The sequence below is a fragment of the Terrapene carolina genome, unplaced genomic scaffold (genome assembly GCF_002925995.2).
Source record: "Terrapene carolina triunguis isolate 2854851 unplaced genomic scaffold, T_m_triunguis-2.0 Scaffold629, whole genome shotgun sequence".
In the NCBI taxonomy this organism is placed as follows: Eukaryota; Metazoa; Chordata; order Testudines; family Emydidae; genus Terrapene; species Terrapene triunguis.
Genome location: NW_020664980.1, coordinates 12,800,234 through 12,872,322, shown reverse-complemented (window position 1 = coordinate 12,872,322; position 72,089 = coordinate 12,800,234). Strand labels below are relative to the sequence as shown.

General features: G+C 43.5%; 3 protein-coding genes across 4 annotated transcripts in view; 1 reads left to right on the top strand and 2 right to left on the bottom strand.

Annotated features, from left to right (window-relative positions):
- Positions 1-8,606, bottom strand: part of MAML1 (mastermind like transcriptional coactivator 1) — a 24,692-nt gene extending 16,086 nt beyond the window's left edge. For both annotated transcript variants that reach the window (XM_024199769.2, XM_024199770.2), the window contains exon 1: positions 7,833-8,606. In XM_024199769.2, the coding sequence (XP_024055537.1) occupies positions 7,833-8,201 (369 nt within the window). In that variant the 5' untranslated portion in view covers positions 8,202-8,606. The remainder of the gene's footprint in view (positions 1-7,832) is intronic.
- A 6,317-nt stretch (positions 8,607-14,923) lies between these two features.
- Positions 14,924-47,831, bottom strand: CANX (calnexin). Its single transcript, XM_024199768.1, has 15 exons — positions 47,745-47,831; positions 34,325-34,510; positions 33,795-33,868; positions 33,146-33,204; positions 32,575-32,716; positions 31,613-31,694; positions 29,774-29,966; positions 27,329-27,518; positions 24,895-25,008; positions 23,141-23,297; positions 22,392-22,607; positions 21,519-21,638; positions 21,276-21,414; positions 20,995-21,092; positions 14,924-18,366 (listed from the first exon to the last, which is right to left on the bottom strand). Exons 2-15 carry the CDS (start codon positions 34,505-34,507, stop codon positions 18,331-18,333), a joined length of 1,803 nt encoding a protein of 600 aa, XP_024055536.1. The 5' UTR covers positions 34,508-34,510; positions 47,745-47,831; the 3' UTR covers positions 14,924-18,330.
- Positions 47,832-68,869: 21,038 nt separating this feature from the next.
- The window catches only part of LOC112106488 (leukotriene C4 synthase-like), a 9,149-nt gene continuing 5,929 nt past the window's right edge, over positions 68,870-72,089 (top strand). The window contains exon 1 of the mRNA XM_024199767.3: positions 68,870-69,095. Coding sequence (XP_024055535.1) covers positions 69,038-69,095 — 58 coding nt within the window. The 5' untranslated portion in view covers positions 68,870-69,037. The remainder of the gene's footprint in view (positions 69,096-72,089) is intronic.

The window sequence follows — 72,089 nt, the reverse complement described above, 5'->3', positions numbered from 1 at the left end:
GTCCTCCCAATTCGTAAAGTTGGGTAGTTGCCTTGCAGATACCCCACAAAATAAAGGTGAGTAATCCCTTTCTGAAGGGAAGACTAAACAAAATTTTCCACATATCAGTTCTTGGCTTCTGCCGAGTAGAAAAATGATATGTTTGCCAAATCAAAAGTACAGTGACAAGACCTATACTTCTTGGGTGCAGTTCCAAGTACAGCCAGTTCACAAATCCTGGCAGCTGAGAGTTACGAGTCAGTCAACAAACTCCATGAACAATCAGCAGCCCAATCAAAGAGATCTTGAAGCAAGAAAATCCTGTTCTATTATGATGAAAGCCCAAAAGGAACAGAAACACTGTTTGCTGGTGTGTAAGGAAAGCCGTTTAGACTGTTTAGGTATGTTGGCCATTGTCATCATGTTAAGTGCAGTGGCCTTTTGGCATGCTGCTCTTGCTAGTTGTTCATAGCACAATCAATCCATTTAATCCAGTGATCCCCAAACTGAGGCGCACCTCCCTAGGGAGGCACAGAGGAACTTTTTATTTTTTGGGGGGGCGGTAAAGACAAGCAACAGGGCCTGGCCAGCCCCCACAGGGAGTGCCACCCAGCTCTGGTCCCAGCCACAGTTCCACTCCCAAGCCAGTTCTGCCCTCATTCCTTCTCCTCCCCCAGCTCCACCTTCAGCCCAAGCACCTCTGCTGAGTCAACTGTGTTGTAACAGAGGAGGTGTATGGACGGATTCCATTACTGGTAAGTCAGGGGGTAGGGGGGGTACGCACCACAGGAAAAGTTTGGGCACCACTGATTTAATCAATAAAACAATATGAGCCAGTGTTTTCCCATTCACATGAGATCAGCGTTGGATTTCCAAGTCTGATTTCCCCCCCCAAGCTGGAAGCATTGAAGAAGCATCATATTCAGGGCCTTAGGAAAAGAAGAGTCTCAAAATACTCTGCTGCAGACCTTTAAATTGACTTAGGCCTTACCTACAATGGCATTTTTGTACCACTGCAAGCAAGTCACTTTACACACTGGTGTGCTGCATCTATATTAGGAGTTTGCACCAATGCAGCAACCTCACTGCCAAAAGGAAAAGCACGGACAAGGCTTTAACCCATCAGGTTAGCTTCAACGAAGCAAAGCTCATCAAGCCTTCCTTACTAGGTAAGTAGTCTACCAGGATATAACGCCTTCAGGGGAAGAGTGATCATAAACTAATGGAGAAATCTAATAAGGAGAACTGGGAGGGCCTCAGGACTCCAGAAGTAGGAAGAGTTGGAAATGCAGCCATTACACATCCATCTGCAGAGATCAAATGTTTAAAACAGCATCACTTATGGTGAGGAGGAAAAAAAAAAATTCTCTTCTGGCTTTAACTATTTTACATACTATTGTTGGAAGTATCACACTGGGTTATTTAGCAAAAAGATTTAAGAAAAATACTCTTCAGTTTACCTTGCACATTTGATAGTATTTTCCATATATACTCATTTTCCTGTTTGTCCACATCTCTTACAGCAACAGGGAAAAAGCATTTTTTAAAATAGAAAAATGTTATTGCAAAAGTCACAAAAATTAGCAGAGACCCAGTGTAGTACCTGACAATCGTTATTTGAAACTGTTTAGATTTCAAATTGGCATCCCTTACGTAGATCAGCTTTATGTCAACATTACCAAGTTGGAGACTAGAAATAAAGTGTGGCTCTCACATTTAACAGTAATTTCAAAATAGTAGTGACAGTCTCCTTATCTAACTATAAGAGATATTAAAGGGACAGTCAAATCCTATTTTTGAAAATTCTGTACTTTGTTATACTATCTTGAGTATTATAACTTGAAGGTTACTACAAATTTGGTTTTTTGATGTTTATTTTCTGTATCTGATATGTGTATAGTCAGCAATCCTAAAAGTTGTACTGATCTAGAAAATATAATGCAATCTAGTTTTCTCCAAAATCAAAAAGTTAGTAATAAGCATGCTCTAAGAAATCAGTGTTTATCTCCCTGTGCCAAACCATGATTACGAGCAACTGATGACAAATATTTTTAGAAGTATTACTATTTTAGTAGTGCCTACAAGCTCCAGCTGAGATCAGAGTCTCATTGTGCTAGGCCCTGTACAAACATAGAAGACAGTCCCTGTCTGCCTGGACAATAGCTGAATCTCACTCAAGAGGTAACCTCGTGAGGTGGAAATAGATGCATCATCAGAGGTCATGATCTGGGAGTAAATACAGAGTACACCTCTACCCTGATATAACGTTGTCCTCGGGAGCCAAAAAATCTTACCGCGTTATAGGCGTTATATCGAACTTGCTTTGATCCACCGGAGTGCGCAGCCCCACCCCCCCCGGAGCGCTGCTTTACCGTGTTATATCGGGTCACGTTATATCGGGGTAGAGGTGTATTTTTAATGATTTTCTTGTTAATACTATACATTAGGAATTTCTCTACTCACTTTGATGACTGAAATATAAACAGCTTTTATAACTATGTTCTGTGCTTCTTTCAAGAAAAGCATTTTATTACCAAATCTGTTCCCATACCCTAGAATGCTCACCAGGCTGTCAGAGAACCACAACACTGGACTAATTTTAATTTGACTTTTAATTTCATTCCAAAAAATGTGTGTGTTTGGGAGGCAGCATAGTTTGGGAGGCAGCTGTAGTGAAGAAAAACAGCTACAGATGGGTACGTATAAAAATGTAAGCACCTGTATTATTCACATGAGGCAGCTGCTACAGGAACTGTTCTGCTGAATCAAAACTGCTACGCTTTAAGCAGCAATGCTAGGTTCTCCACTTAAGTTGAACTTCAGCAGCACTGATCACTCCCAGTTCTTTACAGTTTAGGAAACACCACTGCAGGCCTTAGCAATCCAATTAAAAAAAAAAAATGTTTTAAGCACACCGCAATAACTTGTGCCAAGAAAAAGCAGACAAAAAACCTGCTTGAGTTGTTTGGCAACAAACTATCAGACTTGTCAGCAGATGATGGCAATGGTGTAATTATGGTGAGACAGCACTATACTGTTATAGTAGAGTATTGCAAAATTATTCATATTTTGCTATTTTGGGGCCAAAAAGTAATTAAAAGACATTTCTGACATCCACACACAGAGCTAATGCCTCCTCCTCCTCCTCCTCCTCCCGTCGCCCCCTACCCCCCCAAAAAAAGGTTTCAAGTAAGTTAAACTGCAACACTAGGAACCCTTGCAAGTCCAATCCAAACAATACTTCATTTATTTTCTGCTACTACTCTAGATCTGAAAGTCAGGACAGATACAGTTTTCCTCACTTTCTTTTACTTTGTGTCAATCTTATTTTTGCTTAAAACGCTTCATCTTTTACCTCCTGGAGGACCCACTGCCATAGGAGCAGGTAAAGTGTACTTTGTTGTGGGAAGGAAAAAAAAAAAAAAAAAAAACACCCCAAAAACAGACTGTGGTAATTTGCAGGAAAACAATTCAGGAAATAGAATTTCAGCAATGTAAAGCAAGTTTTTCTTTTTTTAAAATAAAGGTTTTAATATTTAAATTTAAGCAAGGGATAGAAAGATTTGATGTCTATAATAACACGAGTTAAAGGGTTTTGTTTACATGTTTAAGCAAGATTTATTTTATTCTTTTGTGGTAAAAACTGTGTCTGAATTCTATTTATATATACACAATATATTAACTGACCATTCTGGGGCTTGTTGTTTGTAGTAGCATGGGGGAAATCTGTCCCTTTTGCAGAACTTAAGGTTTTTGCATGTGGGAGTGAGATAAAAATGCAAGAAACAATGCAGGAGCGAGTGAGTATTGCAGGGCAGGATAGGAGCTGGATTAAAAAAATAATCCCACGCTGGCTCTAATCTAGGACACCTTTATTTCACTGGGGTTAAACAGAGCAGAGAGGTCATTTTCAGTGTAACAACATCTCTTCATATCAGACCCAACTAACTGCTCAGCTGCTAAAGACTAATATTGTGTGCTCTTAAGATTTAAGAAGAATCTTTCCCCATTACAGACTGAGCTTTCCTGGCCACTGTAGAAATACCATTCTAGGTTTTGAGGCAAGACTAGAAAAAGTGAATCACCTATACAACAGCTGTTCACTGATTAAAGCAAGTCATAAGAAATGTGTAAACAGGTCTGTTTAATGTTGGTTGGTCTCCTGGCTAGGAAAGCACAACATGAAATAAGCAGTGGAGATGAAAATCCAAATCTTTGAATTCTTCCGAAACCTACATCAGAAAGAGACTTCCTAATAGTGAGATTTTGAGTCTATGTTAAAATCTTTCTAGGGAAATGGAAGAACCCCCCGCACACACACTATGGACATTTAAAAGGAAGTTTACCTTAAAGCACTGGAAGAAACTGAAAGCAGCAGTCCTAGACCGGAAATTAGGAAAAGAGGAGGTGTGCTATATGACCTATAAGTCTTTTTTGTCTAATGTCAATGTTTCTGAAACACAAGATTAGCATGAGGGACACCCCGTTATCCAAATACTAACACTTGCCTTCATAAGGCAGAAAATAGTTAAGACTGAAATGTAAATTTGACATTTCAAAACCTTAAAAACAGCCTCACATTAAGGGAAAAAAAAAAAAAAAAAAAAAAAGAAAACTAAGCATTGTTTCCTTTTTTTTTTTTTTAAACTGGAGGACAAGCTTAGGTAGCACACACCCTCAACCAGAAGTATTTCTGTGTCACAGCATATTCATCCTGGCAAACAAACAAAGGATTAAAGTGACCCACACTTCTGTTTATGCCCCAAGATTGTCTGGTTTCTGGGTCTAAAACGAAGAAATAACTATCAGACAAAGCACTTGATTTCTAACGTCCCATGTGAGGATCACCACCACAGAAAATGCCAAAAAAGAAATGAAGGTGCTCCCATTGCTCCCCTTTTACTATTCTGAACTGCTATTGAGTACACACAGCACCTTGGAATTCACAAGCAAATAAATACAGCTGTTCAGAAATGTCCTTTCATTATAGGTCATCAGATGCTATACAGCGTGGCAGCTCACCTGCATTGGCATTATTGCATTATTGCAAGTGGCTTTTAAAAAAAAAAGGGACCAACATCAATGTTTCATTAGCTTTAAATGAAAGTAGCACTATACAGAGCAAAGCCTTCTAGAAAATGTTTTATATGGATCTCTTTCAAAAAAGTTCCATGTAACTCAGCAGCAGTAGCATTGGCTGGTGTATTACCTGGTTAATGGCTTAACTAACATTATTTTGAAAGGAATATGCCCAAGCTATTTTAAAACAAAATAATTTTGTTGTGAAACCACAGGTTTAGTGAACATTTCAGACAATACTCCACCCCCTCCCACCACAGCATGCTCAGTTTTGATATTTGTTACCTGACTGTTGGTGGTGAAACATCAGGCTCTGGGTTAAAGTAGTACAGACTACACCAAAGAACTGAAATAAGCAACATACAAAGAGGGATTTTTTTTAGTTGAATTACTAAGTGATCCAACTTTATAACCAAGTAACAAGATGAAGCAGCAGCAGCAATTTATCTTACAGTCATGTATACTAGGAAAGGAGCAACAGGTCAGCACAAGGAACAGTCATTCATACACTAAAGGCCTCCTCTGTTGTGTAAATCAACAGTTGGAGGCAGCTTCCTGTACAAGAAGGGCTTCCCTAGATGCGCAGTGCACTTCAAAACCACACTGTTCTTGGGGAATTTAGAGTCCTCATTATAATGCAAGCTAATGAGATGAAATCCACATCCAGAGCAACTTAAAATAAATACCAGCAGTGATTCAAGACATTTTTTCAGAGATTCAGTATGAGGAAGTGTGCTGACAGTCTAAGTAAGTGAAATCAGTGTGTTAATCTATATTATCTAATGAACTGAACGAGCCACAAGTGTGAATCCTTAAAGTCCAGATGCAAAGCAAGCAGAAGCCTTAATTTTATGATCAGCAAAACAGGCATTTAAATCCTTGGTTCCACCACAAATCTTCATTCAAGACCCAGCCTGCTAAGCAAAGTCTCCCTGAAGCGATATAGATACCCCTCTACCCCAATATAATGCTGTCCTCGGGAGCCAAAAAATCGTACCGCGTTCTAGGTGAAACCGTGTTATATTGAACTTGCTTTGATCCGCCGGAGCGTGCAGCCCCGCCCCTGCCCCGAGCACTGCTTTACCGCGTTATATCCAAATTCGTGTTATATCGGGGTAGAGGTGTATTCTCATTAGGAAAGTACAAATTGTTCCTTCTTTCAAGGATTTTTCTCCTCTTCTATTGTGTGAAGTTTTTGACACAATCATAAGGATTTTTTCCTTCAGAAGGGGACAAGGATCCAAAGGAATCATCAGAAAGACATGTGTCCCACCACTTAAGAGTTAAGAGAAGTGATTCACTCAAGTGATACTTGTCGTTCACACTACAACCATGAAAAATGCAAGTTTGTAATCCTAGTCATACTACAGGCTAATTCATTGTGACTGATTCTTCTGGTCTTATGTAGTCATATACTCCCGTACACAGTGAACATAAAGTGCTACCATTGGTGTGACTAGACATTTCTGATTTAAACGTATTTTACATCCTTTTTTCACTTGAACAAATTATACAAGGTGTAAAAAAATGGCGAATCATGCCCTCTTTTTCTATCTAGATTTGATCAGTGCTCAGGAAACCAAACAAACTACACTGCATTCCACCACTTCAGTGTGGGCTGCATAACACAAAAGGTAGTGTGTTTGTTTGTTTAAAAAAAAAAAAAAATGCATTATGCATCTCACTGATACTTCCAACATGCCAGATTTTACCCTTGGAGAATTCACTTCCAAATCCCAAAGGCCAGTTAAAGACAACTTTGTGACTACTACTTTTGGCTGTAACTTGAATGTGACATTAAATATGCATATAGCTGGAAAGGTGCCCGATTAATGCCAAGAGGCATCTTGAAAGGGGCTCAGGATAATAGTTTTATGATGGACTTTGGGATACAGTTTAGAAACTTTACTTTTTTATGAAGGCAGAGAGTCACTTTTTAAAATTTGTTCTGCTACACTGCATTTCCCTGCTCCTTGGCCATATCATATAGACCACTTTAAAGAGCCCAAAACAAATTAAACACCTATACTGATGCACATAAAACATTATTTTACAGTACATATTCACAACCAGGATCCTTTTGAAAATCAAGCCATTTTTAATGGGTGGAGTGGGATCAGTGTATGGGTCAATATTAGTTCACATCCAGTAGAAAAAGTGGCAAATAGTCAGCTGCCTTTCTAGCACCACTTCACTGAGTTCCGTGCAGTGTGGTGTAGTATTAATGGACGTTACTATTTTGAAAAGCAGAAAACTTCTAGTTAGTAAGAACTGTCTTTACCAACCAACTAGAACTGTTGACTAATGCCTGACAGCTTCCATCTCCCTTCTTGTTCGCTTTCAAAAAAATAGAAGTATGAAAACAGTCACAGAACAAGTACTACCGGGTTGCTCCTGCAGAGACAACTGAGAGTCAATTTGTCAGAACCATAAATAGCCAGGCTACATGGAGCACAATTCTAAGCTGCTACAACATCTGTGATTGTTCTAAATGGAAGTCACTCCTGGCCCTTCCATATCCGTTGTTGGCCGCTTCTGCATGTGCTGTCAATGCAGGAGGATGGCAGTCGGGGCAGGAATACCAACCGCTAAGTTTTAGTATGGACTGCACAGGCACCTAACAATGTAACGCTACCTCCTGCCCGTATGGGCCACGATTCCAGCTCTAGAAGGGTTGGAGGGTTCCTCTCCTACACCAGCCTGGACGGGGAAGTAGCTGTGCCAGCTGGGCACTGTCTCACCCACCCCGACCTCGGGAACCAGCTGCTCCTTACCGCGATCAAGGTACTGCTGCGGCCGTGCTGCTCGCTACTCGCGGCGTCAGTGTCGAGGCCGTTGGCTCCAGTCCTGTCGGCGTTGCCCGCAACCACAGCCGGAGGAGGAGGAGGGGCGGGCGGCGGCGGCGCCGGGGGAGGCTGGCGGTGTTTCCCGGCCCGCTTGGCCTTGGCCTGCAGGCAGCGCTGGTGCAAAGCGAAGGTTTGTTGGCGCTCCAGCTCCAGGCGCTCTGGGGACACGGCCTGGTAGCGGGACTCGCAGGCGCTGTGGTGCCGCCGGCACAGCTCTATGCGCCGGCGGAGCCGCTCCATCACCGCGCTGTGCCGCGGCACCACGAACTCCGCCATGGGGCAGGGGGGCAGCACCATGGGCCGGGGACCGAGGCGGCCGCCGCCGTTCACCGGCTCCTCACGCCGACCCCACCATGGCCAGGACACCGACAAGGGAGAGACCGGGGTTCCCCTCGGACCCTACCCAGGCAGCCCTCAGGCCTCGCCCCCTCCCACCCGGGTTCCCCTCAGGCCTCGCCCACCCCCCACTTCCTTCTCTCTCGGGCCGGGCCCGACTCCGTTCCCCGCACCCTACTTCCTCCTTCGGCCCGCTACCGCTCCCTCCGCCTCAGTCCTGCCCGGCCGGAGCCCGCTCCACTTCCCCTCAGGCGCGGCGGCCGCCTCGCTCAGGCCCAAGCCCCCGACTCCCCATTGTTAGCTGCGCGGCCGCCATCTTGAAATTGCTTTTCCCCTTAAGAGCCGAGTTCAGAATAAATAGGCGGAGCTTCCTGGGTGGTGTCTGACGTCACGTGTACGTAAGTGCGTCGCGGGAGATGATGGACAATTTCTCAAGCCTAGCGGATTGGTGGAGCGGGAGAAATGGGTGTGGCCTAATGACGATGCTGTAGGCGGTGCCCCTAACCGCGTTTAAAAGGCATCGAGGAAGAGGAGGCGGGGGCGGTTTGGAAACGGCGAATGGGAAGGGAAGGCAGGGGTTGTCTGTGATTGACAAGTTGGATCAGCCTTCTCCAGCCACGAGAGGGCAGGGGAAGCAGCAGGGCTCGTTATCCCCGCCCCCGCACTGCTAGAGGCCTGATGAATGAAGAATTGCAGAAAATAGAGCCTGTCCCAGGAACTAGGGCTTTTGAGACGATACATTTGGTGGCTGTAGGGTGACCAGATGTCCCAATTGTATAGGACAGTCCCAAATTTGGGGTCTTTTTTTTTAATATAGGCTCCTAGTACACCCCACCCCCATCCCAATTTTTCACACTTGCTGTCTGGTCACTGTAGCTCAGTGGTTCCCTAACTGGGGTTCACAAAATGTTACAGGGGCTTCTTGGGGAAAAATTCCCTAATGGCAGACAGAGCTGTCCCCGGGCAGCACAGGGCCAGCAACCCAGACCCTGGACTTCCAAGAGCTAAGCAGATCCAAGCAAGCATATCTATCACATTGAGGAGATTATAAACTTCAAGACGCCTCATAAGAAATGGAAAGGGAGGTGGATATTTTTTGCTGTTTTTAAAATTAAATAGGCAGCTAGTATTGTTTTTGAAATTATTATGAAGTAGTTTAAGCTTTGTTGTAACGTATGTTGTTTGCCTGTCCTGCTCAAGACCTGAATGCTTGTGTAGGAGGAACTCTTTGAGTTGGCTTCTTAAATACCTTCACGCTGTTTCACATCTGACACTCCTTGATGAAACACAGGAGCCTTGTCTTGTAACAGGCTTATTCAAAGTGATACAAGCTATGAAAGTGAGGTCTTGCAAGAATGTTGCTGTTTTCATAATGTAATAAAAATACTGTAATGATAAACAATAAATGTGTAATAAGCATGTGATAAAAACAAATGTTATATTTCTAAGATCACTGCTTTTATAATTTATACTTAGGTAAAGGAGAAAAATCCCTGGAAATATTCATTTTTAGGAGGGGGTTCGTGAGACTTGACATTTTAGTGAAAGGGGTTGACAGGTTATTAAAGTTTAGGAACCACTGCCCTAGGTGGATGAAAGGTAATAGGGGTGCTGTAATACACTCAGACTTTTATAAAGAGCAAGAGAGTCCTGGGGCACCTTTAACAGATGTATTGGAGCATAAGCTTTCGTGGGTAAATACACATGCGTCTGACGAAGTGGGTATTCACCTACGAAAGCTCATGCTCCAATACATCTGTTAGTCTTAAAGGTGCCACAGGACTTTGCTGCTTTTTACAGATCCAGACTAACACGGCTCCCCCTCAGACTTTTATAAAGCATTTGTCTTGGTACTACAGGACTGTTTAAAAAAAAACTAGAATATAAAATTAACCTAGTATGCATTATATGGATTAAAAACTGGCTCACTAATAGGTGTCACTACATAACTGTAAACAAACTCAGGCCCAAGCAGGTGTAGTTTTGAGTTGGGTTGTATAGGGCCTATTTCTTGGCTCTCTGCTATTAATCAGAGCTCCAGGACAAAAATCAAAATCACTGATAAAGTTTGCAGATGAAAAGTGTTAGGGAGTAGTAAGAAAGGAAGAGGACAGAGCACTGATAGACTAATCTGGATCACTTGCTAAAGTAGGTGCAAGCAGAACCACGTATTTTCATAGAGCTAAATGTAAACGTAGATATCTTGGTATAAAGAATATAGGCCATACTCATAGGATAGGGAACTCTCTCCTAGGAAGCACTGACTGAAAAAGGTTAGGTGAAGGGGGGGGGGGGGGAGAAAGAGGGTGTGATAATCCACTAAACATGAATTGCCCCTGCAACATTGTGGCCAAAGGGGCTAATGTGTTCCTTAGATGCATAAAACAGGGAAAAACCTAAGGGGAGAGATTGCACCTCTATTTGGCATGAATACAACCACTGCGGGAATACTATTACCAGTTCTAATGTCCACACTTCACATAGGATATTGAAATAGTGGGGTGAGGTTCAGAGAAGAGTCACAAGAATGATTAAAGGATTAGAAAACACCTTACAATGACTGAGCTTTGTGTCATCCATTGATCAGGTTTTAAGTACCCTAGGGAGAACAAATATTTGATAATAAGCTCTTCATCTAGCAGACATTTTGTACTGGTGAAGAACACATCCATTCAAAAAGATGCCCATCCAAATAGCATGCCCTGAGGGGAAGCACCCATGGATTAGGATGGCTGTTGCTGCCATTGTATCAGTAGAGCAGGGGAAGGGAATTGGGGGGCATGCAGACATGTGACGGAGGTTGGGAAACCAAAACTGTCTGGGCCAGTGTGGGGCTATCAGGATGACTGTCGCTTTGTCCCGTTTGATCTTGTGTAGTACCCGCAGTAGGAGCAGGAGAGGAGGGAAGACATAACTGAATTGATCCAACCAGGGTAGGATGAAAGCATCATGCTGAGAGTGCTGTCCCAGACCTCCAATTGAGCAACATGCATTCACAGAGGATACAAAGTCGTCTCTGGTCGGAGTTCCACATTTGTTGAAGCTGGCTTGTAGTACATTGTCGTGGGGTTCCCACATGTAGTTGATCATGAACCGTTTGCTGAGCGAGTCTGCAATCACTTCAGTGTCCCTGGGGGAGAGGCTGTAGACTAGATTATCTTGTGGTCGATACACCAGTTCCAAAGGGTGACTGCTTATGAACACAGAACTGGTGACCTCGTGCCCCTTGTTTGTTGATGTAGCACACCGTCGTGGTATTGTCCAACACAATAAAAATATGGTGGGAACAAATGCGTGGGAGAAGGGCCTGGCATGCCTTTCTTACAGCTCAGCACTCCAGAATGTTGATGTGCATCTTGGATTCCCGAGGGGTCCATGTTCCCTGAGTCATATGTCCATCCATATGTGCTCCCCAGCCTAGAAGGGAGGCATCTGTGACAATAGTCCTTTCCAGGAAGGCAGGGTGGGGCGGGCGGGGGAGAAGGGAACTCCTCCTTCACAGACCTGATGAGGTTCCCACCACGACTCACCACGGGATGAGAGTACCTTTGGGGGAGGGGGGAAGCTGTGAGCCTGAGATCCACAGTATGATGAATTGGCAAGTAAACCTTCTGGTGCCACATTCGGAGGTTGCGAAAGTGAAGACAAGCAAAGGTGGTGAGATATGTGCACAAGGCCATGTAACCAAGGAGGGAGAGGTAAGTCCTGGCTATGACTGACATTGTCAGTTCTTGCAGAGTTATGAGTTCTTGCAGAATCTGGAACCTGTCCCATAGTAGATAGGCTTGAGCTGTGACCGAGTTGATGGTGGCCCTTACGAAGTTGTAGGCATTGGGTAGGTTTTAAGGTTGACTTTTCGGTTTTGATACTGACCCCTACGGAAGAAAGGAAGCCCAGCAACAGAGGTTGAGGCCTGAGCTTCTTGTCTGGACTGTGCTGCCAGAAGCCAGTTGTCGAAATGCAGGAATATAATAAGTCCATAATGTCTTATGTGAGCTGCCACCGAGAAAAGCTTGGTGAACACTCTGGGAGCCATGGTGAATCCAAAGGGGAGAATTCTGTACTGGAAATATGAGCTGACCATAAATCTGAGGAACCATCTGTGGGCCAGATGAAAGTCTATGTGAAAGCAGGCATCCTGCATATCAAGAGCTGTAAAGCACATGCCTTTTTCTAATGAGGGGATGATTTCAGATGGTAACACTAGCAGCAATCTTAGCTTCAGGATGAATCGATTGAGAAAACAAAGGTCCATGATAGCCAAGAAAAAGGGCAGATGGAGACCTATCAGGAAGTAAGTTGAATAGAACCCCGTTCCTCAATATTCCAGAGGGACATGCTGTCTTGAGGTATGCTCCTTACTACAGAGAGGAGCATACCTCTTGGGTGAGAGTGCTGTTGTGAGATTGATCCCAGGAGAGGGAACAGGATTGGGGGCTGTGGATGAGGTAGCGTGCTGACCTCGATCGTATAGCCATGGTGGGTGACATTTAGCACTCCCCTGTCTCTTATTGCACTCCAAGCTGAAAAGAAGAATACAGATGACCCCCGAAAGGGGTGGGGTGCTTGTATGCAGTAGGCATTGTGATTGACTGCTCTCTAGAGTTTTTCAGAAATATTGTCTCTGGTGGTTTGCATCTGAGAAGAGGAAGAATGCAAAGGTGGTCCCGGAGGGTGTGATCTGAGAGTTTTCTGATGCTTATGTGGCAGTTCATAGGGCCTCTGATGGAAGAGCTGCTTGGTCCAGTCGCATTGTGGAGGTGGAGGTGAGTGGTAGAACTGGCACTTCCATGCAGGCGTGTAAATACCCAGGGTATGCACTGTAGCTCTGGAATCCTTGAGGGTGTGCAAGGAATAGTATTTTTTGGTTAAAAAGATGGGATTTGTTGAAAGGGAGATCTTAGATGATATTTTGTACCTCCCTGTGGAAATCAGAGGTATGGAGCCACAATTCCTGCCACAAACTATACCCATGGCCACGGACCACGCAGAAGTGTCCACTTCAATCACCTGAGGATGCAGCGAAGTCCTCGCCACCAGTTTACCCTCTTCTACAATCACTTGGAGTAGATGTACATACGGCGGATGTGTGCCAAGCTGTCCTGGGCGGCTCGAGTAGAGTGTCGTTGATGAGTAGCTCAATTTTACCCGGTGCCAATGAATAAAGGATGTCCAGGAGCTGGTGTTGGGTATCCTGTACCTCCTCCAGTGGGATGTAAAGCTCCCCTGCCACCCTCCTTAGGAGATCCTGAAACTGGCAGAAGTCATCAGGGAGTGAAGAGGACACCGAAGCAAGTGCCACATCCAGAGAGGAAGACTGAAACCTCTCTTGGTACCATCGGAACCAGGGTGAGCAGCTATTTCTCTATCGCCGGTTGTGAGTGTCTTCTGGAAGGCATGCAGGACAGGGAAACTGGAGAAGTATCCCTTGCCAAACGTGTGGCAATGAGTATTGTGACCAAGGTCCCCAATAGGGCCAGTATGACTGATCCAGAGGGTGTTGAGAAGGACCCCCATGGCGTGGGAAACCAATGGCTCTGAGGCAGCTGCAGCTGATATAGTGCCACAGTGTAGATGGCTTCCTTTAGTAGTCCTGATGGCAGTATGTGATGGACGGACCATGCCCCTTATCGGATTCATCTGAAGATGAGAACTCTGAAACAAGTTTTGAGTTCAGAGCACATGCACAGACCAATGGACACTACTACTTTTAAATTCTCTGGCTCCGGACACATGGTGTATATGTGTAAACCCTCAGTGGAATACAACAGGGACTCTCTCTTGAAGAACCATACATATGAAAGAATATTGCTGCATTAAAAGTGAACTCAGTTGTAAGTAAGTTGTTAGTGTAGGAGAAATATACTAGTACAGCAGGTTAACTGCATGTGCAGCAAGGTGGAAAGATGAGGTTCTACCACTCTCCAAGTCCAAGGCCTGGAGCAGTCCAAACCCCACTGCTTATTAAAATGGAATGAGACTGCAGACTCTGGCTATTAAAAAACAGAAATCAGTCAACTAGTGGAGTTAGGCAATAAGGTTGGAACATCTTAAATGCACAACACAAAGGGCACAACTGTATTTTTAGCAGATTTCCAGAGATACCAAATCCTTGGATTCAGTTTATTAGCTAGCTTTAAACTAACAATTTACACACCAAAGATTTTACTTTTACCATCTTAAAAAGATCAATTTACAGACCTCATTTAAATGTTTAGGATTCACAGCTTTTAGCAATGAAGGCAACCTTTAAAACAGAGCTGGCAGATATCATGGGCTGCCTATGCCCTGCAGTTAGAGTATAAATAAAATGTGTTTTATTCATAATTAAAAAAAAAAAAAAAAAAGACAAGACTAGTTTACTTTCATGATCCAGTGCTAAAAATGGTTAAACAAATCCAAGGCTTTTGGGCCCATAGCTACTGGCTTCACATTATGACACTACATTTACTACTTTTTCTAATCAGACTGTGGGCCTATAATAAATCCCATCTGGGATTCAGCTCCAGTAGCTACTCCTTTCTCCAGGTGTTCTGTAGAACCTGCTGAAGGCACTGTGGCCCTTTGCTTAGTTGTTAGAGTAGCCATTAAGCAAGGCTGCAGCTCCCCTTTACCTTGATACTGAAATCCCAGAGATAAAAGCCTTTAGCTATTTTTTAGCCAATTAGACAAAGAAAGCTGTATAGATTTAAGTTTCTTTATTAATCAGAGTAAACTTACATTTATAACTTATCCAATATATTTATATATGCATACTGCATCTACAATTATCCTTTTTCAAACAAACAGACAAGACTTTTCTGTGAGAGAAGTCACAGTTCTCATTTAGCAACACTTGAGGATTTTGCTTTTGAAACCATTTATGGAGGCAATACTGGCATTTAGAGATAAGTGCATATGGGGATGGCAGAGGGGTGCAGAGAAACTGGTCACTAGCACCATGTTTGCTGCCACAGGTTGAGTGGAGCCATATGTAGAGGAGATAAAACTTGTTTACCAGTAATGAATATTTGTAAGAATACCCTCTCCATCCCAGAGATCCAAATCTTAGACACTGTCAAATACATTTTAAAATCCACATTCTCAAGTTCTTTTAATTCACTGGATAACCAAAACACTCTGAAAGGCCAGTTTACATCCCACTTACATCTTACTAAGAAAATATCAGTAAGTTTGCTATATTTCCTTTACCTCCTTTCACTGATCACAATTCCAAGACAACTATTTTTCAGTATTTCCAAAATACTCTTTACTATTTCAGATATTAAAAATGCCAAGTGAACAGTCTGACACTCGAATCTATGGTAGAGTCTTTTGGCTCTGTAGAACCAGTTATCTAACACATTTCTTCATTAAAAAGGTGAGATAATTCAGGTTTTGCTATATTAAGACCAAAGACCACCCTTTACAAGAGATCCATTTACCACTGCACTTATGTGCAGTCAAACTGCCTTCCACTTACTAAAATGCAGACTTCTTTCCAAGTACTTTTAAGAGTCACTAACTGTTCAAGTCACAGGTGGGAGGCAACTGAAGCTTCAGGTATTCAGAAAATACTGTTAGCCTTAATAAATATATTCTCCTTTTACCTGGAAGCGGATAGCTAACAATGACAACCCTTTTAACAAAACTGGCATCTTATCCTTTTATCTATTCAAAAGAGGCTTGCAGTTTAACACTGGAGGCAAAGTTAGATGCCATGACAAAGATCTTAAAAACTGTAGTTTTTCTATCCATTGTGGAGATTCACCATTTAATGTAGTGACTATTCAAAAAATTTACACTATGGCACCAAAGAAAGCGATCACATGCAAACAGGAGACCCTTTCAAAGAGGTCCAGTAGAAGCAGAAAGACTTGTACATTCAGCTTTAATGTAATACCATTTAATAGCTGATGTCTGAAAAGCATTTCAGAATTTCACCTCTAGTAGTATTTTGGAAGAGAGTGCATGTGTGTAGGAGAAAGATACTGGAAATTAAGGCAGTTTGTACATGAAGATAAAAACAGCATTAACTGAATTGCATTAAAATAGGTTTGTAAATTGTGCTCGAGATGGTAGCTGAACACTAGAGGCCATCTATGAATTGGCAAACTTATCTACACCTATTTTTATCCGGGAGGGACTAAGTCATGAATAGTATCGCTCCTCTATAAAAACTATCTTGAGAGCCAAGAAGAATTAAATTAAAAGCAGTGCCTATAAAACATGACAGCTTCCAACAGCAAGGCAGAAGCTATTTTGGAGAGGGTAAGATGCAGTGTTTAAAAAAAGTGTTTGAAGAGATGTCTGATTTGGAGTAAGTAGTTCTAAACAGAAGTTTAAACTTACCATGTTCTATTTGCACACTACAGAGCAGTCAAGCAATCCTGCTATGCATTTACGGTCACTGGTATTTAAAAAAAAACAAAAACACCAACAACTCTCTTGGTTAAGGACAGGCAGCCAGAGTTTCTGTTTTTAAATGTTAGATATTGGTAAGATGGTTTTTAAAAACTGGGGTAATGTTTTTTTCTAGACTGTTCTTCACCTTCTACCCTACCCTAAACAAAAATACAAATGGAACATGGGAGTGTTTCTATTCAGTGCAAGGAGAGCAATTTAGGACATTTAAAGTTATTTTGAACAAAAGGGCAAAAAGCTAGTCTATGTAGACATTAACCTTCCCTCCCTAATACATTTTGGTACACTAATGAAAGCATCAGAGTCTACCCTCTTAGAGGTATGCTCTGGTGGTGGTCATTTGCATTCCACAAAGAAACAAAAAACTTTAGAACAACAGTATAATATACTAGACATGACTTTTAAAAAAAAAATTTATTTAACTGGATTTGGAACCCCCTATAGTCACAATATAATTTAGAATGCAACTGTTACATGAAAAGCAGATGAAAGACTCAAATGGTTACACATACCAGGTAGGTTATTACACATGCGCCTTTCCCATCTACAAATACTGACATCTTTGCTTCTGATATGAGTCTTTAGGTCTACTTGTCTATTCTTTTCCCACCTCCCTGTCTCTGTGCAGGAGTTTACATACAGGGCAACAATAAGGAGATTAGGGACAGTGTCGTATCCAGTGTTTGGACCCTGGAAAGAAGTAGGTGTAGCTTAAAAAACAAACACACCCTTTTGCCCCACCAAAAAACAACCCACTTATAAAAGTTTGATAGTGAGCCAAGCATAAAGTAGTTTTCAGCAATGGAGGCCAACCTACACTCTGAAGAAGCTGCATAGTAGCAGAGAAAGCTAGGGCCGGAGGAAGAGAAATTTTTTTTTTTTTTGTAAACCCAGACAGCCACTGCCCTATTGTGAAGAGCTCAAGAACTAAAGAAATCAGACATCCGGCCTCCGTGAGTCTTGCAAGACTAAGTACCATAGTAAAACCTACCCCCCACTATCTTAAGCCAATTGTGAACACTTAACTGGGCAACAGCCACGGGCAACACGCTTATTTCATTGCCTACCTATGCTTCTCCCTCAACAAGAACATGAGAGGGCTTTCTTGGGAATATTCACACATCTTAGTTATATAGTTTCTTTACATGGACTTTAACTTCCCTCCCACCCCTAATTTCCTTATTTGAGAGGGTTTTAAAAAAAAAAAAAAAAAAAAGGTCAATGTAGCCACTGACAGCTAACATGATGACCAAATTTAAGGGATATACAGGCATTGCCAGGAATTTCCATGTTTATAAAAAAAATAAAGTTATAAAAACTGCATTTCATCAACTAGTATTTTTCTAGATTTGTTATTTTTCATTGATCGATTAATACATTAAATTAAGCTAAGGTTGAGAGACTGGCAAAGTTCTACCAATCTATTTAAAAACAAAAATAAAAGGTTAGTTTTGTTACATTCCAAAATCCACAGCCCATTACATTAAATGCATCTTGCTACAGGAATGGTGTTCTTTTTAAACAGATGATTGCAAATATTTTACTGCTAGACACTCAGTTACATTGGATAGTGTGACTGGAACCTGCGGATGGTGAAGTCTTGAGGTTTGTCTGAATTTCAACATAAGATATCCAAGGTCCTCTCCCAGAACCATGTTGGGGGAAAATATAATCATAGATGAAGTTCTTATGATTTTTTCAATCTATTCATGCTTTCTTCCTCCTGCAGTATTGAAAGAAAGTGAAAATCAGGTAAAAAAAAAAAAAAAAAAGTCTAGTCTTTTCCTCTGAATTTGTTATTAAGGTTAGGAAATACTCTAAAGTTAATCTACAAATTAACAGTTGTAAACTACTGCAATAATACATTGGAAATAGAATAAACTTTTCACAAAAACAACAATTAGCAAAGCTTCCACTTTGTTTTTTCCCCTGTAACTGCTAACCCACTTTTCCGGGCTGATGCACAGTATTTACTCTCAAGTTTAGATGAACTGTGATCTTCTTTTGTTTTCACAATGAAAGTTCACTGTAAAATTTGGTTCTTATACTGTGATGCATTCTAAGAGGAAAATGCTTTGCTACCATGAATGCACGCATTCCAAATTCCCTATAACTACAGCAGAAAGTGTGTGTCCTCATTTCTTGGCTTACTGGTTTTATGCTCAAACAGACCCTTGTCTTTTACTGTGATTGGGCCAACCACCATTTCTTGCTCTCTCTACAGGGCAACTACTTACTAGCAGACTTCTAATTTCTGCAGGCTGCTGCCATTATTCCAGCCCACCTCTTTGCAATATTAAAGGATAAGTTATACTACTCTACAGAGGAGATATTTGGGTACCAATGTAGCTTTGTCAGATATTAAATACAACTACCGTATATACTCGTTCATTAGCCTGTTCGTTTATAAACCGACCCCCCCAAGAAGGTTAGGTAAAAAAGCAAAAATTGTATGACCCTTTCATAAGCCGACCCTATATTTCACGGGTTGGCAAACTTTGGCTCCTGGCCGGTTAGGGTAAGCCGCTGGCAGGTCGGCACGCCACTTCCCGCAGCTCCCATTGGCTGGGAACAGCAAACCGCGGCCATTGGGAGCTGAGGGGCTCCATGCCTGCGAACACGCCAGGTAAAACGACAATGTATTAGATATTCAATACAATGATTCCATAGAGTTTAAAATCATCAAATTTTGGTGTAGACCCGTTTATAAGCCGACCCCCGCTCTTTGATGCATCACTTTTTTACCAAAAATATTTGGCTTATGAGCGAGTATATACGGTACTTCAAAAATCCATTGCAGCAGTAGGAATCCTTGCTGGTTGCCTGAGTAGAGCAGCAAGATGGTTGAGGGCAAGATTTTCCAGAGTGTTCAATGAAGTTAACTACTTCCACTGACTTCAGTGGGAGTCTTACCATAGATTCAGTACACACCACACCTACTATATGGCAGCAGTCAGGCCAATATGAAAAAGCCACCCAAACACACTGGATAGGAAGGCTCAACTATTCTTTCACCTCTAGAAAAGGTCTCCCCCAAAACAGGAATGAAACATATTGGTATGGTAGTGCTTTGCTGCTGCTCTGTATAAACTGGAGGATTTCATTCCACATACACACGCTAGTCCAGGGGTTCTCAAACTGGGGGTTGGGACCCCTGAGGGGGTCACAAGGTTATTACATGGGGGGGTCGCAAGCTGCCAGCCTCCACCCCAAACCCCGCTTCGCCTCCAGCATTTACAATGGTGTTAATATATAAAAAAGTGTTTTTAATTTATAAGGGGGGGGGGGGTCGCATTCAGAGGCTTGCTATGTGAAAGGAGTCACCAGTACAAAAGTTTGAGAACTGCTGCACTAGTGATTCTGGTACTGTTCAAAATTGCAAAGTCTATATAAGATTTAAGGACCAATATTGGATCATCTTGTCCATCCCAGTGCCACTACTAAAGATTACTGGATTTTGTACTAGCCAAATCATAAACACCTCAGAAAACTGCACCCCATGAGTATTGGGACCCCCTGCCCAATAGAGCCCACCTCCTGAACCTGGTCCTTCAGTTCCCCTGTGCAGGCTCTATCTGGCAGAAGAAGTTGATGTTCCCAGGCTGAAGGGTTGGGAGAGGTACAGATTGTGTCAGTACTCCTTGGGTGCACCCTCTGGCTCTCCGCTTGCGGAGTACCCATGGCCTTCCCAGCAGAGGAGGGTAACTGTCAGTTGGGTAGCTGTGGCAGTGGATGAGTGAGAGGGGCAGGGAGCCTGGCCCCTGCAGTGAGGTCACCCACACAAAGAATTAACTGCTTAACCTGTCAGACAAAGCCCCCTCCCCTTTATCGCAGCCCCATCAGGTCCTTGCTCCCACAATAACCTCATAGTGCTGCTCTTGTGGGGGGCATGCCCCTCCCGTTTGGGAAACTGATATATGTAAGTATAAGAGCTTTACAAGTTTACCTATGTTCTCATATCCTGCCCATCATTGTAGTAGTGCAGTGACTCTAGGCAAGTGTCCCCTCTTTTGGCTTCTCCAATATTTCAGGCATCATAGCCCATTAGAACCCATTTTACTATGGGAACTAGTATAGACCAGGACACGGGTTATACCCTTTCCCCTGTTTTCATATCTTTAGTCTCAAGTTCTTATATTAGCATTGCCTCAAATTGCAGAGTATCCATCAGAATTTTTTAACCCACCATGGACTAAGCTCAACTATATTTTTTTCACATGCCAGTGGAGTTGGATCATGTCTTTTAAAAGTTGCCTCACTTTTTTTAAGCTATGTAATCATTAAATATCACTAGTGGACCACCTACATGATCATCACTTCTACTCAGAGAGCACCAAAATTTTGCTTTTACCTCTGATGTGGGTTTTCCATCTTCTTCCTCTTCCTCCTCATCTTCCTCCTCCTCTTGACTAGCACTTCCAACATCAGCATCACTCTTTTGCTTCTCTTCTAACCAATCAAACATCAAGAATTAAATGAATTTATGTTTTGTTGTCTAGGGAGAAATGATTCACCTTAAGTTCTCCACTGACTTCAGTCTAGGTCTACCAATACTACTGCCCTCATTTTCTACATGAGAGAAAGTCAATTCCAGGTTCCTACCCCATTTCAAGAAGCCTCCATTATGCTTACCCTGCTTGTCTTCATTTGATTCCGCTTCCTCCTCCTCTTCCTCCTCTTCCTCTGCCTTGTCTTTTCCCTCCTCTTTCTCCTCATTCACATCAGGTTGAGGAGCATCAGTCTTTTTGTACTCTGCAGCGCTTGGCTGTTTCTAGAATTTGTCAGAAGAGTCCCACAATAAACAACTGCCCATTTTCAGGTTCTTGCACAACCGCATTTGACCTATTTCTAGATATTTCAGAAGGAAATTCATACCTTTCCAGAACAGCAGAAGAGGACAACAAGGAACACAGGTAGAGCCACAGTTAGGATGTACACTACCCACAGCCAGGGACGCTCTTCAGCAGCTGCCATCATCTGGCCCACAACACCAGGCTAGAAGATAAATTGAATCTTGAAGGCTTGTGTATTTAGTTCTCTTACTCCTGTACGCAGCAAGTTTTATGGCTACCCGTGGGGACTGGTAACTGTCTCCAGTCATACTTAGTAGGGACAGCCTCATAATATATACAGAATTAGTCTGTATTGCAAAAGCTAATTATTTGCTTTATTGTAGCACCTAGGAGCGCTAAATCATGAACCAGAACACCACTGTGCTTGGCACTGTTCAAACAGATGGTCCCTCCCCCAAGCTTAGTCTTCTATGAATGATTTTAGTCTTCTGAAGTCAGAAAAGTATGTGGAACAATATTCGCACAATCTAAAATAAAGATTATAAACATGCAACAGTAGGCTATGAGGATGGCCATTTGTCATGGCCAAGATTAAAAAGTTATGCTCCCAATAGTAAAAAGACAGGGAGAAAAAAAAAAAAAAAAGAGTCCGGCTTTCAATGAAGGCCGCCACACCCCCCCAAAAAACTATTTTTAAAAAAACGTACTAAAATACATTACATTTGAACAGGAAAAATCCATAAGAGATACTCTTTGGTAGAGAAGATTATATCCTTCAATTTGAAAGCTTGTATCAGATCATGTTTGGAAAAAAAAAAAAAGTGCTTTAAACAAGGACTAGCAGCATAGTTTTTTGTAAGAGTGAAAGCTAGAGGAGCTTGAAGCTCTTCTAGACAAGAAACAGATACCATTTTTTATTGTTAGAAGTATACAAAAATAAACTTTTGCTCCTCACCTCAGCAGCACCATCAGCTGCCTTTTTTAGACCCCAACCATCATTGGCCCAATCTTCTGCCACAACTCGGTCTGTACAGATGATAAAGTTGTCAAAGAAGATGTCAGAGGTCATTGACCATAGTTCAAGGCCCACAGCAGTGAAGGGAGTCATTTTGAAAGGTTCTAGATCTTCAAAGAAATCTGGGTTTGGGATCTTCCTGGGCTTCCAGATTCCCTGGAGAAGGCAAAGAAAACTCAGCATCATGCACCACACAAAGTTTGTTTTTCTATTTGGGTCGGAAAACTTGGGAGGGGAACAAAAAAGTTTGTTTCCCCACACCTGTAACAAAAAAGTTGCATTCCTGATTACAATGGATAGTCAGTTAAATTAAGTAAATCTTTATTATGTAAAGAGGTTTACAAACCAACTACAAATCTTCCTGGGAAAAATATTTAGAAGAGCTTCTCCCCCACTCCATCCCCATTTAAACATTCCCCTGCTGCAGCAGCTGTGAGCTTCATTTTTTTCGCTTTCATGGGTAAGTTGTGACATTTATTTGTTTATTAAGGGGAATAAAAAGTTGAACCTGTCCCCTTAGAGTGCACAAGGATTGAGGTTATGTGATTTGCATTCCTGGTTATGCCACCACTTTACAGAGACTATGAGAAGTCTCTTGTCTTTCTGTATTGCTTAGTAAACTGGTATACCCTAAGAGGGAGCAGTGTTCTGATTCTGGCCAGCAAGTTACCTAGAAGCATAAGACCTACCTGGTAGTTGGGGTTATCAATCATAGGAGGCTTCCATTTGCCTTTGTAGTTGGGATTGTCAATCATAGGTCGTTGCCAGGTACCACAGCCAGGGGCTGACTCACATTTGGGATTTGCAATTTGAGGTGCCTCCCACTCTCCGTCCATATCCTCATCCCTGGAAAAGCAAACTCATTAGGGGGAAGTGGTTTTTTTTTTTTTTGTTTTTTGTTTTTTTTAAGACCTAGAACAAAGGGGGGGCGGCGCTCCTTACCACTTCTACATTGTAAAGTATCATCCCCATCCTCAAAGTAAAGAAGTAAAGAGTTCTATGGATGGAAACCACACCTAAGAGCCTCAGTCATGGACCAGGATACCACTGTGCCAGAACCAAAAGATGATGCTGCCCCAAAGAGACCACACAAGGATTCACCATAGTGATATAATCATCATGTATCTTGTACAAAATATGTCACGTGAGGTGTCAATGGAAAAGTTATGGTTTGCGGAATATGATTATCCTATTTGTATGCATGTATCATTTTTGTATCTGGAGTTATGAATATTGACTCTGCATCTGTATTTCAAATGTGCTTGCTCCTGGGTAACTCCCACAAGTTAGTTTACATTCAGTTTAGCCAGCACATTAGGAGTGGACTATTCACGATACTGACCCATCTATGAACACAATGGGCCATGGGAAAAGCTTATCCTCACTTGATGGGCTTTCCTGTGGATGCTTCAGCCAGTATATGATTAATGGCTGCTATGACTCATCAAAGCATGTAAGGGCATGTGACTAAATCATGTGATTCTGGACTCCATCTTGTGCCTGTACTTTTCCACAAACTGTGCAGGGGGATTTGCTTGGAAGTTCGAACAAAAGTTCTCTCCACATGGAAGACACTATAAAAGGGGGCAGTGACATCACCACTGGGCCTCACTCCCCCTACAACTCAACACCTGGAAACACCTTAGGAACAAAGACTGAACTGGGGAAGGTGGTCCCAGGCAGGAAAGAATGAATCCCAGCCTATGTATGAAAGATCTGTAAACTGCTTATACTATCAGAGTGAGATACTACTTGATTCAAATCCTGTCTAGGGTATAGAATTTGGATTGCAATTTTGTTTATTTTTTAGGTAACCAACCTTTATCTGTATGCTATTACTAATCTTTCTGTAGTTAATAAATCTGTTTTATATTTTTATCTAAAACAGTGTGTTTGAAGTGCAAAAAGGGAAATCTACTCAAGAGCAGGGGCTGGTGCATTGTCCTCTCCACATTAATGGGGGGGTGGACTGGGAAATAAACTTACACTGGTCAGGCTTTTGACCAGAGCAAGACGGTACAGCTCTGGGGTCTTAGGCTGGGGAGGGGGATTGGCTGGAGCCTCTATTGTTAGCTCATTAGTGGCTAGGAAAAGCGTTCATGTAACTGCAGCTGGGGGTGTCCCTGCTTATGAATGTTTGTGTAAGAGCAGGATCTGGAGGAGTCTGCAGCTTGTCACAGCATCACAGTGAGCAAGGGAGCCCAGGATGGTGAGACAGAGGGCTCAGCAGTACCCCCGTTCCAGGATGCACCCCAGGGAAGTCCATCACAGCAACACCTTCCCCTAACAGTTTGTGTCTGGTCCATGGTAGCTCAAGTGCCACATTATACTCCTGAAACCCAGTCAGTGCCTTTGGGTCACAAAATGAGTATCCGATAAACTGACGCACAGCAATTACTGCTTTCATACAAGCTAGACAAATGGAAGTCTAGTGACTGCATACCAGTCCTCTGGTTTCTCTGCATCAGGATCAGCTACATATTCTGGTTCGTCATCCAGCCAACCTTCTGGCTTCACAGCATCATCATCTGAAATCTTTGCAGGAGCATCCTCATCCCTTCGGAAAGAGATACAAAGTTGCTATTATATATTCCTGCCAAAAAGGTTTGCCAAAAAAAAAAAAAAAACCACACACACCATAAGGCTTAAGACACTGTTGCACTAGATACAGATCCTCATCTAGCCTGATTCTTAAGACAATGAGTATATGAAGAGGACTACCAACTGATCGAGCAATTATGTTTTGAATATGAAAAGGCTAGGTAGTAACTGTGGAAGTTTTTTTGCTACCCCACCATGTTAGTCAGATGAAGCTCCTATTCCTTTATTTGTCTCAGTGCACATTCCTCCCAACACAATGGAGGGAAGTGATAACATTTCATGTATCTTCAGAAAGAAGCAGCCCAGGGAAAGCATGTTAATGAGCGAATATGTGATGTATTGTACCCAGTAAAAATGTGTTCTCTCTCAGGACCTAATTCTATTACCCCCGAACTTCTAATTATTTACCATATGTCATTAGTCAAATTGACAAGGGAACACTAATCAAAATTCAATTGTGTTGATTTAGCATTTTATGACTATCAAGAACAGAAGACAACATATCCATAATTGCTCTGGAAAAGGGGGTAACAGTGAGGTGGCAAAGTTTGCAGATGATACAAAGTTATTAAGAGAGTTCAAAGCTAACTGAAAAGAGTTACAACAGGCTCTCACAAAACAGGGTGACTGGCCAACAAAATGGCACACTTAATTTAATATTAAGTGGATAACAAATCTCAACTATACACACAAAATGATAGGGTCTAAATTAGCTGTTACTACCGAAGAAAGATTTTTGGAGTTATCATGGATGTTTTCAGAAAACAAACGTGCAGCGGCAGTCAAAAAAGCTAACAATGGTAAGAACTACTAGGAAAGGGATAGATAAAACAGAAATCATAATACCACTATATAAATCCATGGTACGCCCACATCTTGAATACAGAAAAGGGCAACAAAAACTATCATCGGTATGGAACAGCTTCCATATAAGGAGAGATGTAAAAAAAACTAGGACTGTTCAGCTTAGAAAAGAGATATGATAGAAGTCTATAAAATCATGAATGGTGTGGAGAAAGTAATAAGGAAGTATTATTTATCCCTTCCCAAGCACAAGAACCAGGGGTCACCAAATGAAATTCACAGGCAGCAGGTTAAAGACAAGAACATAAGTACTTCTTCACAACATGCAGCAAACCTGTGGAACTAGTTGCCAGGGGATGTTGTGAAGGCCAAAAGCATAACTGAGTTCAAAAACGAACTAGGTAAATTCATGGAGGAGAGGTCCATTTATGGCTATCAGCCAAGATAGTCAGGGATGCAACCCCATGCTCTGGGTTTCCCTGAACCTCTAACTGCCAGTAGATGGATCTCTCAATAACTGCCATGTTACGTTCATTGCATTTAAAGCATCTGGCACTGTCCACTGTCGGAAGACAGGATTCTAGGCTAGATGGACCTTTGACCCAGTATGGTCACTCATGTTCATAACTGTCAGTCTCTCAATGGCTATCTGGATTGAAGGTGTCAGATTTCAAACTGGCCATTTGATCCCCATCACAAGAGCTTTTTTGTCAAAATAAGCTCCAGGTATTCTTTAAGTGTTCTAGCACTTGATCCCATGCTTGATCAGACATCAAATGAAGCACATCTATGGCTAAGCAAGGAACTCCATATAAATGTTACCTGGCTTGCCAATGTTAATTAGTGCTGACACTCATTCAAGTGCAAAGGCACGGAATCAATCTGCAGTCTACCACCAGTCAGATGCTACGGTTAGGCTTGGAGTAATTCAATTTTTACAGGTAACTATCTAAATAAAACATCAATTTTACCATATACACAAACTGACAAAAAATATTCCCGTCAATCAAAATATAGAGATAGACAAAGAAAAATGTTGCTTCAGAACTTAAAGTAAATAGCCATAAATTAATGTATGTTTTGACAATGTGCGTTTTAACAGTTAAAGCATTAACTTTTTGAATCTCAATGTCTACTCATTAAATAATTGTCTGACCCCCATAATTTCCACAAATTGTGAAAATTGAAATAAAAATTAAAAAAAAAATCTTAAAAATAATCATTCGTCCAAATTATAAAAGATAAACATTGAGTTCTGCCAAGCTTAGCTATTGTTTAAACAGATAAATAGCTTAAGACACACATGACTGCATGTCCAATGTTAGACTGGCCAACATTAGCCAGTTAACTTGAGAACACGGGACTACAAAATAAAAAATAAAATGGACAAATGACCAGCTAAGAACTGTTTTAGACCAGCACTTGGTTATCTAGCAACAGCTTTCCCCAATTCCACCACCCAAGCTACTCACCAATCCTCTGGTTTAACAGCATCTGGGTCTGGGATCTTGGGTCTCTCGTCCCAGTCCTCTGGTTTCTGGTCATCTGGGTCCTCAATCTCTCGGGGTGGATTCACAGCAGGAGTCACATCATTTAAGAGATTCCCACTATTCACCACAGTCTGATCAACCAGGACTTCAAAACTATTATCAGGATTCAAGACTGGACGTATAGGGACAGGGAGGAAGAGAGTTAATGGAGCCTTTTTGGCTAACATAAGGAGAAAATTGAGCTCTACAGAATCTCACTGCCACTTTCTACTCTACCGTCCTTTTCCAAACCTCAAAACTATAACAATCATCCTTCTAGCTGAAGTTACCTCCACAGTAAACAATGATGCCCAAATGGGGCTGCCAAAGGGAAACAAATAACCTATTTAGTCTTGTGTCGAGGAATAAAGACAAAAGATTTTTATGGAGAGTCTTACTCTGGATATCCAATAGGCTTGAGTATTACATAGCCCCCTCAAATCAATTACATCTGGAAAAAGTTCTGCTCTATACACACTCACACCTGTTACCCTACTTATAAAGAGAAGAACCTAGTATAGTGCGATTTATCAGGTTCTCCCCCCACCACAAAAAAAAAATAAAAAGAAGAAGACAGAAGTGGCAAAGCCTGATTATTTTCTTAACAGAAAGGACAGGAACTTTAAAGACTGAAAACTGTAATTCCTTATTTACTTGAAAAGTAACTGTGGAAAAAACCTGCACCACCCTTAATGGATCTGCTCTGTATAAATTCATGGCCCCACCTCTGGCCTTTTGTGAAATTAAAAAGCTTTACACTCCTTTTAGCCTTGCAGAGTCATCACATGTAAAACTAGCAGAATTGTGGATTCTATTCTGCCCCATCCATCAACAGAACTGTTTAACAAGTTCCCAACTGTCAAAGGGAGGGGGTGGGGGAGGTTTGATAAGTTCACCAAGGATCTCTTTATTACTGGCAATGAGGCATGAAGTTAGACAAACCCAGTTTCAATCTGGACCAGCAATTAGAGTGTCCTTTTTATACATATATCCATCACATTTGATAAAGAAATAATTGAGACCACAACACACTGGACCCCACTATGCTTTTTTTTTTTTAAGTCACTTTTAAGAATAGATCCCACACCTGCCTACACTGCTTAGAAAGCTCCCCCTTCAGTTAGTCAGTCTCGGAGCACAGCTCCACGTTCTATTCTGCACAAAGAAGAAATGCAGAAAAACAAAACTCAGTGTTTAATCTTGAAATCAGTGAGACAGCAGCTCAGTGTTTCTATACTGCTTTCATTCATGCAGTCAGGAGCCTTGTTTCATTACTAGCCGCATACAGATTATGGGTAAGTCCCCTCTCTAGCAGCAAAATATCTAGAAAAGCGGATTCTAAAGGAGAAGATCTGGCTGTGCAGTTGTAGAAGTCAGCGCTCCAAAGCCGATAGCTGCCTAGCAGAGTGTAGGCCCAAGCTAAGAGTGTAAGATCTTAGCAGGATTCAATATTCATATGGCCAATAAGAACATTCAGAATTAGGATAACAGGACTAAGAACTAAACCAAGAGTTCTGAAAGGAGTAACTCCTTCATAGTTAAGGGCATTAGCCAGCCTTCAACAGATAGGTGTTAGGAAGAGACTGTCCCTATAAGGTAAGTTATTCCTACTGCAGGGCTCCTTGAACATTTCTCTGGGGCTTCTGATGATAGCCCCAGCTGTAGACAGAATATTGTACCACAACCACTGATCTTATCTAGTGTGGCAATTCTTATGCTCCTATCACTATTTTAACCATGGGTGTGACCGGCCTTCACTCTCCAATGCATTTTCCCTATCTGACTTTTTCAGCTCTGAAAACCTCAATGGAACAGCCAGTGAAAATGAAAGCCAATTAAAATAACATATTGAAACAGCTGCCTGAAAGGAGGGCTTCTAACACTTTGTCCCAGGTAGATGCAGCATTGCTATTTCCTCCGGAGTTTAGAGCCTACTGTCCCCAAAAGTTACAGAACGGATAGCTATGCACGCAACTAGAGAGCACGTGAGATCCCAAGTCAGTAACGGAATGCATATCATTATACTATAAGTTAAGGTATTTAAGACCATATTTGGAAAGCCAATTCTCCTTTACCTACCAAGTTCAGAGTCCCATATTTTCCCTGCAAGAGTTAAGACTCAAAGCAGTGCATGCTCCTTGATGAGATTTCTTGCACGGAAGAACAGAACAAAGAACGAACAATTTTTGCATATGAGGATTGAGAATGGATGTTTTAGTTGTATGATGTCCACATACATAGTATATTCAGTTACTGTTTTAGGACTCCTTTCCATTTCTCTTGCACCAAAAACACAAAATAAATGTTCACCCTCAAACTTTTTGGGATCTGTACTTTTTTTTTTTTTTTTTTAAACAATCCCCTCCCCCAAGTTTATGGTTGCTTTACCCAGAGTATAGAGGTGGGTCTTCTTATCAGTAAAGTAGGTTTTCAGATCTGCATCTGGACGCTTTGCATGCTTCTCTTCATATTTGCCGGTTTTGGGGTTCTTGTGCCGAAAGATGAAGTGTAATTTATAATCTTCTCCACATTTATCAGGACCAAACATGATTGTGTAGGCAGTTTTGTCATGAAACTGATCCTTTAAAGAGAACAGTTGGAATAAATCATTCTAGAGTTCAAGTTTAAACAACACAGTGTTCACCGCAAATGTACTTCACTCATTAAGCTGCTTGATTATACTTGAGATCAAAACCAGCAACAGATGGTTGATACAGTCACAGAAATTTGAAGTGGAAGAGGCTAGTTAGGACAATCCAATCCATCTCCCTACTGATGCTTAGCTGGGCCCTGCATTTTCCGTCATCCTGTCCAACTGTCTTTACTTTTCCCTAATTAGTAGAAGGCAGTTTTCAAGAGTGACAGGCAAGATTAAAAGCATCAAGCCATCAAGTTGTGCAAATGTAAAATAACCTGTTAGATTAGCTAGACATCAATTTAAAAAATTCCAAGTCACAGAAACCCCACAATGCAAAAGTTTTGTTTTTAAAACAAAACTATTGTCAACAGCCATTATCAGCACTGAAAGAAACTGAAATCTTTACTGTGCCTTTGACATTGCTGTGTCTAGTCAGTCTCTTCGTTTCCCTTGTACATTCAGTTTCCCAGTCTGGGTAGTTCTCTCTCACAACAGGGAACATAAGAGGCATTAACAGAGTAAACTCAGCTGAAAAACCACAAAAGTTAGTACCAAGCACAGGGCTGATGTATTATATGAAGCTGTAAGAATTAACTAGATGTCTGTTAACGCCATCCCTTTAACAAAAATCATTGCAAACAAGCTTGTCTACTCTCACTGACCCTATTCACGCATTCAGTTCACAAAACTGAAGAAGTGATTGCACAATCATTAAGTGGCCTTTCACATCTTGAATGGCATATCCTGGTCAGATGTGGATCTGTATCAAGAAAGATTTTGACAAAACAGTGAAGGGGAAGCCTACAGAAAACTGGAGGGCTTTGATTAAAAATATCCAGTAGCTGCTGTACACAAAATCCTCTCAATTTTATCTTTCAGATAATGCTGCTGGAATAGTGGCCCATGGGCCAGGAACAAGATGTGTTTAGTCCAAGACATTTACTGCACATAGTACATCCTGCTAGCGCATCCTACAAGCGGCAAGTCTCTAGTACTTCAGACACCACGCTCCTTACAAGTGGATTGGAATGTAAGAAGTCTGGTGTAGAGAAATACGATTAGGATCATCTTAGTCTATTTCTCTTTGCAGACCCTCTCTGGAACTCACTTTAGAAGACAACTGTCTAATCCCAGTCAGTCAACTTCCCTCCGCATAAAGAGTACAGTTTAATTGTGAAATGGCTAAAGGGAAATGTACAAGATACAGGATTTAGTGTGCCCTCTACAGACCTCCCATATGAGATTGCTACTCTTATAGTAAGAGGGAGAGGAAAGAAAGACATCCCAAAAGTGTGTGGCAGTTAAAAAGAATGTTGTGGATTCTTATGGGGGAAGGGCTGGAATGCTCAGCACCTACAGCATCCCAGAGTCAATTGCGGTAACCAGATTTTCAGAAGAATTCAGCATCCATCTGCTCCCACTAAGGACAATGCAAGCTTCTGGGTGCAGACTACTTTTGCAAGTCTGCCCCTAAACACAAACAACTGCCTTCAGGCCATTAGGATCATAAGAGTTTCTTTGGGGAAGAGCGAGAGAAAGACAGGCTTGTCTTTGGGGAGTAGTAACTAAACAGCATGCACACCACTCACCAGGTTCAGCTCAGCGGTTTTAGAAAGCAGCTTCACATAGGCACCGCCACACTCAATCCCATTTTGGAAATTCACTTCATACCTAATTTTCATTTTGGGCAGAGAAGTAGAGGGCACATTATAGTACATGGAATGAACTAGACAGCATTGCCTTCATATAAGGATGTAACAGAGCTTCCATACAAATTAGAAAGGTTTTTTAAATTAGTGTTTCCCACATTTCATAATGGATCTTAGGCAGATACATAAGAACCACAAAGTAAACAGCTAGGCAACAGGCAGAATGATTAACTCCTTATCTCATGCAAACTGATGAGCTGATTACCCTCCTTTCTTGCTGGAAAAGTCCCACAGATCAGCTACTCCCAATAAAGTCTGGATTCTTGTATATCTGCCATGACCAATCTAACAATTTTTGCTAAATTGGACAAGCTTTGTGTGTCCCATGGCAAAAGAGCTGCATCAGTTGAAGACCACTAACAAGCTGGGTTTGCCTTGCTACCAGGGAAAGAGAAAGAAAGGACAATTTGCTGGACAAAAATCTATTCACTCATGAATTGTCTTTACATAGCCCCTGCTAACTGTTTTACTCCTCCTATCAATCACAACAGACAAGTCAGTTCACTAGGCCCCTGCTATTACAGCTGTAGCATAGAAGTGGAAACAACTGTAGCTGTCAGTGTCACACTGCAAGGAAAGGCTAATTTCCAGAAATTCAGACACAGCTAGTTTATTCAGACGGAAAAAGCAGCATCTCCAAGAACTTGAAATGGAAAGTTATTGTACACTACAATACCCCTTTATTTATGTATTTGCATGCAAGAGTGGTAGCCAATATTCTGAGTGGTAATGGGCTACCATGCTTTACTACTGTTTGGTCAACCAAACTCTGTAATTCTGGAACAAGCCGCTAACAGCCACCTGCCCTTTCTGGTGCAGTACACTTATTATTTTCCACTTACTGTACAATGAGGGGTTTGGTATTAAATATGAAGGGTTTTGTCAGTTTGGCAGAGATCGCATGATGCTTGGCCCGGGAAATCAGTACAAGTCCTTTGTCCCCTGGAAGTTTAGTGTCCTTCATTTCCTCTACTTCCCATTTACCTGCAAGGAACATACACCATTTCATTACTATTAGAACCCACAATTCCTTGTTTTCTTATTTTAATGAACTTTAACAAGAAACTAAATTGTTATTCTATACAATATGGGTTATAACAGCATTTCCAGAAGTCACATTCAGTTCTATTACTCAAGTTAGAAATTGGTGTACAGACTAGCCTTCAAAAGATGAAATTTGAATTTATTAGGAACGGAACACATTTCAACACTCAGGAGGACTTGCTGCAAAAGCCACAGCTCACTGGACATCAGTAGCTAAAAACAACACCCAAATGCCCACCCATTTTTCATATGTAGGATATTCTCATGAGTGTTTAGTCAGGGTAAGATTTGCACCTCAAGTCTAGCTCTGCAGTACAGACAACCAAAAAAATATATATACCTTTTGAACAAAAGCTAGATGGCACTCACCATCATACTTTGCAATTTCATCATCTGTGTCATCCTTCTTGGCCTTGGAAAGAACCCATCTGAAATGATATCCCCAGCAGAGGTAAGGGATAGCCATACAGTTACAGACTGTTATACAAAGCCACCTCTAAAGAAACACCCAGCCACTGCAAGGGCTACCCTTTAACTAGACCCTACTGTATTCTGAACCCCATCATTGATCAGTCTCTTTGGGAGTTCTGCGCTAAGTTCTCCAACACATGGAGCAAATTCAGAAGAAGGCATCAAAGCGGCTTTGTACCAGTGATCCTATTATCAGTACTCCACTAGGGATAGTGCTTGTAGCGCCATTATCTCCATCTTGTCATATTACCAAGAGAGGCTACTGAAAGCCAGCTTACGTGATTCTGTATGTGCACATGGTACATTCCCCCTCTTAATGGGCACCTAACAAATGCTTATTTGAACATCCTCCAAGGTTTCAAGAGATATGAAGGTTAAGAGAAATGTATAGTAAGGTGGTTATATAGGGGGTCATTTGAACTCTAGTCATATGAACATTAGCTATTCAAGAACGGGTGCTCTGGAAAAGTTGTATTTCATTACACCTTATTGAAGGTCCAAACTGACTAAGTCATTTACATTAAATCATCTTGAAGATTTCACTTACCCTTCCAGGGTTCCCTTATCAAAGTTTTCCACAAAATAAACCTCTCCTGTTGGTACTGGGGGCTTATAGGTAACCTATTGGAGTAGGAGAAAAAAGTTTACACAGACCTTTAATCAACTTTGCTGCCCTAGGAAACTACAAGGCTTTGCGTTCATCCCACTTTTCCTGACTCAGACAAGTTTTCTGCTTGAAACATCTTAAGTTATTTACACTCCCCAAAATCTGGATGCCATTGCTTGAAAGTTATAATTTTATTTTGAAGATAAAAATACCAAAGTCTAAGAGTACTAGTACTGTTAAATCCTGGTATCACACCACAAGATTCAAATGCCCTTAAAGAAATTTTCCTATGGAAGAAATGCAGCTCAAGTTTCATTGCAATGCTTCTTTAAAATGAATGAAGTTACTCTGTTGGCATATTGAGTTTTTATGCTCAAGATAGTCTCCAGATCAGACCAAGATGGGACAGGTTACAATAACCAGACTACCCAAGTGTAATTCTGTTTTATCATTGTAAATTTAAGTCAAACCTTTGGGGATGGAGGAGGGCTGCTGGCTTCAGGCTTTGTCTCTTCTACCTCTTCAACACCATCTTCCAAGTCATCCTCAATATCAATTACATCATCACCATGGTCTTCTTCCCCATCATGAGTCTGGACATCAACTAATCCAAGTATCAGCAATGTCACACACAGCAGCCACTTTAGCTCCATGGTCTGTACACACAGGAAAGATCAAACATTATAACCCTATACTCGCTAGCGAGATAAAGGGTACAGTCTTCTGTAATTCAGTGACAAGTACCCAATAGCAAATGAGCAAGTGCAGTCCAGAAGAGATAACTTCATTTATGTTTCTCAACTCTCTGTACGTTGTAAGCCTATTAACTTTCTTTCTCGGTACACTTTATGTTGCTTTTATCTTAGCACTGTGCATATCTTGTTCTGTACATGGCTTGCAGCAGTGTTAATGAGACCAAACATCTGGAGTATACGATATGAAATGCTACAGAAGCAGCAATTGCTATGTAGGGATTACACATACTCTTCTACAGCATGAAAATAGGAGCCATAGACACCTGCCTGCTAAATGCTATTTTCTTCTTCCTGTCTCCTCTAAGAGAGTTGCAGGCCTCGATCAACTGGCCAAGCACAGTATATGCAGGATGACTCTTAAAAAAAAAAAAGATACTTTCTCTAGGATGATGCACTATGGACTGCTCTGCAGCTCAGATCTCACAGGCAGTTTCATGTTTTAACTACTGCTTACACCACCACCTAATAGGGTGGTTAAAAAGATTAATTTTTTTAAAGTACAGATTTTTTTTTTAATCAAATTTTTAAATAGATTTAAGTTCTGACAACCTATGTTAAGGCCTAAACTTACTATAACAGATTAGTGACAAGCAAAAAAATTAAAATACTAAGCAGTACATGTTGACTGCCAAGTTTTAAAAGAAAGTCAAATGACTGAACTGGTGAAAGTCACTGGCTAAACATATGGAACCAGAATTTGAAGTGCAAAGCCAACTTTTGACTCCAATAGCCTCTTCTGCAGGTGCACAGAATCATTTTTTTCTTTTCACATATTCAGCTAGTTCAATTCAATGACTTGCTGATTCAAAGTTAAGAAATCAATTGGGAGTTTAAAACAGTTTTTTCTGCCTTTTCTCTCCAATATATGAATAAAAACTAGGCATAAGACGATGAGATCTACTAGTTCTAAAAATCTTGAATGACATGGTGACCAGAAACAAAATCAGTTAGTGAGTTTAACTATATATGCTTCCTTAGTTTGAAATTTAAAAAAAAAGGTGTGTTTTGGTAAGCTTTTCTTTCCTATTTATCAAGCATATTGAATGTCATTTTATTTAATAAAAGATTTTAAAGTGCTGTTTTTGTGCATAACTGAATTTTAATTTCCATCACAAGTAGAAATATTAATCTAGTAAATAAGTTCATCCACCATTTTCAAACAAATAATGTAAATATTAAGGCTATTAAGTGAGACAAGATGGTTAAGATAAAATCTTTTATTGGACCAACTTCTGTTGGCGAGAGACAAGCTCTCCAGCTTGCAGAGCTCTTCGTCAGGTCAACACACCCCTTTGAAGGCCTGAAGAAGAGCTCTGTGTCAGCTCAAAAGCTTGTCTCTCTCACCAACAGAAATTGGTCCAATAAAAGATATCACCTTAACCACCTTTATTTGGGCATAAGTTTTCATGGGCTAAATCCCACTTCATCAGATGCTTGGAGTGGAAAATACAGTAGAGAGGTATAAATACACAGCATATGAAAAGATGGGAGTTGCCTTACCAAGTGGGGGGCCAGTGCTAAGGAGACAATTTAATTAAGGTGGAAGTGGGCTATTCTCAACAGTTGACAGGAAGGGAGGAAATTCACTTTTGTAGTTCTAATGAGTTCAATGTAATCAAGGTGGCCCATTTCAAACAGCTGACAAGAAGGTGTGAGTATCAGCAGGTTTTTGTAGTGACCCATCCACTCAGTCTTTATTCAGACCTAATTTGATGGTGTCCAGTTTGCAAATTAATTTCAGTTCTGCAGTTTCTCACTGGAGTCTGTTTTTGAAGTTTTTTTGTTGAAGAATATCTACCAATGTGATATATGTCATCATGTGCCAGCAATGCCCCTCTGCCATGTATATGGGCCAAACCGGACAGTCTCTACGCAAAAGAATAAATGATCACAAATCTGACATCAAGAATTATAACATTCAAAAACTTCAATCTCCCTGGACACTCAACAACAGACTTAAAAGTGGCAATTCTTCAACAAAAAACTTCAAAAACAGACTCCAGTGAGAAACTGCAGAGCATAATGTCAAGTATCAGGGGGTAGCCGTGTTAGTCTGTATCTACAAAAACAACAAGGAGTCTGGTGGCACCTTAAAGACTAACAGATCTGTTAGTCTTTAAGGTGCCACCAGACTCCTTGTTTTTTTGCAGAGCATAAGATAATGATCAATGTTTGCTAGACTCTCAGAGCTGTAGTTCAAAGGATCTTACTGGTTGAGAAGCATATTTTGGGGTGTTGTAAGTATTGTTTTACTTCTTGAACAGAAGAAACAGGGATGGAGAACGTGCATTTCCCAGGTAAGTAGACTGACACGGGGAGTTGACGGCAAATCCCCGACAACCCTATATTAACAGGTGGCCAAGAGTTATCCATCCCTACCCATCACTATGGTGCCTAAGTGCAAAGCAGAAAAGTATTCCTTTTAGGTAGTCTTACTACATTGTGTTTTTACTAGGTGTTCTCTAGATAAAGATTCCAACTTCAAGTATAAATCCCACCTTATCCCCCAGCCTCCCCCCAAAAAGCTTGTAACTTTCTGCAGCTCACATACAAAAGTATCTCGCACAGACAGTATTGTTTCTTTGAATCAAGGACACGGAATGTCTCCCTGCAGGGAAGGATACCACTACTTCAAAAACCTATGTTTATATAAAGTTGACTGATCATTCTGAAGACAGATACAAGGAAGATGAACATTTTGCATTACCATCATCATCTGCAAGTATTCCATTACAGGAACAGTAGATTTTGAGCCTAAAATGCATTTCTATGCAGAAATATGGCAATTTAAATATTGCTTTTTTAAAAAATCCCATCCCTCCTCCCTCAACAAAAATTCCAACACTTGAATCAGTGCAGAAAGCTAAATCAGTTACTTGTTTGAACAAGTCTGCGAAGCTACATCAATGAGTTTGTTGGGTTGCAAAAACCCAAGACAAAAAGCAAATCAAGAGACTTTGCAGTTCCAAATACGACTGTACTGTAGCACTGCCAGCCATTTTGTAGGTCATCATTGCCACATCACAAAAGATTCAAAGGACAAGTTTCAGCATAATGTCATTTGTTGATTGCTCATACAATACCTGTCACATTGTGCACTTGTTTACTTACAGTAAGTTATGTCTCAGCTTCCTTCTAAAATTAAGCTGCAATTGCAAGGCCAAAGAGACCACAATTAAGTTCTTCTAAAAATTTGTTGCTCCATATTGAAAATTCTTATATGTGGGCAATTTGACAGTATGCTCGTAAACAACGTTATCTGGTGCACATATATGCTTTTGAGAACAAAATGTTGCAACTTTCTAAATAAAGTTTTGAGAACATTAAGTCTTTCAAGGGGGAAAACTAAAGTTCAAATTTTGCTATTATATGCAACATTTAGAGAATCTGATTAGAAAAAAAAGCAGGATAGAATCTTTAAGCAAAAATGGAAAGGGAATCTAACACTATAGCAATGTTGTATTTTTACAGTCCTGCGCTAAATCCATATTCAGCTTGTATTATATGCTTTCTACCTATGGCAACACAGCAGCCAGACAGCTGCTGCACCAAGCAGCTCTGTGCTAAACAGGACTCAGTTCATCCAACAACTAAAAGATAGAAGACATTATGCATCACTATGCAACAGCTAGTTTGGTTTTTTTTTTGAGCTATGCATAAACCACTCAGAATCTCAAAGAGGTCATTGACCTCATAGGGCAGGGGTAGTCAATAGGTGGACTGCAGGCCAACTCCAGACCACCAGACTTTTTTGAGCAGACCATGAAATCTATTTACTTATTTTGTTGGGGGGGGGGGGGGGGTAGAGATTTATTTATTTCCTCTCTGGAGTCTGGACCCTGACTGCCTTGACTAAGAAATTTGGACCTTGACAAAAAATAATTGACTACCCCTGTCATACAGTATGTCTACACTGTAATTAAACACCCATGGCTAGCCTGTGACTGCTGACTGGTTTGTGGGGCTCAGGCTATGGGGCTGTTTAATTGCAGTGCAGATGTTCAGGCTCCAGCTGGAGCCTGGGCTCTGGGACCCTGCAAGGGTATTACCGGGTGGGGCACAACCTGAGTCAAGTGTGTCTGTCTTGTGACTGAAGAACCACAATATGAAATCAAAGGAAGAGAGTTTATAAACCCACAACCACAAAGTAAACATTGCTATCCTTAAAAGCTCAAGCTCTTTTTTTGGTAAGCAATCTAGTCTCTGTGCTAGCTCACTGGCCACTGTTGGGAGTGAGTGCCCAACAGGATTTTACAGAGGATACTGCCCAGTGGAGAAACAAGAGCCTCCAACATTTCATTTGGAATGTTAGACTGAACATCACCAGGTGACTTGAGAGTTTACAGGGAAATGCTTCACTAATCAGGCCAAGAGTTACCAGGGGTCAAATTCTGCCTTGCCTCATTGTCTGTGCTACAGCATTTAAAATTAATGCATTTGTCTGAGGTATAAGTCAGGCCAGATTTTAGCTCTCAAGTTTCCACCTCAGTATAATCATTCCAATTTCAATATTTTCAGAGTTGAACTATGATGAAGTCCCTACTTAAAAGATGCTCAACAGGGTGGATAAAAATCAATGATTTTTTAAAAAAATTAAAATAAAAAAAAAGTTTTTTATTTAAATCAGATTTTTGATAAAATGCTTTTAGAGGAAAAAACCTATCTAAAGAGAGTTTTAATTAAGATACATTATAGCTCAAAGATATCTCATCATGGAATAGGGATTATAAATTCTAATTCTATAGTATGAGACAATATATTCATGTAATGTTTAAGAAAAGTTTTGTAAATGAGTTCCAACAGTTCATGGATTAGGGACCCCATCTTAAGAGGTTCCAGGGGCTTCTGTATAGATTATTTAGGTTAATCTTTCTATCTACCCAATGGGACTCAGTGCTCAGTCTAGAACAATGGTTCCCAAACTTTAACAACCTGTGAACCCCTTTCACAAAAATGTCAAGTCTTGCGAACCCCCTCCTAAAAATGGATATTTCCAGGGATTTTCTCCTTTACCTGAGTATAAATTATAAAAGCAGTGATCTGGGAAATATAAAATTTGTTTTTATGACATGCTTATTACACACTATTTATTAATTATTATTTATCATTACAGTATTTTTATGACATTATGAAAACGGCAACACTTTTCCAAGATTGCACTTTCGTAGCTTGTATCACTTTGAATAAGCCTGTTATAAGACAAGGCTCCTATGTTTCATCAAGGAGTATCAGATGTGAAACAAGCATGAAGGTATTTAAGAAGCCAATTTAAAGAGTTCCTCCTACACAAGCATTCAGGTCTTGAGCAGTCCAGGCAACAACGCACATTACAACAAAGCTTAAACTTGTTCTTCATAATAATTTTAAAAACAATACTAGCTGCCTATTTAATTTTAAAAACAGCAAAAAATATCCACCTCCCTTTCCATTTCTTATAAGGAGTCTTGAAGTTTAAATCTCCTCAGTGTGATAGATAGGCTTGCTTTGATCTGCTTAGCTCTTGGAAGTCCAGGGGCTCTGGGCTGCTGGCCCCATGGTGCCTGGAGTCCCTAGGGACAGCTCTGTCTGCCATTAGGGAATTTTTTCCTGAGAACCCCCTGTAACATTTTGCGAACCCCAGTTTGGGAACCACTGGTCTAGAAGATACCATAAGAGATGCTTAGGTTTGCAGTTATCAAACTGTGGCTTTGTATCTCCAGAGATAACAGCAAACATGTTTTTAAATAAATATATAGAGGTGAGAAATAACAGACCTCAACCCTATTGTCCCTCTGCAAATTTGTGTACACAGAGTCAATCCTTACCGCTCTCTAAAAGTGCAAAGTTTCAAAACGTTCAATGAATAGAAGATTGTTGGGGGCGGAATAGATCTGAACAAGGAGCAGAAGTCTGGAGATAAATTTGAGAAGGGAGGGACAGGCAGTAGAAACAAAAGTGAAACTGTTTGAGCAGCATATTCCAGAAGTCTTGAGGTCTTTCGGAGTGTAGCCTTCATTGATTTGAGATCTACCATACCATTCTCTCTCTAGAAGGGAAAACAATGGCAGCAGGCCACAAAAGAGACCCAGTTTGGGAATATTTTAATGAAGTTTCTCTACCTGTGAAGAATATGTATTAAGCTTATAACAACCAACAAGAATGCACTTTTATGTAGAAATCCATGATTAAATCTAGTCTTCCTGAGTAGTGATTTAAATCAATTTGATTTATATCAAATCCACCCTGATGCCCAATTTAAAAAGGTACATGGTGGTCAAGCACAAGACTGCCTACCTATTTTGGGAAAGGTCACAGTCCTTTATACTTCCATCCCAACCACCTCCTGTAAGAAAAACCAGCGGCTCCCGGTTGGAGGTGCAGCGTGGCTGCCACTAAGGCAGGCTCCCTGCCTCCCCAGCCCCACGCCGCTCCCAGAAGGGACCAACACGCCCCTGCAGCCCCTGGGGGCGGGTAGCACACAGCTCTGCATGCTGCCCCTCTCTGCAAGCACCACCCCCACAGCTCCCATTGGCAACAGCCCCCCGTTCCCAGCCAATGAGAGCTGCGGGGGCAGTGTTTGCAGGCAGGAGCAGCCCCCTCTGTCCTCCCGCCCCTGGGGTGCACTCCCCCACCCCCAGCACTGTCCCCGCAGCTCCCATTGGCCGGAAAGCAGACAAAGGGAGTTGCAGGGACAGCGCTTGCAGGCATGGGCAGCACACAGAGACCCACTGCACCTCTCCCCCCCCGGGGCCAAAGAGACTTGCCCCCCCCCCCCCCCCCCCCCCCCCCCCCCCCCCCCCCCCCCCCCCCCAACTGCGCCCCACCACCCCATCCAACCCCCCCTCCTTCCTGACTGCCCCCCTGCCCCATCCACCCCCGCTTCCCCCTGTCCCCTGACTGCCCCTGGAACCCCTGCTCCTGACTGCCTCCCGCCGCCCCATCCAACCACTCCTTCTCCCTAACCACCCCCGCCCCCATTCAACCCCCCTGTTCCCCACCCTATGACCGCCCTCACCCTATCCACACCCCTAGCCCCTGACCACCACCCCCGAACTCCCCTGCCCTCTATCCAACCCCCCTCCCTGCCATCTTACCACGCTGTCCGGAGCACTGGTGGCTGGCGGCACGGCTGCACCAGGACAGGCAGCCATGCCGCCCGGCTGGAGCCAGCCACGCACCACAGAGCACCGGATCAGGCCAGGCTCTGCAGCTGTGCTACGCCAGGAGCTCACAGCCCTGCTGCTCAGAGCATTGTGCCCGCGGCGCAGTGAGCTGAGGCTGCGGGGGAGGGAGGACAGCGGGGGAGGGGCCGGGGGCTAGCCTCCTGGGCCAGGAGCTCAGGGGCTGGGCAGAATGGTCCTGCGGGCTGGATGCGGCCCACAGGCCGTAGTTTGCCCACCTCTGGTCTAGAAGATATACACAACAAACAGGCACGCATCAAGCTTTGAAGTGCATGCACATCTGAACGTACTGATGAATCCTGTGCCCACCAAGTACACATTTCGAGCTGTTAGCAGATAACTGTTTAAAGATTTTACACACTAAAATGGGAAGAAAGTGAAAATCTGTTTCAGAACACAAGGAAGTATTTGAAAGTTTAAAGAACAGGAAGGATGAAGTTTAGTGTATATGCTGCAAATGGTGTGGCCCAATTATTAATGTAAATATTTATAAGCTAATAATACTAAGTCTACAACAGTGAAATGTTTATTCAAAGGAAAAGTTTTTTGTGGGGATTAGAGATACTGTTTTCTTAAACTCAGAGGTGGCATTGTTTTGAGTTCTGTTTTAGTTCTGCAGCAAACCATATTGAATTCCATTCATCAAAGCCTTAATCTACTGAATACTTTCCCCCCACCCCTCCTTCAGTCCACCAAAACGAGCCCCGATATTTACCCAGAGAAATTAAGTTTTTTGCACCAATTTTCACCTGTTATTGTAGTAATAAGCACCGATAAATTCCTGGGAAAAATCAAATAAAATAAAAACCGAAAATGAAGGGCCCTGGGTGTGCTAAATTATTAACTTCTTGACTGACAGTCCCCCAGCAGCCCTAATGTTTCTTAAACAGAGGCTTTAAAAAAAAAAATTCTTGTAAAACACATTTGAAATAAAAACATCCCTGATGACCTACATTAGCCCCATCGTGAAAGTCTTGTTTTCCTGGCCAGGAAAACATTCTTAAAACCATTATGACAATCCATGAGGGAATCTGTCTTTAGTATCAAGAGTCTGTATTATGTACAATTAAGATGCCTAAAGAATGAATGCATATAAAGATTAAGGTGTTAATGGTTTTGCCTTCATAGTCTGTTCCATAATGATGAATTTTAAACCACAGCAAATTATAGTAACACCATAAAAGGAGTTCCAACACTTGATGATCCCCCACATACTGGCTGAATGACTGTCTGTGTAAGTAGAAATAGGAACAAAGTTTCATTTCAAAAGGGAGTCAGGGTGCCATAATGCAGGGGTTCTCAACTGGGGGTCAGGACCCCTCAGGGGGTTGTGAGGTTATTACATGGGGGGGTCATGAGAGGTCAGCCTCCACTCCAACCCCGCTTTGCCTCCAACATTTATAATGATGTTAAATATATGAAAAAGTGTTTTTAATTTATAGGGGGCGATCACACTCAGAGGCTTGCTATGTGAAAGGGGTCACCAGTACAGAAGTTTGAGAACCACTGCCATAATGGAAATACTGACCAGTTAGTGTAGTTAAAATGAAACAATGTGGACAGGGGGAGGAAAGTACTACTCCAGAACTCTTGAAGTAGTAGGGCTTTCTCTTAACCTATGTACATAAAACAAGGACACCTAATAAAGCCATTTGCTGAACTCCTCAAAAAGCCGGTAGACTCAAGGTAGCATTGATCCCAGAAAAATACGACAGAACAGAATTTATTTGTGTCAAGTTTACAATGATCAGGTAATTCAAAGCTTCAAGTTGAAAGCCATCCTCAGTTAAATGCCATCCTAAGTTAAATTAACCAAATCAACTGAATCTGTCAGTGGGGGACACTGGTCATCCTCTGCCTTAGATCAATTTTCTTCCTACCTTTTCCTCCTCACCAACCTGCCTTATGGAACACCACTCAAGTCTTTGTTGTCTTGCATGTGAGACCATAAGCTCTTTAGAGCAAGGAATATTTTTATACATGTACAATGTGAAGTTTTACAACACTCAAAATTGTTAATAGCCACAGAATTTTCCCTGTTACAAGGCATCTGCACTTATTTACTGGCTGCCCAAAGTTCTGCCCATTTGATACAGCATTTCTTTTTACAATCAAGTCAAGAAGAGCTGATAGCGAGTGAAGTTTTGGCTTATAATCAGCTTAATCACTGCTTGGTATTCTTTGCACATGTAGCCTATAAAAAAGAGGAAACATGGCCCTATTGTTGCGGCATCAGACTGGGACTTATGAGACCTACATTCCAAAGCAAAGTTGGGAATGGACTTCCCACATGACCTATGCCAAGACCTGCTCTCTTCGCCTCAGTTTCCCCATCTATAAAATGGGGACACATTTTCCACTTTTCCACCCTTTGTTCATTGTGTCTAGTTAGATTATCTCACTATGTCCTTATATAGCACATAATATGATTGGGCCCAGACTTCAGCTGGGGCTTCTGGGGGCTACTATAATAAGTAGCCCCCAGACTACTGGACTTCATGCAAAGAACATGTGATATTGATTAGTTGTATGAACATTCAGATTTATTCCAAAAGACACTGATGACAAATGCAGAAATCACATGTACTTAGCTGCACAGAAGAGCAATCAATCAACATGACAGAAGGATGAGAGAGTTAAGTGATGGTATGGGAAGAATTATGGCACAATATTTTGCCCTTATCTAGTACTTTGAGTGTTCAAAACTCTGCAATGATAGGATATCACACACAGAGTAAACATGCTCATGGGTAGACAGACATACCCTGCTTCCACCAGCTTTGTACAAAAATCTGACCCCAGGAATCAGGTAAGTTTTAAATTTTATATCTTAAGACTCTTCAATTTTGTTTAATGAGTGTCTTTCCTATAATAGGCCACAGATTGGCAATCTCCACCTAGCATGGGTTTCGGAGCTGTTCTGCTCCAATAAACTTCACAACTATTGCCAGGTATCCAGAGCTTTGTTTGGAATCTTCAGAGATATTTCCCTTGAGGAAGAGTAGTCTTCAAATTTGTGCCATCATGAGCCTAACAATTAGTTCAGAAATGACTCTTAAAAAGAAAGCTACAACACCCAAGTAAAGCATGTTTTTAGTAAGAGTGTTTCAGATACATCAGCTTCCAAAAATAAGCTGCATCAATGGAGATGTAGGAAGGGAAAGGAATTCTGCACTACTGCATCAGCAAAAAAAGTCATTCATGCATATCTGGAAGCCCTTAGAGATGAGTGGCAGAATTACAGACTTTTTGACCATTAAATCAAGGCAGATAGGCTTGTAGTGCTTATAAAACAATTATGGAGACACGTCAAGATACAAGAATTCTTTAGTGGGAAAAGCATACTTAGCAGTGTTGCTGCCATGTCCACAAACCAACTCAAATTTGTCTTGGGATCAAAAGCAACAGCTTTCCTTCCAGACACAACAGAGTTCCTCCAGTATGGGGCCAAGTTAAATGGATGAGAAGATAAGCACTGAAGAGACAAGAGGATGAATGCCAAGAAGGGGGGGAGTGACAAAGTTAACAGTCTATTTGGGAAAGATTAAATATAAGTTACACTGAATTCTTAAGAGCAGAAATCTGTTGAAATGGGAAGGTTTTAAAACTAATGCAGGGATGCTGTCACATTACAGAGTACTTTTGAGATATTCTTAGACCTGCTAAGAAAGTTTAGTGTTTCTATTTACCATTACTCATCTTAAAATGAGAAACCAGGTCAGTTTTACTTAACATCTCAGACCTTAACCCCTTCCTGTAGTATTTGGATTACAAATGCTGCAGAGAAATTTCAATATGTTTTATTTTGTAAACCACATTTCTATTGAGTCTCTTTAAGAAATTTATACATACATTCTGAATCTGGGTCCAAATTGCTTTAAAATTATGTTAAAGTGCTTTGGCTAAATCCAGGTGATATTATGGCTGGATTCCAACAGTAGCATCTTTGAAAGAGACCATTGTGAGAGTTCTGCAAGTCAGTTCTAATTGCATCAGACTGAACACCAAGTCAAATATTTCATTGTTCTCAGAAGTTATTCAGAAAAAAATGTATTATCCTACACAGTGTTACCTCTCCAATTTCACTAGAGCACAGATGGTCACTGTCATTCTGCCTACAAAGCAACCCTCAAGTGCTTTGGGGCACCACACCCAGAGGCGGAGAACAATATTATTGCCAAATCAGAGTAGTTAATAGACACACTCTTCTATTCAAGAACGCTCCTAAGCCTGATTTTCAAGTGCACACAAGTATCTTCACACTAGAATGATTTGCAGTTTAATATAACCCACATGCAAAGAATATCTGCAGCAACTAAAGAGCACCGTTAACAGAGATAAGCCAATTACCTTCCACATTTTAGTGAATATTTACTATTACTATCTGGTATTTGCCATGAGAAATTAATTCATGCTATATCCAGACAAGACACTTAAAGGCAGTTGTCAACTTAGCTAAAGTTCCAAAAGCAGATGGCTGCTTACTCCATAATCCAATCACCTGCAGCATTTCTTGCTGTACAATCCAGAGAACTCCCCCTCAACTCTGAATGGGAAAGTTTGTTCTTTTCAGAATGATTGGTGGGGAGCAAGATAGAAAGCATCTGCTTCAATCCAAGGTTTGTATGAGGGCACACCCTATGTTGAACAAGGGCTAGGGTCCCAGTTACATACTATTTTGAAAGAGACAATCTCAGCTAAAAAAAGTTGTTTAAGTCCAGGAAGTATACATTTTAAGTTCGCAAAACGTTAAGGAGATGCTGTTGAATAGTCTGCACTTTGTAAGTCACCTTTGTTCTCCCATGCTTTTTACTAGGTATATTGTTTAATTTCCGTTTCCTCCTCCACACCTGGTGGCTCTTATGTCTCTTGTTTGAACTCTTCCCTTCCAGTAACTTCCATCTGCTTCCCTCCTCACCCTAGCTCCATTCATATTGCTATAGTCTTGATATTATCTTTTATCCTCTATATCCCCCTCTGCAGAACTGTCTGTTCAGAAGAGCCATTTCTGAACATCCTGATTTTTACGAGAGATCTAATCTTAGTGACTTCACCTCCCACATTCAAACAATATTAAAAACCCACCAACTCTGCATCCATCTTACATCCCCTCTCACCCAAACCCATAATCTTGGTCCCATATCAGACTGGGATGACTAAATGCCACATTAGCTTCTCGCTGGATGGTGTGTCAGTCACATTGTCTACTCACCCCACCCCTGAGAACAGACAATCTCAGAATCTACCAGAATGGACTAGCTGTTCTCAGCCACAATTGTTTCAAGTCTAACAGGGTTTAATAAAAGTGCATGGGTCACTTACGCTGCTTGCATAGAGTCCTGTGGGCACAATGGACTCGGCTACCTGTGCGGAGATCACCATTCACCTCATGTTTCTGGACTCCCAATTCAGCCTGGCCACTCCCTGGCTCAGTCAGTGCGTACCCAACCACGGTACTCCCATTAGGCATACCCACACCCCCCCCACGACCTCCCCCCGGGGACGTCCTCAGACACCCTCACCATACCGCCCAGGGCTCCATGCTTCCAGGGCTGAGCCCCACCTACTCAGCAACCCCCCGGGCCTAGCCACACCCCGCACACCCGTTACAGGCCCAGCCCCCCAACAGTTCTCTAAGGGGCCTAGACCCACCCAAGCTAAGCCTCGCCTCCCTCCCCCCTCAGCCTATGCTTTGCCCTTCCCCCACCCCGGCCCATGCGCTCCCCCCATACCAGGCCCCGCTACGCCCCACGCCTCCCCGAGCCCTCTCCCACCACCCCTCCCAGTCGCTGCCTGCCCCTCTAATAAAACCCCCTCCCCATACACCCAGGCCCTCACCCCGCCAATACCCCAGCATGCCCCGCGGGCAAGTCCTTTCCCTCAGCCCCCCCGGGCGTTGCCCAGCCTCCCGACGGGCTGGGGGGAAATGCAGGCCCTGCCCCCCACTTCTACCGGGCGGGGGTTACAACGCTCACCTCGCCGCGCGCCCCCCGCAGCCGCCGTCCACAGCCCCGACTCCCCCGTCACGTGGCCTAGCCAGAACTGGTCGGCTACCCGCCCGCCTATCTACCGCGCGCCAACTGCGCCCCACCCCGACATCCCCATTGACGGAGCTAGCAACCGACCTCCCGCGCCAGAGCTTAGGTCGCCTTCCGATTGGCCAGCGGCGCTGCCACTCGCCTGCTCTCCCGCCTTAAACCACGCCCCAACGGCGCTGCCTTTCGTGGAGCGCAGCGATAGGCTGGCCGGCTACGCCGGAAGTGTGCTCTGACTGGCTAACAGGAGAGAGGCGGTGGAGTGTGAGAGCAGAGGAATCAGATTCCTGCGTAAGGAAGCGTTGCGCTTCTTAAAGGAGCAGTGCCTGGGTCCCCCCCAATTTAAAATACCCCAATTTAAAAAAACATCGTAAGAGGAGGAGAAAAGAGCCACCCTGGTTAAACAACAACGTAAAAGAAGCAGTGAGAGGCAAAGAGGCATCCTTTAAAAAGTGGAAGATACATCCTAATGAGGAAAATAGGAAAGAGCATAAACTCTGGCAAATTAAGTGTCAAAATATAATTAGAAAGACCAAACAAGAATTTGAAGAACAGCTAGCCAAAGACCCCAAAAGCAATAGCAATTTTTTTTTAAAAATACATCAGAAGCAGAAAGCCTGCTAAACAACCAGTGGGGCCACTGGACAATTGAGATGCTAAAGCAGGGATCGGCAACGTTTGGCACGCTATTTACCTGCTGACGCGGCAGGTTCGGCCAATCGTGGCCCCCACTGGCCGCGATTTGCCATCCCGGGCCAATGGGGGCAGCGTGAAGCCGCGGCCAGCACATCCCTCGCCTGCGCCGCTTCTCGCCGCCCCCATTGGCCCAGGACGGCGAACCACGGTGAGTGGGAGCTGCGATCGGCTTACCCTGGCGAGCTGCGTGCCAAACGTTGCTGACCCCTGTGCTAAAGGAGCACTCAAAAATGATAAGGCCATTGCGGAGAAACTAAATTAATTCTTTGCTTCGGTCTTCACTGTTGAGGATATGAGGGAGATTCCCAAACCTGAGCCATTCTCTTTGGGTGACAGATCTGAGGAACTGTCCCAAATTGAGGTGTCTTTAGAGGAGGTTTTGGAACAAATTGATAAACTGAACAGTAATAAGTCTCCAGGACCTGATGGTATTCACTAAGAGTTCTGAAAGAACTCAAATGTGAAATTGCAGGACTACTAACTGTCCTCTGTAACCTATCATTTAAATCAGCTTCTGTACCAAATGACTGGAGGATAACTAATGTGACGCCATTTTTTAAAAAGGGCTCCAGAGGTGACCCTGGCAACTACAGGCCAGTAAGCCTCACTTCAGTACCGGGCAAATTGGTTGAAACTATGGTAAAGAACAAAATTGTCAGACACATAGATGAACATAATTTGTTGGGAAATAGTCAACATGGTTTTTGTAAAGGGAAATCATGCCTCACCAATCTACTAGAATTCTTTGAGGGGATCAACAAACATGCGGACAAAGGAGATCCAGTGGATATAGTGTATTTAGATTTTCAGAAAGCCTTTGACAAGGTCCCTCACCAAAGGCTCTTAAGCAAAATAAGCAGTCATGGGATAAGAGGGAAGGCTCTCTCATGGATTGGTAACTGGTTAAAAAAGATAAGAAACAAAGGGTAGGAATAAATGGTCAGTTTTCAGAATGGAGAGGTAAATAGTGGTGTCCCCCAGGGATCTGTACTGGGCCCAGTCCTATTTAACATATTCATAAACGATCTGGAAAAAGGGGTAAATAGTGAGGTGGCAAAATTTGCAGATGATACAAAACTACTCACGATAGTTAAGTCCCAGGCAGACTGCGAAGAGCTACAAAAGGATCTCACAAAACTGGGTGACTGGGCAACAAAATGGCAGATGAAATTTAATTTTGATAAATACAAAGTAATGCACATTGGAAAACATAATCCTAACTATACATCTACATAAATTAGCTGTTACCACTCAAGAAAGAAATCTTAGAGTCATTGTGGATAGTTATCTGAAATCATCCACTCAATGTGCAGCGGCAGTCAAAGAAGCGAACAGAATGTTGGGAATCATCAAGAAAGGGATAGATAATAAGACAGAAAATATCATATTGCCTCTATATAAATCCATGGTACGCCCACACCTTGAATACTGCGTGCAGATGTGGTCGCCCCATCTCAGAAAAGATATATTGGAATTGGAAAAGGTTCAGAAAAGAACAACAAAAATGATTAGGGATATAGAACGGCTTCTGTATGTGGAGAGATTAATAAGACTGGGACTTTTCAGCTTGGAAAAGAGGCGACTAAGGGGGGATATGATAGAGGTCTATAAAATCATGAGTGGTATAGAGCGACAAAGAGTCCTGTGGCAGTACATGCATCCGACGAAGTGGGTATTCACCCACGAAAGTTTATGCTCCAATACGTCTGTTAGTCTATAAGGTGCCACAGGACTCTTTGTCACTTTTTACAGATCCAGACTAACACGGCTACCCCTCTGATACTTGAGTGGTATAGAGAAAGTAAATAAGGAAGTGTTATTTACTCCTTCTCATAATACAAGAACAAGGGGCCACCAAATGAAATTAATAGGTAGCAGGTTTAAAACAAACACAAGAAAGTATTTTTTCACGCAACGCACTGTCAACCTCAGGACCTCTTTGCCAGAGGGTGTTGTGAAGGCCAATACTATAACGGGGTTCAAAAAGGAGCTAGATAGATTCATGGAAGATAAGTCCATCAATGGCTATTAGCCAGGATGGGCAGGAATGGAGTCCCTAGCCTCTGTTTGCCAGAAGTTGGGATTGAGTGACAGGGCATGGATCACTTGATGATAACCTGTTCTGTTAATTCCCTTTGGGGCACCTGCCATTGGCCACTGTCAGAGGCTTGATGGACCTTTGGTCTGACCCACTATGGCCGTTCTTATGTTCTTATGGGTCCTGTCCTCCCTGAGCCTGGGAGATCCACAGCAGCTAGGCCAGGATAGGGGCCAGTGCTGGGAGAGGCTGGCAGATGTCAGGATTGCGGCCAGTACTGGGAGGGGTGGCAGGGCTGGCAGAGGTCAGGATAGGGGCCAGTACTGAGAGGGGTGGGGGGAGGGTGGCAGAGACTAGAAGGGCTGGATTAACCTTTTGTGGGACCCCATGGAGGCAATGGAGCATGGCGCAGGGAGATCAGTCCCTGAAGTGAGGGGCAAGCCAGAGGCAATGGGGCATGGCATGGCAGGGGAAGCCCCGCTCTGCCCAATGCGAGGGCACTATTTACAAACTGGCAGTTGCCAGACACACAGTGGCCTGCCCGGCCCTGTGCTGCCAGCATGTCCCTTCCCCTCGGGGGCAGGCCCATACCACACCACACAGCCCCCCCACCCAACACCCCCTGACTCCCTATGGCCAGAGGCCCCCCAGACCCACCCACAAATGCACAGTGCCCTGCACAACACCACCCCTGCCCACAGCCCCACCACAACTGCCCAGCACCCCCCACAGAACCCCTACTCCCTCCACGGGGCACTTCTGGGAGGGGTGGGAGGACTGGCAGAGGCCAGCATAGTGGCCCAGGGTGGGAGGGTTGGCAGAGGCCAGCATAGGGGCTAGTGCTTGGGGAGGGACAACCAAGGAACCAGTTACATCCATGGTCTATTCCCTCAGCCCAAGTCTGCCCCCCTATAACTGCAGGACAGTTATAGCAGCTTGATAACACACCTCTCATCGCATCTTTCACACCCTCCCCTTCCATCCTGAGCACTGTACATGGCCCAGGACCCACCCATCAACACATAGCGCTGTGACCAACAGTGAGAGCAAGACTGAAAAGAGGACGTGCACTACCTAAGCAGGCCATTCATTCAATTTTAAGCCAGACAGCCCTGTTTTCAGTACTGACAGAGGGTCATGCTCTTTAAAATGGTGTCCTCTGTGCAGCATAAGCTAGCACACACTGTGCTTGAGAGGTCATGCTGGTGGAGGGCTGGCCCACAGTACTCTGGAAGTACCTAGATGGCCAATATTCTGGGGATCTGTCAGTGGTCATCCTAGAACTACACCTGAGGCCTGGGGTGTGATTTTTTTTAAATGAAATTTTTATACCTGCAAATATTACCAGATTTGGCAATACTGTCACTCCACATATATCATTGTGCTGCACACTACTTAGGACTTCACTGCAACATCAAGGACAGAATTCCCACCCTTCTGTTCCACATAGGGTGACCAGACAGCAAGTGTGAAAAATCAGGACAGGGGTGAGGGGTAATAGGAGCCTATATAAGAAAAAGACCCCAAAATCGGGATTGTCTCTATAAAATTGGGACATCTGGTCACTCTAGTTCCACAAGTATGAACTAAAAGAAGAATCTAGCAGAACACAGGTCTGTGACACACAGTTGAGCAGTTCTGATTCTATCCAGTAGATGGCAGTGATGTACATACACAGGCCAGTTTATTATAGTAATGAGTGCAATTGAGACAGCGCTGGTTGCTGAGATAGGTTTTGCTGCATGATATAAAAAAATAAGCAATGTTGTATTAATTTCTCTGAAACAAGGTAACACTGCAGATGTAAAATATTTTGTTAATGCTAAGTATATTGCAAATACGAGCTTCATAATTCTCCTACCAATGCTGTGAAGTGGGGGAAGTACAGTCACCCATTGTTTAGACTGGGAAACAGAGGCACTGAGCAGGTGATCAGTTTGCACAAGATCACACAACAAATTATTGGCACAGCAAGGATGAAAACCAAGAAGTCTCTGGCTCCTATTCCCTCTCCATAATTTATAGGCCAGGGGCGAATAGGGATCTCAAATTAGGAAGAGTTGAGACCGACTGCATCGTTAATCCTTTTAGGCAGATACCATTTAATGGCCTATTCTAACAAAGGCTGGGTTCTATACTAGTAGTGTTTGATTTTATAGCCCAGGTGAGGGCGTAACAAGATTTTTTAAAATGTAAAACTGTTTTAGGATGACATAATGAATCAGCAAGATGAATATCACCAGGGAGACAATTCCACCACACTGAGCAAAGGCCAAATACCAGGTTCTCTAGAAAGGCACTAACATGGTTTCAGACCTCATTGTGGTTACTCCCAGAGACTGAGCACAAGTTGTGGATAGGTGTGCAGAGAAACAGCAGCAAACAAATCACACAAATATGATCGCTTTCTAGATTAGGGAGCCTTAAATGCCAAGGTAAAAAAACTTCCAGCTCAATACTTTTAGCACAAGGTAGAAGGGAACACCGAACAGAATCATCTGAGAAAAATCACAAATCCTCAGGGACCTCCCAAGACATGAGGCTGGAGTTTAGGCAAGATGGATGCAAAGTAGACACAAAAGCCTGCTACAGTAGACAACCCGGGGAGGGGAGGGGGGAGGAACAGAAGCACACACCAGAGTTTTGGCTGAGTTGGTGGTTAAGCAAGCACAGGTTATTGAGATCACCCCAAAGAATACCAGGGAGAAGCGTGGTGAAAAAGAGAGAGATGGCAGAGACCACAGGGCAAACACAACTTTGTGACAGGAGGTCGTTGTCAGTGTTTTTAAATGCTTCCATCAGGAAGGTTACCTTTGTTCACTGATAAACTGTTGTCTAAAGGAATAATTACTGGTTTTGAAAGTAAATTCTAAGGAGCATAAGGAGTGCAACACCACAATGTGGTGAGGGGAGATGAGCACAACTGAGGATGTCAGAGAGTCCAGAATCTTCCTGTAAATGCATTAAATTCAAAAGCAAGAAGAGATTAGCCAGCCCCTGGAACAACTGGTTCTCCATCTGATACTACTTCTTCTCTAGCACTGCCTCAAGATCAAATACAGAGCAGCAGCACCTCTTTTCCTCCAGCTACCTCCTATTTTCAGTTCTCTCCAAGTCTGGATCTCTTACCAGTGTACATTTCCTGTGTCCTGCCCACCATGTGCAATACCATTGCTACACCCTCGCAGACTTTGAGCTCTGTTTTCACTGCAGCTGACAGAAACAAAGCTGCCTGGACTCATTCACTTCACTGCTAATCGGCCGGCAGCAAATGAAAAATAAACCAGATCAAGAGCTCTGGGGCCATCAATGGCTCTGTGCACTGACAGGCAGCAGGAAGTAAATACAACTGAACAGGAGGCGAAAATTGACTTTTGCTCACTTGAACTTTGCTCTGGGAGAGCGAAGAAAAACCCCTTTCCATGTGTTGGGCAATAATCATAGGCTCCAGCAAGCATTCCATGTAGAATAATGCATGACATGCTATTTCTGTAAGGAAGTCAGGCAAATATAGAGACAGCTCCCTGCAAGAAGAGGGCAGAGATCCAGGAAGGCAGAAAGAGATATGGACAAGGTCTAAAGGAAAGGAAGAGTTGACATTTTAAAAGCAGTGAAGATGGATGCAAGGAATTTTATAGATTAGTTAATGGAGGAGGGAAAGGGGTAGGTGTTAAAAGGAAGAGGCAACTGAGGTCCAAGGTCGAACCACCAGTGAACAGAAATGAGGAGGCAGGGAAAAGCAGCAGTCAACTGCAGCTGGGTGGAGATAGGGGACTCCTGTCTAAAAATCACTGGAATTAAAGGAACCCCCCCCCCAAGAATAACAACTTTACAGCCCAGAGCACATTAGGCTCATGAAGCTTCAGACTCACCCAAGCAGAGGGGAGAGAGATGGGATCAGTTCCTGGGAGAATATCACCATTTGCTGCCTTTTTAATCTCCTCATCCTGCCCCCAACACCTCTTCACAGCAGCTGCAGCTCTCTGAACACATATTCAGAGATAGCCACTGGCTGGATGAGGTGGAACACAGTTGTTACAACACCCATACCCCGAAGCTAGACATCTCCACTGCAGCTCTTTGAAACTCTCCACAACAGCTCTTTGAAACTCAAGCAGCATGAAAGCTTGAAATAAACAATGGGGTCAAGTTGTTGTATTAAAACTTGCATAAACAATCCTATATGCTTCCAAACATAGAGGCAAGGAAGAGAATTCATCCTGGCACAGACACTCCGGCTAGCATAGGGACTGAGTTGAGGGGGCTGCCTTGTGCCTATCTGAATCTCTATCTGCCAGGGGCCAGTTTGGCCCAGGCATATGCGAGGGCAGTCCTGAACACTCCCCTAAATTACACCCTAGCTTTCATGACTCCTATGGGCATTGTGGCCGCATGGGACTAGCCAAGGCACTGGATTGCTCCATCCATGTCCCTTCCCACTTCCTTCTTCCTCTGGCCCATCCTTGTTCTGCTCCAGAATGCCCTCTGGGCCAGTGGTATTCACTGTGAGAGCCTTATGCCTGCATTACTGTACTTTTGTACTAGCATATTTGTCATAAGAGGTCATAGACAAGCATAAATCAGTCTTCTGCTAAAATCTGACCTATTGTGAACTCTGCTCTGTAAATCCAAGGAAATGCAGTGCCGGATTCATCCTTGGGTGCAAACATAGTAGGAGTCCTCAACTGGGAGAAGCAAGGAACTTCCAGGAATAAGTAATAATATTACTTATTTCTTTATAGTGCTTTTGATTAGTAGATCTCAAAATGCTTTACAAAGGAGGTCAGTATCATCCCCATTTTACAGATGGGGAAACTGAGGTACAGAGCAGGGACATGACTTGTAGTGGGCATCTCTGAGCTAAAGAGAATGATGTGATGAGACACAGTCTTTTAGCGTTAGCTCACCAGTTCCAATTCGGCCCAGGCTGATAATGACTGACAGATGCTGCCATCTGACAGCTGTTCAGGAGCTTAGCTGGAATGAACTGGTGGTCTCACTGAAGTTTCTAGGAAACTGGTGTCTGCGTCAAAGAGCACCATCACAAGTTGTACCCTGCTGTTGCCTGGAAGACCCAGTAGTAGAGTTGGCTCAAAATATTTTGTTGAGAATATTTGAAAATTGAAATTTTCTCCAGACAAGCTTCCTTTCTTATTGAAAAAACGGAAACATTTTCAGTTTTTCCTGACCAAAAACCAAAATGTCTCCATTGATGACAACTAAAAACATTTGGTTTTAGATGTCAAAAAACAAAAAATCAGTGAAGACCCAAAACGTGCAGAGTGGTTGTGTGGGGAGGGGTAACTGAACTGTTTCCCTCTCCTGAAAATAAAAACAACATTTCAAAACCAGCTCTATAGTGCACAGACCGAACTACTCTCTTCACTACAAGCAGTTGACCCAGGTCATGGCCAAGTCACATTAGCAGGACTGTGTGATCAAACCAGCCCCATTGTCAGGGTAGTGCCAGAGCTGCTCCCTAACTTTAGAGTCTGCAGCAGAAGTTGAAGACGCCAAATTCATTCCTGGTGTAACTCATTGACTTCAGTGCGATATCATCCTTCAGCAGTTGTCTGTCTGCCCTACCTCATCCAGTACTTAGAAGGAAGTAGGGGTCCATGTTAGAGCAGCTGCATTCATTTCACACTATGTAATGAACACAGAGGTTACCCTGTACCCCCAATCTATCCTAGTCCTGCCCTGCAGAACACAATAAACAATTGGAGAACTTACAGTGCTAACCCACTGAACTCTTTCCAAACTCTGAGCTGTTTTCATTAGACCTAATCCTGGAGCTGGACAGGCCATATGTAGACTGTGTCTACACTGCCACTTTCAGCGCTAAAACTTTAGTTGTTCATGAAAAAACACACCCGAGTGACAAACGTTTTGGCGCTGAAAAGCACCAGTATAGACAGCGCTTCTCCCAGCAATAAAGCTACCACCCCTCGTTCGGGGTGGTTATTTTTTATTGCCGGGAGAGCTCTCCCCCGGCGATAAAGCGTGACTACACTGCCCGTGTCACAGTGCTGCCGCGGCAAGCACTGGCAAGTTTCTGCGCAACAAGTTATACCACTTTTATTAAAGCGCTGGAATTAAACCGCTGTTGCATGTCCACCCTGTGCTCCTTGTGACGGTGGAGTGCATCCCCATTAGCAGCTCTTGCAATGGCAAAGAGAGCAGTGCATTGTGGTAGCTATCCCACTGTGCAACTGGCCGCAGGGTGCTTTGGGAAGGGTTTGCAATGCCTCATGGGGCAGGTACAGCGTCACATGATGCAGGTTTCCCAATCTCATTGTTCCATGGGCATCCTACTACATTGCCAGCTGCTTTTCAACTGAAGAGGGGGTGGGTGGCAAAGTGTGTGACAGAGAGAGTGTGTGTGTGTGTACTGGGGTGGGTGGGAGAGACAGTGTGTTTTGGGGGAACAGAGTGTGTCAGCATGCTGTCTTGTAAGTTCAGACAGCGGCAGAAAGCAACCAGTCCTGAGGCAGGGGAAGGGGGAAACCCCAACATCAGTCCTCGCCTCCCTCCCCAGCTCTCTGCACAGCAATCTGTCTTTCTCTCTCACACACAGGCCTGCCTCTGTGTTGAACAGCAGGAGCATTCCACATTAATGGTTTGCTTTGTGTCCCGGAGCAGATCAGCACAGCACCCAGAAACGAGCTTTGAAAGCACTGGAATGGGTTACCTAGGGAGGGGTGAATCTCCATCTTTAGGGGTTTTTAAGGCCCCGCTTGACAAAGCCCTGGCTGAGATGATTTAGTTGGTGTTGGTCCTGCTTTGAGCAGGGGGTTGGACTAGATGCCCTCCTGAGGGTCTCTTCCAACCCTAATCTTCTATGATTTTATGAAAGGGGAGGGGCACATGTCTCCAGGGCAGCCGAGTTCAAACCAATGAGCGGAGCGTCCACTTGTGGGATTATGGGACACTTCTGGAGGCCAACTGATTGTTTTCTGCGCGGTAGTGTGTTTACACTGCCAATACAGTGCTGGAGCCTCTGCGCTTTAAGGCTTATGACTCTCGTCGAGGTGGCTTTTTTGCAACGCTGCAACTGAGGAGTTTCTGCACACAAAGTGGCTTGGCAGTGTGTACACCTCGGGAGTTACGCCGCAGAAAGCTGCTTTACTTCACAGTAGCTTGCCAGTGTAGACAAGGCCTTAGAGGGAACTTAAGGATTTGAATAATTTCCCTGAGCCTTCTGCCTAGCATAGCTCTCTGTGGCAAATCAAAACCTTGCCAACCACGTCCTCCTTCTAAAGAAGACAGACAACCAAATGTGGCTAGTGCTGGAGGATGAAAGAGAGGTTTCTGAGGTTCTGCAGTGCTTCATTTTGGACATACAGTAAGTCACTAATGTGAAGAAGGGACTCAGTCCCAATGAAGTGGATCTTATAGGCCACAGAATTTGAAGCTTCACACTCCTATTCCCCACCAGGCTTGAGATTCAAGGAAGGACACAATTCACATTTTCTAGCATATACATTTGGCATGGGCACTTCAAGTCCAGCCAGAGGAGGTTTCAGTGGAAGACTGGATTTGGGTGGGTTATTTTAACTTGATTAAGGATCTGGCCATCACCAAGGGAAATTTGTTTATTTGCATTTTGTATCTAATGTTATTATATTTTAATATTTCCTGGTGAGGAGGTGCAAATATTTGCCTGCAAATCAGAATTTTTAAACAGTGATTTGCAGTCTTTGATTTCTAACTAGCATCATCTAGCCAGTAGCATTGTTGTGGGCCATAGGCTTGCACACGGGGTGTGCCGGGTGTGCCCGGGCACACCCTAATGCCCATGGGCCGGATCCGGATCTGACCCCTCAGGGCTTTGGATCCGGCCCGCGGGATTGGCCCCCCGTGGTGCCGCAGGCCCCGCGCTGCTTTCAGAAGCAGCCATCAGGGCACCATGTCTCTGGGGCCGGGGGTTGCTCCAGGCACTGCCTCCCGAAGCTTCCATTGGCCGGGAACGGGGAACCGCGGCCAATGGGAGCTTCAGGGGAGGTACCTAGAGGCGTGGCAAGGGCAGCGTGCAGAGCTCTGTGCCGCCCCTCCCCTCCCCCGGGGCTGCGCGGGGACGTGGTGAGCAGCGTGGGGCACTGGCAGGCAGGGAGCGCGCCGCTGCGGGTTAGCGGTGCCGTGCCGGGCCGGGCCGGGCGGAGCCCGAACCCCTCCTGCACCCCCCCTCCCTGCCCTGAGCCCCCTGCCTGCACCCGGTTGAGCCGGGCTCCCCTTCCCCAGGGCCGGGCTGGCTGCTTTAACAGCCCCATGTGCTCCCTGGCAGCCTCCCACCCGGCAGCACCAACACAGCCGCTTAAGGTGGCCCGCGGGGGTGCTGCCACAGCCCCCCCCCGCCCAGGGCCCCAAACCCGCCTGCGGCTCCCCGCGCTGGCCGGGGGCCCGGGCACCACCCGGGGGGGTCAGGCCGCCCCTGAGCCCAGCCCACCTTAAGTGGGGCCCGGGAGCCAGCAGGCCCGGGGCAGAGGGCGAGCCCGGCCCACAGGCCCCTCCGCAGCCCGGCTGCAAGCTCAGCTCCCCGGCGCTGTTCGGGGGCTCTGGCCCGGCACCCTCAGCCTTGGGTCCAGCCCTGGGAGCAGCCCGGCCCCTCTGTGATCCACCCCGGCTGCCTCTGCCCGGCCTGGCCCCAAGCGCCCAGCCCGGCCCCCTCTGCCTGGCCCCCGAGCCTTCCCGCCGGGACAGGGGAGCCCAGATCCCCAGCCCCGGGCCTGCCTGCAAACAGCCTACCCTCCTGCACCCCAACTCCCTGCCCTGAGCCCCCTTCCTGCCCCTCAACTCCCTGCCCTGAGCCCCCTGCCTGCATCTTGCCCCGCAACCCCCTGCTCTGAGCCCCCTCCTGCCCTGAGCCCCCTGCCTGCACCCTGTACCCCTCCTGCACCCCAACTCCCTGTCCTGAGCCCCCTCATACACCCCACACCCTTCCTCTGCCCCAATCCCTTGCCCTGAGCCCCTTCCTGCACACAGCACCCCCTCCCACACCCCGCCCTTTATGATGTTCGCCTTTAAAAAAAAAAAAATTCCCCGGGTGCACGCCCTAATGAAATGTGCTGCGCAGGCCTATGTTGTGGTCACAAAGGCGAAAGAGGGTGGGGAAGCTCTTTCTGGTGCTATGCAATCCATCCCCCATCCCTGGGCAGAGTTTTTTGTTTTCCAGTGCCTTGTTAGGTTTACTTTTAAATGCCTAAGTGGTGGGTGTTGTCTTCATTCCGTTCCACTACTTTGGGTGTGTCACCTGAATTAATCTAGTCGAAGGGAAGGTCCCAGTGCACTACATGTGTAATATCATTTTGCTCTAACTCCTGGCCACAACATCTTTGGAAAGATTGTTACGGGCTAGGATTCCCTCCCTATTCAAGCAATTCATAATTTGCTACCCCCTCTGGGGCTGCAATGTACACAAGCTAGAAGCATGTTGCAGAGGGTTTTACTGGCCCTAGCTCATCTTGCCCACTGCAGCTTGTGTCTGTGAGATAAAGCCGATCACTGTGGCATTTGGACACATAGGGTCAGAAATACCCCATCTAGATTTACAAGGCAGGAACTATGCATTCGATTGCCCCAGCAGGCTCTTTTACAGTTATTTATCAAACCACAATAAAAAAAAAGTTATCTCTGTAAACTACAACCCCTAGTAGTTATTGGTGGGTTTTCGAGGGGTGTTCTGGAAAATGAGGGGTTGAACAGGGAAAACATAATTAGATGCCAATAGAAGGGCAAGTGTGGTGGGGTGAATGGCCTTCACCTGTTCCTAACATTTCTCCATTAGGGAATCGGCATCAAACTGATTCTGCTACAGCTCCCAAATGTTTTCAATTTGCAGCCCCTTACTGCTTTCTGGTGTCAAGCATGTGCCAATGTCTCCCTACCAGAGCAGCTTTTCCCCCCTCAGTATCTGCTACTGCTTATGCTTCTCTATGTGGTTTTGGGCCTAATTTTGCCTTCTTTGCCAGTGTTGAGTGGCCCTTTACTCCTCAAGGAGTTTAAATATTTGCAAAAAAGGCACTGTTCAATGTGAGTAAGAGGAATATGGGCAGCATCAAGCTTTTTTATGAATATATTCTAAGGGTCCCAACCTGCCCTCTGTCTCTGTGGGTGCCAAGGAGAAGAACCCAGCAGAGTTGGGTACAGGGTGCAGAAGAATGTCTCCCTGATATTGCATTTGCAGGTAAAACTGGCTACTTTGTGTTGTTTATCAAGTCCATCAATTCATTTACATTTCTTCAGTTAAACACAAGCATTGCATTTTGTACCTGTGATAAAAAGGTACCTCTGGGGGCCCATGCAAACCCTGGCATATGTGGGCTGTTCTAACTTACAGCAGCCTTACCCAGCCATCTATGGGCTGCTCCGCAGCTCAGAACTGCAGAAGCACACAGCACTCTGGCCGCTTGAAGCATGACCCTACACTGGAGCTCTGAGGGGTGCAGTGTAACACCAGGCAACCCTACGCTGCCTCTGTCCTGGGGGAATTCCTCCAGGGTGTGCTCTGTCTCCTCTCTCTCTCCTGGATCTACGTACAAAGGCAGCCCAGGGTCCAGAATCTGGCCCTCTGTTTACCCCTGGCTCAGACCCACATTCTACAGCAGAGATGAAATTCTCTGGATCTCATTACAAGCACTTACCTTAAAATCTCACCTTAAACCACCCCCTTCTACCTCACCTACACCTTATAATTCCCACCTACTCCCTCTGTATAAGAACTTGTTTTTCTGAATAGTCACCATAACACTTTACTGACTGCTGCAGCCTTATATTATTTAACTCTATAGTGCATTTTGGGAGTGCAGTTTGTGTGGGAGAAGCTGTCAAAGACAAAGTTAAATTCTTCAGCAGGATGCTTCACTGTATTGATAATACAATAATAATAAAAAGCTGTTGCTTTTCATTTCCACATACAACATATCACTAAAAATTATGCAGATGCATTTTAACTACATTACTGGGTGTTTCTTCCTAGCCAGACGTGTCGCTGCCATTGTGTTATTTTTTGATTTGCTCTCTCTGGTACCTACTGAAAAGGCAATAGGAAAATTGGCAAAACAAAGGGAAAGAAGATGTCCTATGTGATATCAAAATGAAATTGGGCAAAACAAAGAAGAACATTTAGTTGCTTGATTTTTTTAAGCAGACATTAACAGTCTAATTTAATATCCTCTGAATCAATAGAACACTCTCTCTATATATTTTTTAAACAGGATACAAACTGCTTAAAGAAAAAGATTTCAGAAAACTTTTCAAGTGCTCCCTAAATGCCCCCACCGTCTTTCTCTTTCCCCCAAACCCTGACTTTTGATGTTATTTTTAAAAGATTGGATGCGTGTATTTGTCCATAATCTTTAAAGACTTTATTTTCCTCTGTCATTTCTGTTTCACTGGATGTCTTCATCTTTGGTTAAGACAAACCAGAACATTAGCAGAGGGATGTTCCAGGTTTTACCTTTTTCATGCAAACTGCTCACACACAGCCTACTTCTCCACACAGAGGGTACAACTCCAAGCAGAGGGTTGTAACAGCTCCTTTAAAAGCTGTTCTGATTTATAAAAATATATGGATTTTTTTAAATTGACCATAACAAATCTCTGGAACCATGGACTGTATATTTGACCTCTTCAGTATGTCATGAATCAAGAAGTCACAGGGATACCTGTTTAAATCATTTGGAGTCAACAAACTCAATTCATTCCTCAGACATGTTCTATGCTACACAAATGTTCTCTTTATGTAACATTCTTTACCATATGGATGGTTGCTAGACAGGGCATATTTTGATGTCCTTTTTGAAAGGGAATAATTCCATGCCCCACCTGAAAAAGCAGCCTGCTAGGACACCAACTCACCAAGCACTTGTGCTGAAGGACAGGCCCAGTTTTTAAATTGCTAAAAATAAAGGGCGAGATCATGTTCTTACCACAGAGCCCAGGCTAAGGGCAGCATGGAGCCACACTGCCTCAGAGGAAGCACGAAGAGGCACTGTGCTTTCTGGAGTTCTCTGTGTGACGTTGCACCCCATAATGCTTTATAGAAATATGCTTATGAATATAAATATGACACAACTGGAATATGTTTTATGCTACATATGCCATGTAACATATCTCTGCAAAGGTTATGATCTCCTGAATATATTCATCCTATTTGTATGCATGTATCATTTTTGTATTCGAAGTTATGAATATTGGCTGTGTACTTGTTTGATTTTAAGTAGCCTCAGTGAAGCATTTGGTCAGCTTCTTGAGAAAAGACTATTCTCAGTAAGTGCCCAATTAAGAAACACTTACGCTGACAATGGATCTTAATAGACACCAATCCACATCTGAGCTTTCCTGGGAAATTCTGCAGAAAACTGAGTCATGGATGGACATGTGACTTGTCTATGTGATTCCAAAACTTCATTCTGTAGCTGGATTCTACACAGCAGGAGAGAGGGGTTTCCACCCACAAGAGAGAAACTATATAAGCCCCTGGGAAATCCCCTCCATTTTGTCTTCAGCTGGCTCATGAGGTAGCCTTTCCACCCCCAAAGGATACCTGAAAGAAACTGGAACAAAGGACAGTAACCATAGGAGTGTGAGTGATTGCTGGATCCAGACTAGAAGGAGGCTAGTCTGTAAAAGAAGCTTATTGGAACATCTGTGAGTGTGAGATTTCATTTGTAATCACTTTCTTACTGTAGTAGGTTTAGACTTGTGGGTTTTATTTTATTTTACTTGCTAATTCATTTTGTTCTGTCTGTTATTACTTGGAACCACTTAAATCCTACTTTTTGTATTTAATAAAATCTTTTTACTTATTAATGAACCCAGAGTATGTTTTAATACCTGGGGAGGCAAACAGCTGTGCATATCTCTCTATCAGTGTTATAGAGGGTGAACAATTTATGAGTTTACCTGTATAAGCTTTATACAGGGTAAAATGGATTTATTTGGGGTTTGAACCCCATTGGGAGTTGGGTATCTGAGTGCTGGAGACAGGAACACTTCTTAAGCTGTTTTCAGTTAAGCCTGCAGCTTGTGGGGGACGTGATTCAGACTTGGGTCTGTGTTTGTAGCCTGGCTAGCGTGTCTGGCACAACCTGGCAGGGCACTGAAGTCCCAAGCTGCCAGGGAAAACGGGCTCAGAGGTACTCTCAGCAGATCAGGTGGCAGTTCCCAAGGGGGTTTCTGTGCTCCAACCCGTCACACTCTGCTGATGGGGATGGAGAGGGAATAAGTTGTTACAATTATTTCAAGAATGCAGCAAACTTCCCACACTCACTAGCTAGTGAGTAGGGGATGGAGCCATAACTCTACCTACTCCCTGCCCATTTTTGGCAAGTTACTCTCTCCCTCCACTACCACACAGTCTAGCCCAGAAGTAGTAGTATCCGCACATGCCTCCAGGAGAGAAGCAAGCCTCCTGATTGGTTAAGGAAAAGGGGGCAGGGGCTTTTACTATCCTGAGAGAAAAAAATCCTATGTGAATTTAGCCAGTAGAGCTGTAGCACTCTGGAGATAGGCTGCTTTTTCTTCGCTGTACCTTTAAAAAAAAAAAAACCCTCCTATATACACGTAAAATCCTCTTGATAGCACAACAACTTTGGCTTTTTTAAAAGCTTTGAATGAGGAACATTGTTTTTTACTGTATGTCTCAAAGGATCTAGACAATCCACCCTTCATAACCTATGTAAGTAATGTCGACATTATATTTTGACTTTTCAGCCATGTTATTTGCAGTCAGTGCAGGGTTCTATTCATTTTGTTGTCTCATAAAATACACAAAGCATACTTTATTCCATAGCCTTTTACTGTAGTTAAGTCTTCCCAGTTTTCCTGCAGAAAGACTTGTTGGGTGTTTTCTAGGTTTTTGTTTTGTTTTGGTAACAGTTATAGCTTTTATTTAAAGAGGAACAATAACTTTGATAACTCAGATGCCTTAATTAAACAGACACCTGCTTGAATTAAATGCACTTTGAGCCTGACTATTATCTGTCTTTTTAATTTTGCATCATTCCCCCTCCCTCCCTGTTCTACCTTGTATAATGCTGCAAATCCTTACTCATGAATGGGATTAGAATAACACATGTACATTTTAATTAACAAGCTCCCTCTCTTACATTTTTTATTATCTGAGCCATTGTCTTATAAGAGAAATTGTATAAAACTTGTTTTACAACATAGTATATACACAACTATAAATTGGCCCAAGGAAGCTTCTAAAGTTGTATTGATGAAACCGGTTATCGGTGACTTTCTTAAAGTTTATCATATTGATCACATATTGTGTGGTTTTCTACTCTTCATCTTTTGTCTTCTCAGTTGACAGTGTTAGTTTAAATCTTTCATAATCTCATGTTTAGGTCCAAACTTCTGTTTTTCTTATACATCTAAATGTAACCTATTTATTAGTTGACCTATCAAAACTCTACGTAATATTATGCTTTTGTCCTTTTTCCTCCCATCTATTTTCCTTATTTTTATATCTTAAATTTTAGTTTAATTTTGATTATTGTTGAAGATGCTTCTCCCTTCCTTAGTATTCAAAAAAAGTTCTAAAAAAATCAGGTTTGGTAGCGGGTGATGACCATCTTCCAGCAAACTCCAAAAAGTTCCACCAGATTTCTTAGTAGTTATCTTTTGGCCTTCTCCCCTTTAAAACTCTGACTTGATGAGTTAATTTTTCTAGTACCAGAATTTCCCACACTTTTTGATAGCAGTCAATAGCTTCAGGGGAGTCACTCCTCTTCCACCACCTTGCTATAGTAATCTTAGCAGCAACTACGAGATGAGCCATCAATTCTTTATGCTTTTTTTTTAAGACACTGAGTTTTCAGGACAATTTAATTCAAATACTAAAGGGTTATCTAACAGCTGACACCCTGTTATCTCCCTTATGGAACCCAACAGCTTTCCAAAATGTCTTAATTTTGGGCCCATCCACCATATATAGAGAAATCCTCCCAATTTCATCACATTCTCTCCAGCATTTACCAATCCTGTACCATAAATCTATTTAATTTTAAGGGGAGTTAGGGCCCACTGATAAAGAATTTTAACATAATTTTATTTTATTAATGTATTTATTGAGATGTGGGGGGGGGGGGGGCATTGCTCCATATGTTCTCACATTGTTCAGTTTTGCTTGTCTATGCCCAGGTCAACTTTCCTTCTTTTCATAAACATAGGTTGTCTTCTCTAAGTAACAGTTAGAAATGACTTTGTATAGAATGGACAGTAAACCTTTCTGTTTCATGGATGTAGGGAGTAGTTTTTCAAATTCTTTCAACTTTCTGCCTTTTTGTAGGGGTGGGGTGAAAAGTGTCTCAATGGTAGGTATTGATATACTGCAATTTTGATGTCTTTTGTGAGCTGTTGTTTTTCATCTACTGATCTGTATGGATTGTCTCTAAATAGCTGCCCAAAGTTTGATATCCCTATTCATTCCCGCACTGCAGAGGGAGGCAAAAAACAAACAAACCAAAACAACAACAAAAAATTCCAATGTCACTGCCAGTTTGACCTAAGGGAAATTTTTTTCCTGACCCTACATATGGTGTTCAGTTAGACTCTGAGCATGCGAGCAAGAACCAGCCAGCCAAGCACCTGAGAGGGAGAGAATGCTTGGTGCCACCTCAGAGCCCTGGCCCACCCTGCCCACTGTCCCATCTCCAGCCGTGGCCGGCCCTGATGCTTTAGAAGGAGATGGAAAAACCCTCCAACAATACATTGGGGTGGAGGGGAAGGGAATTCCTTCCTGACCCCTGGTGGTGGCTGGCTGAAATCCTGAAGCATGAACTTTAGGAACATAAGAGCTAAACCGGAAGTAAGCCCCTGGGCTGTTGAGCCCTGCCCTCTACCATCACAAGTAACCCTGTCATACAATTTAATTAATACATTTGTCTAGCTCTCTTAAAACTAATTGTTTGCTCTCACAACTCCTGTTGGGAGGCTGTTCCAGAATTTCACCCCTCCGATGGTGAGAAGCCTTCTAATTTCCAGCCTGAATTTGTTCATGGCCAGTTTATATCCATTTGTTCTTGTACCAACATTGTCCTTTAGCTTAGATAGCTCTTCACCCTCCCTGGTATTTTACCTATTTTTCTCTATAAACACATCTCCTCTCAGCCTTCAATTTGCTAGACTAAACAAGCCAAGCTTTTCCAGTCTCCTCTCATAAGTCCTCCATTCCCCGATCATCCTTGTAGCTCTTCTCTGCACCTGTTCCAGTTAAATTTATCTTTTTTGAACATGGGTGACCAGAACTGTACACAATAGTCTAAATGAGGTCTTAACAGTGGTTTGTACAATGGCGTTAATACTTTTCCTTCTACTGGAAATGTCTCGCCAACTACCCCCTAGGATCGCATTTACCCTTTTCACAGTCACATCACACTGGTGGCTTATAGTCATCCTGTGATCACCTACACACCCAGGTCTCTCTTCTCCTTTATCTTTTCCAAGGGATGACCCCCAGCTTGTAGCAGAAATTGTTATTAGCCCCTATATGCATGACCCTTGCACTTTGTACTATTGAATTGTACAGTGAGAGTTGAAAGAATAAAATGCTAAAGGTTATCTGCATAGGGAAGAAAGGGGTAATCCCCATTATGAGGCTAAAGGTGGCCTGAAGAATTTTGGCTACTCAGAAATGTACTGATTTATTTTGCTTCTGTTTAATATTAAAATATCAGACCCTGTTTTTGCTGGATGACTGGACAATTGGAGGGATTATGATGTCACATGCTATTGAGAGGAGAAAGAGTTTTAAAGAATTAAAAAAACCTTCACACCTGATTTTCTTTTCGTTTACACTGAATTTATACTTGTAGAACTCCACTGATTGCAGTGCATATTGTGGTGATTTACACCAAAGCAAGTGAGAGAAGAACCAGGGCTCTGATTTTTGTTGTTCGCTTTTTTTTATTTCCTGTTGTTAATAGACTCCAACCTGATTAACAGTTGGTGGAAAAATTCTTGTTAAAGATTAAAAGACTCCAACCCCTTGGACTGAGGTCTGAGAAATCCTACCCCTTCTTGTTTCCTCAAGAAAAGCCAGAGATTAGAAGACCATATTCCTAATTTTTCTAAATTAAAACAAACAAGCAAGGACATTCCTCTGGTATTCTTTATCCATCATAAAGCAGCAAAAAAGGGCACCAGCTTATTTGCTTCCTTTGCAGTTCTATCATTAAAAATATATATATTAGAAAATGAGAAGCCTGTTAATGTTACTTGATCTTTTGTTTAATTCCTGTCAGCTAGGTTGGGGTTGGCCTTGTTTTCTTCCATAGTCACATTTAATGATCGTTTTATCTTATTCCTCTCTCCTTTTCTGTGTTTGGACTAAAGGGAAACTACTCAGTAATAACAGAGGAAGGAAACAAAGGGCTGAATTCAGCTCACATATGCTAATTTTACATTAGTGGGAAGATATTCATTTCAGTGCAAATGACAGCAAGAATCAGTGGGTTTTTTTGCTATGTCCGAATGCATCCTGCAACCTTCACTCAGGCAGAACTCCCACTGATGTCAATGGGAGCTTTGCCAAAAATGTAAAAACTGTGGGTGAGAATTCCAAAGCCGACTGGAGGATTTAGGTGTATGACTGACTCCAATTTGTTTCACTGGGAATTGTGTATCTAAAGCTCCTCGGTGGCTTTGAAAATCTCAGCCTGCAAGATTTAACAGAATCATAGAAATGTAGGGCTGGAAGGGATCTCAATAAGTCATTTTGTCCACACACACACCCTGCACTTAGACAGGACCAAAGTAAAGTATTACCCTGCAAAATAGATTCTGTTTGTCTTTGAACTTCCCCCACCATCCAATGCCCCCATTATGGCAGAATCATCACATGGGAACTTTATTTATTAATTATTATTATTTTGATGTCACAACCATTAGTAAGTTCTTGTTTTGACACAGTTATTTTTGAGGATGAGTAATCTGAAATTAATTAGTATAGTGAAAATACACTGGCAGTACTGGGTCACTATTATCCAATAAGCTGCAAGATACATGCACACAGCATCTCAAGGAGAGCGGTGTTTTCATCTGTGATACCAGTAGGAAAAGCATCTTTTGGCCATCCCTGGGTGTATGTGTGAGTGTGGTCAGGACTTTTAGTTTTAATCTTAATCAGACACCTTCTAAGCAGCTGACTGTTGGGATCGTAGTGCTTATCTTCTGCTCCCAGCTGCTGGTCCACACCTTTCCCCCATTTCCTTACCATACATTCCCAAAAGGAAGAGACTGAGGATGGAAATTCTGACCTGGTTAAAGACTCCTATCACATCCTGTTGCTTCACTTTGCTTGTGTGTGTGTGTCTAAAGGAAAGGCAGCAACTGCCCAGTTGGTAGTATCAATCTCTGGAGCTTGCAAGGTGGCTAGGAGTCAACCCTTCCTGCTTTCTATAGCACATACTGCCCACCTCATCAGAGGAGAGTGAAATTAACCAGCAGACCATTCTAGCACAAAACGGACACCCCGTAGTCTGGAAGAGACAACATGCTGGATCAGATTCACTTGCTGGCTGCTGTGACGGTCCTGGGAGTCCTGGAGCAAGGTATAGTGATTGAATATGCATTCCCCACAATTGGATTAGCCAGTTTACATCCTTGCTGCTCTCCTTTTATTTGCACAAATTAATAGCTCCTGTGATGGGGTGGCTACCCCACACAAGGCCTGAAGGGGTAAAGTAGGAGAATTAACCTTAGGCTGCACCTGGAGGAAACCCAGGGCATGCTAGGTCCTAATTGCTGGTGAAGTCCAGGTGGGGGAGGAGCTGGGCAGGATCTATAAAGAGAGGAAGTTGGTAGGCTGAGGGAGTAGGAAGATCTGCAGTTATACTCCCTGATGCAAGGGGGCAAACGTAGGAAGTGGTAATGATGGCATAGGAAGCAGGCCAAGGAAGGAGCAGTAAGGGCTGGAAGAGTAAAAAACTTAGAGCTGCTGGGTTGAGGGTCTCTGGACTGAAACCTGTTGTAGATAAGGTTGCCAACTTTCTAATTGCACAAAACAGAACACCCCTGGCCTGCCCCTTCTGTAAGGCCCTGCCCCCCACTCACTCCATCACCCCCCCCCCCGTTACTTGCTCTCCCCCACCCTCACTCACTTTCACTGGGCTGGGGCATGGGATTAGGGTGCAGGAGGGGGGTGAGGGCTCTGGCTGGGGGTGTGGACTACAGGGTTGGACCAGAAATGAGGGATTGGTTGTGGGAGATGGTGTGGTCTTTGGGGTGGCATTGGTGATGAGTGGTTTGGGGTGCAGGAGGGGGGTCTGGATTGGGGTCAAGGGGTTTGGAGTGTGGGAGCGGGCTCAGGGGTGGTGCAGCAGGGGGTGCAGGCTCCTGATGGGGGTGTGGGCTCTGGGGTGAGGCTGGGGATGAGGGGTTTGGGGTGTAGGAGGGAGCTCAGGGATAGGGCAGGGGGTTGGGGTGTGGAAGGGGATGCAGGGTCTGGGAAGGAGTTTGGGTGTGGGAGGAGACTCAGGGCTGGGGAACGGGGCTGGGGATGAGGGGTTTGGGAGGTGGCTCCAGGCTGGGACTGAGGGTTTGGAGTGCGTGAGTGGGCTCAGGGCAGGGGGTTGGAGTGAGGAAGGGGGCACAGGCTCCAACTGGGGGTGCAGGCTCTGGGGTGGGGCTGGGGATGAAGGTTTTGGAGTGCAGGAGGAGGCTCAGGGTTGGAGCCTGCCTTAGTCCTGCTGCACTGCTGACCAGACTTTTAATGGCCCGGTCAATAGTGCTGACCGAAGCTGCTAGGGTCCCTTTTAGACCAGGCATTCTGGTCGAAAACCAGATGCCTAGCAACCCTAGATGTAAAGGGTGGGCGTGGGTTCCCCTACGTGTCACTGCTGGAGTGACACACTAGGGATAGCCCATTTGGTGGTAGTTGGAAGCAGACTTTGATGATACCCTGGAAGTGAGGAGAACTTTAATGTGACTTAGCCAGAAGGCTAAGCCATGAAGAGGAAAATGCTGCAGCTCCCGGCATGTGAGAGGCCAGGAGGGGAACGACTGGCTGAGTGACTACAGGAAGGGGCGTCAGACCAGGTGGCAGAGATAATTCCTCAGATGAGCCACAAGGGGCACCGCCAAGTGGTGAGTAAAGAAAACCCTGTCAGTCCTGCTTTGTATATTAAATTTCGGCCATTGTTCCTGTAACTCCCCAGCTCTTCAGATGCTGAATGAGTATTTGGGCTGGTTTTCTAAATGCATTAACCAGAAGGGCTGTCAGTGATGCCAGGGTAATAGGGTTGGGGAGTCTAAGGGAAGGACGGCTTTCTCAGGGCTAGTCTAAACCTAAAACTTAAGTCAACCTAGCTACATTGCTTGGGTCTGTGAAAAATGTTGTGACTTGTGCGGTGTAGTTAGGTCGACCTACTCCCTGCTACAGAAGCAGCTATGTTGATGGAAGAATTCCTCCGTTGAAGTAGTTACTGTCTCTCAGAGAGGTGGATTACCTGCATCAGTGGAAAAAGCCTTCCATCGGCATAGGAAATGTCTAGACTACAGCGGCGTAGCTGTAATGCTTGTAGTGCAAATATACCTCGTCTCTAACACGTTGGGAATTTCTTGATACATCTTACTTTACAAATGTAGCAAGCTCCCCAGGAAACCGAAGAATCTCTCCATTTTACAAATACAGTAACTCCTCACTTAAAGTCGTCCCAGTTAACGTTGTTACGTTACTGATCAATTAGGGAACATGCTCGTTTAAAGTTGCGCAATGCTCCCTTCTAACGTCTTTGGCAGCCGCCTGCTTTGTCCACTGCTTGCAGGAAGAGCAGCCCGTTGCAGCTAGCTGGTGGGGGCTTGTAACCAGGGTGGACCAACAGCCCCCATCATCTCCCCACTCCCCTAAGTTCCCTGTGCTGCAGCTGCCCAGCAGGCTAGCAATTGCAGCTGTCCCTCCCCCCACTGCCATGTGCTGCTCCTGCCCTCTGCCTTGGAGCTGCTCCCCGAGCCTCCTGCTCCCTGTGCAGGGGGTGGTGGAAGGGGGGGAGGCTAATGTCAGGGTGTCCTGCTCCTACACCCCACTTACCCCTTCTTCATATAGAGCAGGGAGGGGACACGGAGGGAGAGAGACAGAGAGAGCCTGAGGCAGCAGCTGCTGTCTCAACTTCCTGATCCACTTAAAAAGACAATGCACTTAAGAGTGGGTCAGCTTACTTAAAGTGACAGTGTGCATTTCTCTCTCTCTCCCAGACACAAGGTGTGTGTCTGTCCCTGTCTGCTATGCTATCTCCCCTCCTCTCCATTCCTGCTGCCTTGTAGAGTGAGAGGCTACATTAACAACAATGTGTTAACCCTTGAGGGCTCAGCCGAGTGCTAGTTCATCATTTAGCACAGGGGTTCTCAAACTGGGGGTCAGCCTCAGGGGGTCACGAGGTTATTACATGGGGGGTCGTGAGCTGTCAGCCTCCACCCCAAACCCTGCTTTCCCTCCAGCATTTATAATGGTGTTAAATATATAAAAAAGTGTTTTTAATTTATGTGGGGGGGTCGCACTCAGAGGCTTGCTATGTGAAAGGGGTCCCCAGTACAAAAGTTTGAGAACC

Excerpts from the sequence above, each read along its gene's own strand:
- CANX (XM_024199768.1), bottom strand. The coding sequence starts at position 34,507 with ATGGAGCTAAAGTGGCTGCTGTGTGTGACATTGCTGATACTTGGATTA. Across the intron at positions 31,695-32,574 it reads ACCAAACCCCTCATTGTACA|GTATGAAGTGAATTTCCAAA; the intron begins GTAAGTGGAAAA and ends AATGAAAATTAG. Across the intron at positions 22,608-23,140 it reads TTGATAACCCCAACTACCAG|GGAATCTGGAAGCCCAGGAA; the intron begins GTAGGTCTTATG and ends TGCCTTCTCCAG.